The sequence below is a fragment of the Trichomycterus rosablanca genome, chromosome 3 (assembly GCF_030014385.1).
Source record: "Trichomycterus rosablanca isolate fTriRos1 chromosome 3, fTriRos1.hap1, whole genome shotgun sequence".
Lineage (NCBI taxonomy): Eukaryota > Metazoa > Chordata > Actinopteri > Siluriformes > Trichomycteridae > Trichomycterus > Trichomycterus rosablanca.
Window position 1 is genome coordinate 7,904,689 of NC_085990.1, and position 72,089 is coordinate 7,976,777.

The 72,089-nt window shown below is 36.9% G+C and overlaps 3 protein-coding genes across 4 annotated transcripts; 2 read left to right on the forward strand and 1 right to left on the reverse strand.

Annotated features, from left to right (window-relative positions):
- The first annotated feature begins 17,005 nt into the window (after window positions 1-17,005).
- Window positions 17,006-27,470, forward strand: rap1gapl (RAP1 GTPase activating protein-like). The gene is made up of 18 exons (XM_062991799.1): window positions 17,006-17,070; window positions 18,065-18,097; window positions 18,181-18,274; window positions 18,694-18,729; window positions 18,837-18,884; window positions 19,525-19,722; window positions 20,120-20,217; window positions 20,849-20,927; window positions 21,044-21,097; window positions 21,251-21,334; window positions 22,288-22,388; window positions 23,480-23,609; window positions 24,106-24,276; window positions 24,347-24,418; window positions 25,386-25,472; window positions 25,562-25,705; window positions 26,452-26,526; window positions 27,091-27,470. The coding sequence occupies exons 1-18, from the start codon at window positions 17,006-17,008 to the stop codon at window positions 27,091-27,093; spliced, it is 1,572 nt and encodes a 523-aa protein (XP_062847869.1). The 3' UTR covers window positions 27,094-27,470.
- A 1,004-nt stretch (window positions 27,471-28,474) lies between these two features.
- On the reverse strand, window positions 28,475-31,791 carry rps9 (ribosomal protein S9). Of its 2 annotated transcripts, XR_010011344.1 has the most exons (6): window positions 31,729-31,791; window positions 30,301-30,412; window positions 30,095-30,217; window positions 29,818-30,004; window positions 29,559-29,684; window positions 28,557-28,722 (listed from the first exon to the last, which is right to left on the reverse strand). XR_010011344.1 is itself a non-coding variant. In XM_062992587.1 (5 exons), the coding sequence occupies exons 2-5, from the start codon at window positions 30,395-30,397 to the stop codon at window positions 28,545-28,547; spliced, it is 585 nt and encodes a 194-aa protein (XP_062848657.1). In that variant the 5' UTR covers window positions 30,398-30,412; window positions 31,729-31,777; the 3' UTR covers window positions 28,475-28,544. The 2 variants fall into 2 exon arrangements, 1 of the variants encoding a protein (XP_062848657.1); XM_062992587.1 differs by lacking the exon at window positions 29,559-29,684 and having other exon boundaries at window positions 28,475-28,722; window positions 31,729-31,777.
- A 2,550-nt stretch (window positions 31,792-34,341) lies between these two features.
- Window positions 34,342-48,320, forward strand: rbfox1l (RNA binding fox-1 homolog 1, like). The gene is made up of 12 exons (XM_062991800.1): window positions 34,342-34,425; window positions 39,508-39,744; window positions 43,702-43,881; window positions 44,038-44,091; window positions 45,073-45,165; window positions 45,284-45,341; window positions 45,517-45,576; window positions 46,035-46,176; window positions 46,293-46,332; window positions 47,013-47,083; window positions 47,724-47,799; window positions 48,014-48,320. The coding sequence occupies exons 1-12, from the start codon at window positions 34,342-34,344 to the stop codon at window positions 48,056-48,058; spliced, it is 1,140 nt and encodes a 379-aa protein (XP_062847870.1). The 3' UTR covers window positions 48,059-48,320.
- The last annotated feature ends 23,769 nt before the right edge of the window (window positions 48,321-72,089 follow it).

The following is a 72,089-nucleotide window of genomic DNA, read 5'->3' on the forward strand; positions in this document are numbered from 1 at the left end:
AAAAGCCCTGTCACAGAAAAAGACATTTAAAACCACAGAGCTGGACGCTGGAAAAATCACACAGATGATATTTTTTAAAAAGAGTAAAAGATCTGAGAAAGCTTCAGAACTGTGGAAGAACAATAAATCCAAAACTGTTTGTGGATTCAAAATGCGAGAAATGTATCAAACAAGGCCCATCTCTATTCCTGATATGAAAGAAACACGTAAAACAGGTTGTTTTAATGTGGAAGAAAATCGTGCCACCATCACAAAGGGCAAGAACGTGAACATGGAAGAACCTGTTCATAAATCATCTATCAGTGGCACGTCATCCGGCTTTTGTAATAATACGCAGAATGAAATAGAATGTCTCAGATTCCTCCATGAAAAGAGACTGTTAAAAACAGACAAGGATGGTGAGAAAATGAGCTACACCAAAGGAAACAAAGTAGAATTTGGATTTCTCTCAGGAAATCTGGACTTCCTAGCACAGATCTATGATACCACTGACAAAGTGATTAAAAAAGTCATAATCGAATGTAAAAACACGAGGGGCGACATGGTGGGAAAAGTGTTTCGCAAGCCTGATCAAGGTCAACAAGCAGAATTAATCAAGAACCACGAGTATTATTTTCAAACTCAGACCTACAGCTACATCTTACAAAACGTGGAATCATATTCAGTTCCAGTCCAAGCGCTGATGGTGGTAAGACACAGAGATAAAAGCAAACATCTGGAATACTTCTGGAACAGTGTGGAGGAAAACACTGAGCAGATTGAGAAACTGAGGGCTTTATGTGAAGACGAGGCTCTGCCTAGATTCCTGGCTGTTCTCAATCTCATCTTTCAGAAAGTAAAAGAACCAGAAAGACAGAAACCAAAAAAATAAATTAGAAAGCTTAACGTTAAATATTAACAATTAAGCTAATAACATACTGTGGAAATATAAAACACATAATTGAGTTTCATATTAACACGTCTTTAAACTTGATTAATTGATTAATAACATTGTGATGGTAAACGCGGCAGTAATATAGAATTTAAATATAATTTTAGTCAGGATATTGGCAAGACCTTGTTTGGCTTTATATTTCAGCTTGTTTTTATAGTGTCTTTGGTTGATTCATATGGGCACAGAGAATTCTGTTGTCAATTATTTTATAACTGATTGAGGCTTTGACACAATGTTAAATTACAGAACTTTCTACACCAGCAGATTCATCATCTGAGCTGCTGTATGTATAATTTTAAACCAGCATATTTTTTAGATTTTTAGAAAACCCACAATCAACTTATGAAGGAAACTTAATGTTGTGAAAGTTTAAGATAAAGATGTTTGTAAACACAAAGGTCACTATGAACAACTCTATAAAAAAGTGTGCTATTTGCTTCAACACTCAAACACATCTCACTCTACACAACCGCTCCCAAAACAATTTAACCCTTATTACCGTGGGCGCGCTGCATCATGGGAATCCAGCTCTCCCACTAATGCCTAGTTCACACTACACGATTTTTGCCCTGATTTTCCACTCGCCGACTGGTCACCGCTAGATGTGGCAGCTCGGAGGCAACTCAGCGTTCGCTCGGCGATCAAAACTCGGCTCTTGATCACTATGTGTGAACTGTTCACTGACTCCATTCGAGTGGCTTGCTGACTGAAGACAGATATCTAGCATGTTAAATATCTGGATTAGTTGGCCGACTGGCAGTGAGTGCGGTATCGAACTACAGCCAATGAGAATGCAAGTTACGAGGTGAGGAGAAACGCACTAGAGGAGATGTAAATACGTGGGACAGGGGAATAATATAGTTTCTATCAGAATACATCGGCATTACAGCATTTGTAACCTTACCGTCCACGCCTAAACATAATACCAACACTGCATTGCAAAAAATATTTATTAACCTCCAACTCACTACAGAACAGACAATCACTGCTGGTCGTGTACCCAAATACCATATTTTTTCTCCTTGATTTTACGCTGCACATCAGCGCACAAACAACTTTAATCGCTCGCTTATTGTTGACATTTATTTTTAAACATGGCATCATTAAATCCCTCGTCAGTTCTCTCGTTTGTTTTTGTGACAAAACGTAGTTTGGGAAACCAGACTCATCCTGGTGATAGATTGATACCGATCAGTCGTGTAGTGTGAAAACCACAACGACTTAAAAAACTCCCGACTGCAAGAGATCCAGTTGTGTAGTTGTGGGGAAACCCCAAAAGTCATGTAGTGTGAACCTGGCATAAGCAGGTGGGGCATCCTGGGGGAACCCAAGTCGGCCGCTCACCACAACATAAACTATTAGATCAGAGATTTATTAAGATTTGGCACCACCTGCTGTACAAACACACAGTAATAATAATAAATAATAATAACAACAACAATAACAATAGTACCAATAATAACAGTTAAAACAATTAAAAGTGAATGCTCGGGTATGTTGTGGTGGGTGTTTGGGTGTTTTCTGAATATTTATTATAATATTTATATTATAATATATGTTTATGGTGGAATTTGTATTGTTTTTATTGTTTATGATGGAATTTGTATTGTATTTATTGTTTATGATGGAATTTGTATTGTATTTATTGTTTATGATGGAATTTTTATTGTTTTTATTGTTTATGATGGAATTTGTATTGTTTTTATTGTTTATGATGGAATTTGTATTGTTTTTATTGTTTATGATGGAATTTGTATTGTATTTATTGTTTATGATGGAATTTGTATTGTATTTATTGTTTATGATGGAATTTGTATTGTTTTTATTGTTTATGGTGGAATTTGTATTGTATTTATTGTTTATGGTGAAATTTGTATTGTTTTTATTGTTTATGATGGAATTTTAATTGTTTTTATTGGTTATGATGGAATTTGTATTGTTTTTATTGTTTATGATGGAATTTGTATTGTTTTTATTGTTTATGATGAAATATTGTCTTCTGCCGCTTTAATGAATCCAGTAAATGAAAAAAAATGTGAATTGTGTCAGTAAAATATAATAATAAAAACTAAAGTTAGAGCTTGTTGAAGAGAGTTTGTGGTTCGGTGTTTTGGTGGGTTTAATATTTGTGGCATATATTAATGTTGTGTGTTTACTGTGTGATTGTTGGGAGTGGGTGCAGAGTTATAGTGTGTTCAAACGTTTTACAGAATATTAAATAAACTTTCTAGTCTGTATCCACATACTTTTGGCAAAATGGTGTATATAATTCATTTAGTGGTTCCTAAAATTTTTACATGGAATTAAAAAAACCCATGCAGACACAGAGAGAACATGCAAACTCCACACAGAAAGAACCCTGGCAATCAAACCCAGGCCCTTCTTGCTGTGAGGTGACACAGAAACAGAGAAAAAAACATTTTAGAACCAACAAGCAAACAATCACACTCTAATATACAGGGGTTGGACAAAATAACTGAAACACCTGTCATTTTAGTGTGGTAGGTTTCATGGCTAAATTGGACCAGTCTGGTGGCCAATCTTCATTAATTGCACATTGCACCAGTAAGAGCAGAGTGTGAAGGTTCAATTAGCAGGGTAAGAGCACAGTTTTGCTTAAAATATTGCAATGCACACAACATTATGGGTGACATACCAGAGTTCAAAAGAGGACAAATTGTTGGTGCACGTCTTGCTGGCGCATCTGTGACCAAGACAGCAAGTCTTTGTGATGTATCAAGAGCCACGGTATCCAGGGTAATGTCAGCATACCACCAAGAAGGACAAACCACATCCAACAGGATTAACTGTGGACGCAAGAGGAAGCTGTCTGAAAGGGATGTTCGGGTGCTAACCCGGATTGTATCCAAAAAACATAAAACCACGGCTGCCCAAATCACCTGGTTGTCAAATTCGGGTTTTTTCAGCCAAATTGGGCTTAATTCAAAATTGTTTTGCATAGTTTGTACCTACCTCAGAAATAAAAGGGCATTCATTGTATAGATAAATAAAAGATAATCACAAATACAGTATTTTATTTTTTAAGAAAAATTATTAAAGGAAACTTTGTCATAATTTGTCTTCAATTTCAGTTAAAAATATCGGGAAAAATCATATCGTGAACCCAGTATCGTGAATCACATCGCATTGTGGGTAGAGTGTATCGTTACATCCCTAGTATTAACTATTACACAGGATCCATCACATGGCTTAACACACTGAAGCTCCTCCCTCTTGGCGGCACTTCTTCATTCAGATCAGTCAAAAGATTCAATCATCAATAATTATGAATCAGATCTTTGTACAACAACAGTATTACCAGCTTAACACTGCCTGTTTCATGAGTTAAGATATACAATTCTACCTAGAAATACACTGGTGGTTTTGTTTGATTATTATAGATCTAAATGATTCTAATTAAGGTCTGTTAGGTACAGTGATATATAAGAATGTCGAGTACCAAATTTATTTTAGTTTGTTGATCTTTTCTAAAACAACATTTTGCTCATGAAGCAAAATCTTAAAGGGAAGTTTCCAACAGTTTGTGGAATTCACACTGCAAAGGAAGGACTGATGGGTGGAGATCAGGCTCTTCCACAGTGAGAATATATTTGCATGCATAAACACAGATTGACGTCATCGCCTTCACTTGCAAACACAAGTGAAAATTCACCAAGTGTCTCCAACTTAACTTCCGTACGTTGATTTCTTCAGAACAGAAAGATCAGCATCAGAAATACGGTGAGAAAATTTTCAGGTTTTTTTTAAGTTCTATCGAGATTAATTTCTATTCAAGCAGTTTAATTGATGGAAATAAAGTCCAATTTTGACTGCTCAAAAATTACACTATGAACTTTTAATATAACCAGTAGAGTAATGTATGACTGTCACCAATTTCTCCATCATATGTACAGTAACAGAAAATACTTTTTAAATGATAATGTTATTTGTCAAATAAAAACGTTATTCATAACCAACAGTCTGTGTGAAAAAGTAATTGTCCCTTTAGTTTTTAATAAACAAATAACCAAAAGTAATGACTGAGTTGAATTAGATTAGACACACCCAGGATTGATTATTGTAGCAGTGTTAAATTCCTTCTCAGCAATCAATTTAGGAAAAGATTTAATACACCTGTCAGCAATGAGTGTAGCAAAAACACCTGAACCTAACAACTAGGTTTGCCCACCTACACATTTAATTGTTATTAGCTATAATCCATTTTAATCATTTTTTACTTTGCTCACACTTCATTTCTGTTTCTGTTTTTAAAACAAAGCACTATGTCAACAAAGAAAAAAAGAAGTGATGAAACACGCTCTGCAGGGACGAAAAAAAGAAAAAGAAAGGCTTTATCTAAAAGTTTAGAAGATGGTGGAATAAGAGTAATAGCAGACAATGCTAAAGGATGTGATGAGCAGGAAGAACATCTTAATGTTGAAGACTGGCAGGAACTCTTAAACCTATTAAAGATCGACTTGCCGGTAGGGGTTCTGAATAAAGAGGCCAACACATGTTCCACAAACAAAGATATCATAAAGGATGCAGAAGCTATCACAGAAGATCTGAAAAACCTCAAACTTCAAATTGTCCCAAGTCCTCGTCTGTCTTGTGAAAAAATTGCACAAGTCCTGCGACTGAAAGAGGAAAGGAACATTCAGGAAATCATGAGGATTATATTTTTTAAACCATATAAAGGTTCACAAGAAACTCTGAAGGAAAAGTGGGAAAAGTATACCTCTCAAACCAGCTGTGGATTTAAAATCAAGGACACATATGAGGAGCTCCACAGCTCCACAGCTGGCATGACTGCAGACGGTGGGAACTTGGCGTTTGAGGGAGAAATGAAATGCCTGAAATTCTACATTGAACAGAAGGGGATTCGTTGTACATATGGCAAAAGAGAACATGAGGTGGAGTATGGATTTCTTTCTGGAAGGTCTGCCTATTTAGTGGAGATTCAATGTGAAACCAGCACATCACCAACCAACAAATTCATCACCGAATGTACAGGTATTAAGGACAACATGGAAGACCTTTCTACTATACCTGATGAAGGTTGTGAAGTTAAAATACATGTAACTGATCAGCATTATTATGAGACTTTGGCCAGCATGTACATCCTTGAAAAGGTGCAACAATCTCCAGTAAACGCTGTATTGGTTATAAAAGAGTATCAGGGCAGTAAAGATCAAGTGGATGAGAATGAAAGTTTCTACTATGGCAAAGTGGCTGAAGACCCAACAGAGATCGAGGAGTTGAACAAATTCTGCCAGGAAAATGTTCTGCCACGATTCTTGGCTGTTCTCAGTCTCATCTTTGAGAACGTAAAGACTCAAAAGGATCAGGAGGTAGGACCAATGACTGTTAATGATTATCAGACACTACTGGAGTTATTAATGGATAAACTTCCAGAAGGAGTTATAACACAGGATGTCACTGAGCCCTCAACACAAAGAGGCACCCAAAATTCAGAAACTATCAAACATTATCATCTAACTCAGGACTGCCTGCACATCCACAAATCTGTGCAAAACACTTCAATCACTCTTGAGATCAAAATAACAAAAAACAAAGATCAAGAAGATCAGCAGGATACTCAAGACTGTCAAGATCAACAATGTGAGATTGCTAAGCCCAATCAGAAATATCCGAAACATAAACAAAATCAAAAATGTGAAGACATGCAAGAGTGGATAGATCAGAAACATTGTAATGATCAGACACATCAGCATAATCAGGAACATAAGGAAAATAAGCAAGATCAGAAAAACCTAACAAATATGAAACACCATAAAGATCAGAAAAAGCGGGATAAGCAAAGTCTACAACAAATAGAAGATCAGCAAGATCAAAAAGATGTAGATGATAAGAATATTCAATTCACATATCTAGATGATCAAATAGATCTGCAAAATGCAGAAAATAAAGATCAGCTAAATTTGGAAGACATGGTAGAACAGAAAGATCAGAAAGACCGAAAAGATGAGAATGACCAGAATGATAAACAAGGTGAAAAGCAAAAGAGAAATCAGAAGTATCAGAGAAATCAGGGAGCTAAGAAAGATCAACTGGTTCTACAAAATCAGCAACTTCAGAAACCAAAAAATAAGACGATTAACAAAATGTCCTACATGAAGCGCTTTTGCCTGTATGTTCTTCTTTGCATTAACATTCTCGTGCTGTTCATCTCATTCTTTCTCATTTTTTAGATTGTTAGTATGGATATTTTGGAGAATCAGTAATGATCATCCCACACGAGAAAACTTCTTCTGCAGCTTTGGGACTTGCTAGTTCATTCAGTTTAATGTGAGAATGATCACACTTCACACAGCTGATCATGTCATGAGAGTGACATGAGTTTCAAACTGAATAAACTGTTAAAAAACTGAAAAAGTTAATAAAATTGTGAAAGATAACTAGACATTTAAAAAATGTTATCACTTGCATTCAGCTGCCCAGATGTCTGTGTTTAGTTTATTTAAAACTCCTGCAATCACTTTCTGTATCTCAAGTAACCCTGTGTTGGGTCCCAAGCCCATGGTGAAGAACTGCTGTGATTTGGTATTTGCTCACTTTTGGTTTGTTAGACCTGTGGTAGATTTTCTGTCTATAATGCTATTATATTGTTCTGGTGTAAAAATAAGCATTTAAGCATTTAATTCTATTTTCTCTTGTATTTACTATATAAATACATTTACAATATATTTTGTGTTCATTATATACAAATTCTGCATAGAGAATTTGCAGAAAATGACATATTTAGGAAGATCAAAGGTGTTGTCTAAACCTTTATTTTGTGTGTGGTTATAAAGAGGGGTTATTGAAAATACAGTACATTGTCATCCAGTCTGGTGATTTTCCTTTGACCTCTCCAATCAACAAGGTGTTTTGACTCAATCACTTGAATGAACTGGTGTACATGTGTGCATGTGCTTATAAATAAAGGATGGTCACTGATTTTTTCTTGATTTACTTTGCCTTAAAATGGTTTATTTTGTTGAAAAGTAAACAAATCACACCTACAGTACTTACACTAAAGTGTACACTAAAGCAGGAAAACAGAAACAGTGGTACTAGTAGATCAGTACTAATGAACAGTGTTGGCAAAAATTATGTTCACATTTGGTTTGTTCTAATTTCCAGGTGCAGAAACTTTTACTTTATAAAGTGGTCAGGAAGGAGCACCAACGAACAACTAGTAATCATAAACCAGTTTATGTTTTATAGTGCTTTGAGGGCTTCATATTAATAGTAAACTAATATAATATACCTCAGAACATTTCTGATCTCCATCTAAGTATCATGATCAAACTTTACAGCACTTCAGGGATTTATCTAAAAAAAGACATTTCAAATTGAGTAATTTACAAAATGATGCATTCATTCAATCTTTTTATTTCATTCAGTACTGATGGTTTAACAACCACCACTTTACCTCAGTTTCATATAGGCTTCAGTAAGTTAGCTCGTTTCTAAGGTATCCTGTAAGCTGTAAACTAACTGGTATACAAGATAAAGTACATAATGTATTTTGTTTTGTTTATCAATAATATTTTTTTTTCGAGTAAATGTGAATGTATAATATTAATAACCAATTTAACATATTTTTTCCCTCAGTCCATCTGCTAGGTGTTTCTCTGTGAAGTAAAACTGAGCCGCAACTAATCAGCACAATCCTTACTACCATAGTGTGTAACTACATGGTCAGTTGCGCACTATAAAGTCTGCACTACCTAGTAGAGATTGTGTGTTATGAAGCACAGCCGGTTTCTCCTCTGCGCGCACAGCTAAAGAAGTTTTTGACTCCATTTCACAGCAAATATACATCAAACTGTCGTTTTTACTAAACTGACAAAAAGTTAAACACAAACCAGCATCATGTGCAAGGAAATGTTCATTCATTGCCTGTTTTACCACTGCTTTAATCTGTTGTGGATCACTGCGGTCAAGTCAGCCTCCACTTCGAAATGCTCAGTCAAATCAGCCCCCACGTTGTTTCTAAGGGTGTGCGTATACTAAACATTACGGTAATAGCGTCTGGTAAAACTGATAAAAAAAAGTCACTGACGACGTGAACGTGACTACATCAGTTAAAATATATAAATGTATCCGTTAAAAATACAGAAATATATTAGTTAAAAATATATAAATGTATCAGTTAAAAAATATAGAAAACAGTTAAAAATATATACAGGGTGGACCATTTATATGGATACACCTAAATAAAATGGGAATGGTTGGTGATATTAACTTCCTGTTTGTGGCACATTAGTATATGGGAGGGGGAAAACTTTTCAAGATGGGTGGTGACCATGGCGGCCATTTTGAAGTCGGCCATTTTGGATCCAACTTTAGTTTTTTCAATGGGAAGAGGGTCATGTGACATCAAACTTATAGAGAATTTCACAAGAAAAACAATGGTGTGCTTGGTTTTAACGTAACTTTATTCTTTCATGAGTTATTTACAAGCTTCTCTTTGTTTACAGCCATTGACATGTCGCAGAGGTTAACACGTGAGGAGCGGATAGAAATTGTGTTGATGTCTGGTGAACGCAGTACCCGGGTCATTGCAGCAGATTTCAATGCAAGACACCCTACGAGACCACCCATCTCCCATGCTACAGTTAGCAAACTGCTTGCCAAGTTTCGTGAAACTGGTTCAGTGTTGGATTTGCCAAAATGTGGACGCATGAAAACTGTCACTAATGAAGAAACATCAGTGGCTGTCCTAGCTTCATTCAGCAAGAGCCCACAGCGTAGCACTCGCCGCATGTCACTGGAGAGTGGCATCAGTCGAACATCCCTTCGGCGGATATTAGCTACTCACAAATGGCACCCTTACAAACTCCAGCTGCTGCAGCATCTCAACGAGGATGACCCAGATCGGCGCACTGAATTTGCAGAATGGGCAAAACAAAAATTGGAACAGGACCCTCAGTTTACACAGAACATTTTGTTCAGTGATGAGGCAAACTTTTATGTGAATGGTGAAGTTAACAAACAAAACCACCGCTATTGGTCTGACACTAACCCACATTAGATAAATCACTCCAAGACTGTTGGAACACAAAAATTGATGGTATGGTGTGGTATATGGGGTACAAAGATAGTGGGGCCATTCTTCATCAATGGAAACCTCAAGGCCACTGGATATTTGAAATTGCTACATGATGATGTGTTTCCCTCTTTATGCACTGAAGCTGGCACGTTCCCTGAGTTTTTCCAGCAAGATGGTGCACCACCACATTATGGGTGTCAGGTCCGAGCATTCCTAGATGAACAGTTTCCTGGAAAGTGGATTGGTCATCGTGGGCCAGTTGAATGGCCCCCAAGGTCTCCCGATCTGACCCCCTTAGACTTTTATCTTTGGGGTCATCTGAAGGCAATTGTCTATGCTGTGAAGATACGAGATGTGCAGCACCTGAAACTACGGATACTGGAAGCCTGTGCTAGCATTTCTTCTGCGGTGTTGCTATCAGTGTGTGAAGAGTGGGAGAAGAGGGTTGCATTGACATATACATACAAATACATACATTTATCAATTAAAGAAATATATACATATATCAGTTAAAAATGAAAAAATAAATAAACCCATTTCTTCCTGCAAACTGTATTAGGGATACAATTTCAAGCTTTGAAAAAAAGAGTTGGTAATAATCTGACAGCAATTCTGATGTGTCATTTTTAAATAAAGGCCTTTATATTACCACATTTCTATTATTTTCAATATAGACTGTTATTAAAAGGAATTCTCTAGTTGCCACACAACAATTCCACTTCATAATGATAGAACACCATCTGTAGTTTACACTCAGTTAATATCAAGCAATTCTGATGTCATTTCTAAATAAAGGCTTTTATATTGTCAAATTTCCATTATTTTCAATAAAGACTGTTATTAAAAAAAATTCTCTAGTTTCCACACAACAATTCCACTTCATAATGATAGTACACCATCTGTAGATGTCACTCAGTTAATATCTAGCAATCCTGATGTGTCATTTTTAAATAAAGGCTTTTACATTATTTAAAAATTATACATCAGAACGGTTTGATATTACCTGAGTGACATCTACAGATGGTGTACTATCATTATTAAGTGGAATTATTGTGTGGAAACTAGAGAATTCTTTTTAATTACAGTCTAGAGTGAAAATAATAAAACTATTACAATATAAAAGGCATTTATTTAGAAATGACACATCAGAATTGCTTGATATTAACTGAGTGACATCTACAGATGGTGTACTATCATTATGAAGTGGAATTATTGTGTGGAAACTAGAGAATTAATAGAAACTGAAAATAATGGAAATTTGACAATATAAAAGCTTTTATTTAGAAATGACAAATCAGAATTGCTTGACATTAACTGAGTGACATCTACAGATGGTGTACTATCATTATGAAGTGGAATTATTCTGTGGAAACTAGAGAATTCTTTTTTATAACAATCTAGAGTGATATTAATAGAAATGTGTCAATATAAAGGCCTTAATTTAAAAATGACACATCAGAATTGCTTGATATTAACTGAGTGTAAACTACAGATGGTGTACTATCATAATTAAGTGAAATTATTGTGTGGAAACTAAAGAATTCTTTTTAATAACAGTCTAGATTTAAAATAATAGAAATATGGCAATATAAAGTCCTTTATTTAGAAATGATACATCAGAATTGCTTGATATTAACTGAGTGACATCTACAGATGGTATACTATCATTATGAAGTGGAATTGTTGTGTAGAAACTTGAGAATTCTTTTTAATAACAGTCTAGAGTTAAAATAATAGAAATGTGGCAATATAAAGACCTTGATTTAGAAATGATACATCAGAATTGCTTGATATTAACTGAGTGTAAACTACAGATGGTATACTATCATTATGAAGTGGAATTAATTTGTGAAAACAATATAATTCTTTTTAATAACAGTCTAGATTAAAAAAAATAGAAATGTGGAAATATAAAGGCCTTTATTTAGAAATGACACATCAGAATTGCTTGATATTAACTGAGTGACATCTACAGATGGTGTACTATCATTATAAAGTGAAATTGTCCTGTGGAAACTAGAGAATTCTTTTTAATTACAGTCTAGAGTGAAAATAATACAAATATTACAATATAAAAGGCATTTATTTAGAAATGACACATCAGAATTGCTTGATGGTACACTACAGATGGTACACTATCATTATGAAGTTTAATTATTGTGTGGAAACTAGAGAATTTTTTTTTATAACTGTCTAGATTTAAAATAATAGAAATGTGGCAATATAAAGGCCTGTATTTAAAAATGACACATCAGAATTGCTTGATATAAACTGAGTGTAAACTACAGATTGTGTACTATCATTACAAAGTGAAATTGTTGTGTGGAAACAAGTAGAGTCCTTTTAATAACAATAAAAATTAAAGAGCTAAGATAAAATTTTATTTGACTTTAAATTTAAAGTAAAATAATAATGTCATGTTATTAGCAAGTCTTTTTTTCAAAGCTTGAAATTGTATCCCAAATACAGTTTGCAGGAAGAAATGGGTTTATTTATTTATTCAATTTTTAACTGATATATTTATATATATTTTAACTGATATATTTACATATTTTTAATTGATACATTTATATCTTTTTAACTGATATACTGTAAACACATATACATACATACATATACATATATATATATACGTATATATTAGTATACTGTATATACAGTGTATCACAAAAGTGAGTACACCCCTCACATTTCTGCAAATATTTGATTATATCTTTTCATTGGACAACACTATAGACATGAAACTTGGATATAACTTAGAGTAGTCAGTGTACAACTTGTATAGCAGTGTAGATTTACTGTCTTCTGAAAATAACTCAACACACAGCCATTAATGTCTAAATATGTGTCGTTGTCCCTCCCTGGTGTCATGTGTCAAGGTCCCAGGTGTAAATGGGGAGCAGGGCTGTTAAATTTGGTGTTTTGGGTACAATTCTCTCGTACTGGCCACTGGATATTCAACATGGCACCTCATGGCAAAGAACTCTCTGAGGATGTGAGAAATAGAATTGTTGCTCTCCACAAAGATGGCCTGGGCTATAAGAAGATTGCTAACACCCTGAAACTGAGCTACAGCATGGTGGCCAAGGTCATACAGCGGTTTTCCAGGACAGGTTCCACTCGGAACAGGCTTCGCCAGGGTCGACCAAAGAAGTTGAGTCCACGTGTTCGGCGTCATATCCAGAGGTTGGCTTTAAATAATAGACACATGAGTGCTGCCAGCATTGCTGCAGAGGTTGAAGACGTGGGAGGTCAGCCTGTCAGTGCTCAGACCATACGCCGCACACTGCATCAACTCGGTCTGCATGGTCGTCATCCCAGAAGGAAGCTGACGCACAAGAAAGCCCGCAAACAGTTTGCTGAAGACAAGCAGTCCAAGAACATGGATTACTGGAATGCCCTGTGGTCTGACGAGACCAAGATAAACTTGTTTGGCTCAGATGGTGTCCAGCATGTGTGGCGGCGCCCTGGTGAGAAGTACCAAGACAACTGTATCTTGCCTACAGTCAAGCATGGTGGTGGTAGCATCATGGTCTTGGGCTGCATGAGTGTTGCTGGCACTGGGGAGCTGCAGTTCATTGAGGGAAACATGAATTTCAACATGTACTGTGACATTCTGAAACAGAGCATGATCCCCTCCCTTCGAAAACTGGGCCTCATGGCAGTTTTCCAACAGGATAACGACCCCAAACACAACCTCCAAGATGACAACTGCCTTGCTGAGGAAGCTGAAGGTAAAGGTGATGGACTAAACCCAATTGAGCACCTGTGGCGCATCCTCAAGTGGAAGGTGGAGGAGTTCAAGGTGTTCAACATCCACCAGCTCCGTGATGTCATCATGGAGGAGTGGAAGAGGATTCCAGTAGCAACCTGTGCAGCTCTGGTGAATTCCATGCCCAGGAGGGTTAAGGCAGTGCTGGATAATAATGGTGGTCACACAAAATATTGACACTTTGGGCACAATTTGGACATGTTCACTGTGGGGTGTACTCACTTATGTTGCCAGCTATTTAGACATTAATGGCTGTGTGTTGAGTTATTTTCAGAAGACAGTAAATCTACACTACAATCTACAAGTTGTACACTGACTACTCTAAGTTATATCCAAGTTTTATTTCTATAGTGTTGTCCCATGAAAAGATATAATGAAATATTTGCAGAAATGTGAGGGGTGTACTCACTTTTGTGATACACTGTATATACACGTATATATACAGTGTTTCACAAAAGTTACATTATTTCCCCCACTGTATATATATATATATATATTTTTTTTTTTACTAATATATTCATATAATTTTAACTGATATATTTATATATTTTTAATTGTTATAGTTATATATTTTTTTGATTATATATTCATATTTTTAACTGATATATTTATATATATTTTAACCAGCCCCGGTTCTGGACTGCTTTGCTTGGGGGGGGCAGTAAAACCTAATGAGGGGGCATGTTGATAGTCATGTTTTTGAAGCCAGAAATATATTCAAGGCTTGATTTGTGCATGAATGATGACAGCCAAGCTATTGATACTGGCTTAAAGTGATGTATGAGGTAAAGAAATAAAAATGCATGTTTTCGAACTTAAACTTAAAACCCAATGATTAAAAATACATGTTGATTATGTAAATGGAGAAAAAAGATTATCTAATTGTATTTCATTTTAATACGCCCCCTTAATTAAATTGCCATTACTAATAGAACAACTCTATTTCTTGAAAGGCTTTAATACAAATTTAAGTCAAAGCTGACAAATGTACCTACACACAGACTGAGAATATTCAAACGTGGAAATAGGAATGAGTGAGAATATTTATATTATTGGGAAATTAAAATATAAAGAAAACAAAAGAATACTAATTCTGTAAAAAAAAAGTGTTTACCAGTATACCTGCCTCTCGCTCACACTAACAGAACATATACTGCCGAACTGAACTGTTTGGGGCAGTCTGCCGATTTTTATATGACTCAAAGAGCCAATCAGGAATAAGCAAGGAAATATCTTCACACTGTAAAACAAAATGCATTTTTGTGATTGGTTCAGAGATAATTTTAAAAATAGCCGTTGCTTGCATTGTGCTTGGGGGGGCAAAGACACAATTTGGGGGGGCAATGCCCCCCTCAGCCCCCCCCCCCCCCCCCCCCCCCCCTAGCGCCGGCCCTGATTTTAACTGATATATTCATATTTTTAAGTGATATTTTTATATATATTTGTAACCGATATATTGTTTTTATTTTTAACTGATATATTTATATATTTTTTAACTGATACATTTATATATTTTTAACTGATATATTTCTGTATTTTTAACTGATACATTTATATATTTTAACTGATACATTTATATATTTTTAACTGATATATTTCTGTATTTTTAACTGATACATTTATATATTTTAACTGATACATTTATATATATTTTAACTGATATATTTCTATATTTATAACTGATGTAGTCACCTTCACGTCGTCAGTGACTTTTTTTTATCAGTTTTACCAGACGCTATTACCGTAATGTTTAGTATACGCACACCCTTAGAAACAACGTGGGGGCTGATTTGACTGAGCATTTCGAAGTGAAGTTCGGGATCGCGGTGGGTACCGTTCACTGGGCGTAAGGTAGGAATTGCCTACCTCTGAGAACTGATTATGCTCTCAGATGCCATTCTTCTTTAATCCTGCACTGATGTCTTTTGGAAATTAAAACTTAATATTGGGTAAAATAAAAAATGATTTAACAGAACACAAGAACAATGTTTTAATTCCACCAATAAGTGATTATTATTTTATTATTTAATAAAAAATGGTGTGAATTGTGGGTTCATTTTGTTAATAAAGCCAGATAACCCCTGGAGCTCTTCCTCTTCCCTGCTGCTGTGCCCTCTTCAGCTTCATCAATAATTCAGCATCAGCATCAACTTAAAGGGTAATGGTAGGAGTGTATCATCTGATTCATTACAAATACACACACACACACACACACACACACACACACACACACACACACACACACACAGACAGTATAATACTAGTTATTATTATTAGTAGTAGTTTAAATTATATTCTATTTAAATTCTATTGCAGAATTCAAAACTGTTCTTAAAACCTTTTTTTTTTAAATTATCCTTTGAAAGGCGCCTACAAATAAAATGTATTATTATTATTATCATTGTTGTTGTTATTATTTTTATTATTAGTTTAAAAGGGTTATTTATTTTTATTAACCACTTCATCCTGAGATGCCACCTGGAGACAATTGGACAGGGTGTCAAACCATCACATGGTTTTTTACATTACGTTTAACAGGTTATCTTGGGTTTTTCTTCACATACCTATATTATAACCATATAACCTATGTATTTTAATAGAATTAGTTACATTTGCCTTATATTGGCACTGATAAGTTGCCAACTGTAGTAATCATAATCAGTATTGAGTTGGCCATGCAACAAATTACAATGTGGAACTTTCTACACAACCAAACGGTTTACCATATTTTATAAAAAACACAATAAAATTAAACAAACTCAATTCCATTTTTTTGCAAAATAAGTATGTTTTAATCATTCAGTCACTGATAATGAAAATAATTTAATTTCCATAAAAAACACAGCCATAAGATACACGTCCTTTACCAATGGGTGTGTACTTACTTTATTTGATAAGAGTGATGTGAACACACAGACTCAAAATTGTTCATATACAATTACAGAAGTTTGATACTATCAAGGTATAAATCAGGCAGCAGTTTTTGGAATATTCAGGTAAAATTTTTATTTAGTGCAGCAAGCAGGAAGCTTGATAGTTCCAAGATGAGGAAGTAGGATAAACACAGCATAATAATAATAACCTTGGTGTGTGAGTGAGTGTATTGGACATGCAGGAGTTACTGGTGACAGTCCACAGGTAGCAGGAAGGGAGGAAGGAAGGATGAGAGATTAAACGATGGAAAGATACAGGGGGTGGAAACTGAGAGATTGAACATGTTCAATCCATTAATGAAACGATGGAGAGAAGAAACGACGTGTTTTTCTCCCGCAAGAGAAGTTTTACGTTTGGAGCGTACGGAGGGTGAGCAGACCTCAATTATTTTACCTTATTGACTTTTATTTTATTTAGAAATGTGACCTGAAAAGCCTTTTATAATAATGTTCAGTATGTCATCTCATGCAGCTTTTAATTATCAAACAATGTTCGACGACATTAAGTGTATATGGGCGGTGGGAGGGTGGTGGCAAAAGTTCAACTTAGTTTACTCCCACGTCTCAAAAACATGCAGAAGAGAGACTGGCTGCTCTGTATTGCCACTAGGTTTGTGTGAGTTGGTGAATGTTAGAAGTTGTTTACATAAACAGTTACTGAAGAATAAATGAATAAATCAATTACATGAAGCACTCAATCGGTTAATGAATTAAAGAATCTGACTGAGGTGGTTGGTACAATGCTGCATTTACTCTGTTAGACTGAGTTAATTAATTCAGCATCGATGGTCGTGCACTGCAGTGTTGTGAATCATTATTTGCCCCCTCTTTATTTTTTCTATTTTTGGCAGATTTGTCACATTAAATTACAGTAGATCTAAAATACAAAATGTAAAACAAAACACAAAACGTTGGTTTTAAATAATCATTGTATTTACTGAAAGGAAAATGCTATGCAACACCTATATCACCCATGTTTAATTTATTTATTTATTAGGATTTTATTATAATTTATTGTTTTTTACACACTTTGGTTACATTTATGACAGAAAGAAGTTTATTGTCAAACACAGTCATGGAAAACTTTGTATCTTTGGACTGTGGGAGGAAACCGGAGCCCCTGGAGGAAACCCACGCAAACACAGGGAGAACATGCAAACCACACAGAAAGGACCCGGACCACCCCACCTGGGGATTGAACCCAGGACCTTCTTGCTGTGAGGCGACAGTGCTACCCACTGAGTTGTTGTGCCAACAACTGCAAGCAAATACAGCAAAAAAATCTGACTGAATAAATCAACAGCAGCAATTCAATGCTTATTAACTATTTATGTATTTATTGAGTTATCTTTGCTGTTTTACAGGATTGACAAATTCATCAGTGACAGTGAAAGCAGGTCAGAAACATTCAAACCATTTTATTTACTTAAAGCTCTCAGATGAATCTAAAGTTTTTTCTTATTCATTTTGTATTTCTCAGCCGGCCTGAGTATCTAGAGCACAGCATTCTGGATATTTTAGATTCTCCGTCTAATGAAACCAAAACATTTGTGCCCACAAACCCCAATCAGAAGGTAATAAAATGTTAATTTCTTTATTCTTTTTTAATAATTTCATGAATAGGCTGCTTTCACATATCACTGATGATTATTTTTAGTGGTGAGGTTTTTTTTAACAGACCAAATGTTTAAGTTCAACGTAAAGAAAACATTATTAGTGGTTTGGTAGGATATTACATATACATTAAGTAAACTGAATAACGTACTACTTTTTAGGTTTTTTTTCAGTTTTTTTCTAGTTGTTTTTAAATACATACAACAATCAAACCAAGTAAAACTCATCACTTTTGTTGTTTTTTATCATGCTGTCTATAATTTGTTTTACACCACCACTATTTTCCCTGTAAAATATATAATATTAATAGATATATTAATACATTTATTTACAGTTTGAAAAGTTCAGGCTTGATACTTTTCTGATTGTTTCTCTACAGGTGACTGAACTATTTGAGATAATTGAAAAGCTTCAGGTATGAAAACATTTTATTACAAGTAAATGTTTTTATGTGTGTTTAATGTCTAAAAACATTTATTTATGTGTTTTTTCTTTATTTTCTTTATTTTTCTCTTTCTTTAGGGCAGCAGGTTGGATGAACAGCGTTGTGTGTTTCCTTTACCATCTAAGGTAAACCTGCTTATTACATTTAAGATCTATTTATGTATGCATTTTATTATAAGAGTGAATCATTTATCTGAATCAAAGTGTGTTTGACAACACACTCATCCCACTGTATGTCTGAAGTTATGTGAATAGCATCATGGTCTTATTCCTCACCATGTTATTGTGCTGCTATAACAGTCTTCATTCTTCTGTTAAATCTCTATCAGATTTTGGAACATAGTTTTTATTTCATTACTGATGTTGGGTAGTAAGGAGTTGCAGTCAGTTAGTGTTCTGATTGATCCCAGTGGTGTTGGATGAGGTTGAAGTCTCTCCAGAATGGCATTGCTGTCTACTGATATTGTAGAGACAGTCCGGGTAGTTGGAGTGCTGTAACCAAAGATGATTTAAATGTTATGCTATATGCTTCAGCACTTTGTTTCCTGTTCTTTAAGATATTGTGGCTTTACTGCTGAGATGTTGTTGTTTCCAAGCATTTCCAAGTCATGTGGGATATGTGTCATTGCTGGAACATAAAATCCTATGAAAATTCCACAATTCCTTTTACTGAAAAAATGTTTCCTCTGCATCTCTTTACTAATATGTGCAGCTGACATGGCTACATTTCTTAATAGCTTAACCTGAGTTCTTCTCTCTGGTTTAGTCTCGGTTGTTAAAGATAGGAGATGGTTTACCTCTCATTCTGTCCCCTAAATCTGGAGGATACTGGATCGACCCTCCATTGGACAGACGTGTTGAGATGAGTCCCACTTCCTCCAGTCCTTCATTTGGCCTAGAGACCTATGACATCATGGAGAGAGACAGAGAGGCGAAAATCTTCCAGGAGTTTTTCAGGCACAGGGTTGGTTTTAGCTTCATAACACATGACAAACTTAAAATATACCATGATCACTACATACTGCCCAATTTTGCCATTATGTGGGCATTTCTGCCCTCTAGCTGGTGCTGGTGCTTTTATAGAGCAACAACAGCAATAAGGATAATACAACCAACTTTACATTAGGAACAGTGTTGTTACTGCCCCAATCATTCTTCAGCTCATTGTTCTCAAATAATTCAATCTGATCACAATAATTTTTTCTGGACTGTGGTCCAACAGATTCTACTTCAGACAACCTCACACTTTGGAACCACTGTTCTATGTACTTTGTACCAAGACTACCATTCTGTTGTAGCAGTTTGTGACTCTTTGAGAAATGACTGAGGGTTAAATATGAATGTTTCTCACTGTCCCTCAGTATCATCACTCATTCATGGCGGTTGATCCTGTACTCGGACCTCTGGTTCTCTCCGTCTGTCTGGAGGAGGAGGAGAACCGACTGAGGGTCATCCTGAGGTTTGATCTATCTTAATATGATTTAAGTCTAAAAATGGGGAGTATAGCATGGGCCAAATAATTGTCATGATCAACACAAGAGCATCAAACAAGTTCTAGGAAATAAAGATAAATATAAGTAGGCTGAGGTCTATCATCTACCAATATCCAAACCTGTCAAAACAAGCATCAATCTGTATCAGCATCTATCAATACCAGCAGCTATCAATATCGGCATTTATTAATACCAGAAACTATGTATATCATCTGTCAATATAAACATTTTTTGATATTAACATCTATTAATTCCAGCATCTATCAATATAAGTATCTATCAATAATGGCATCCATCAATATTGGCATTTATCAGAAGCCGCATCTATTAATTCCAGCATCTATCAATACCAGCAACTAATGATATCAGCATCTATTAATATTCTCTACAGGAGTTAAAAATCCCCCCATACCTTTTTGTGATACCATAATATAAACCACAACATCCACCATTTTGGTTGCATTCCAGACCACATATTGTAGAACTGTACTAATTAATATGGACAGTTAATTCACCACTAATTAACTGCTCATAAAATGAATGAGTTAATGAACCAACACACACTTTTACTTACACATAAACACTTTTTTTCTACAGGATGAATGAGTGTTCTTTACATGGGACATTCTCCATCTCGCTCTTCCAGAACTTCCCTACAGCTGTGGAACTTGCAAAGGTGTTCAGGATGAGTCTAAAACTCACTCCACTTTAATAAGTACCAATAATTTATTTGATATACTGCTACAAATAAATAAATATATAATCATAAGTTTTATCATTTGCTCTGTGTAGATGATGTGTGTCAATGTGAGTGTTTCCAGCTTTGACGTGATCAGTTACCTGAAGGTGAGATCTTCCTGATCTTTTTGCTCAGCTTAAAACACAGAAGATTATTTCTGTAACATGATTTGAAAAATGATCATTTTTATTAATTACCTTAATTAATCTGATTTAAACCTAACCATTCTTGAAACCACTTTGTATTTCTCTGTGTTTCAGGCTCCAGAGCTGATTGCAGCATTTGATGAACACAGAGTGTCTCAAAACTTTAAATTTGGTGTTTTATATCAGAAGGAAGGGCAGGTGATGTTTCATTAAATATTTATACAAAATCTGAATTAGGTCAAAGATATTTTTCCAGATAAAACATTAATTTAACATTTTGTACTACATAGTTTGTAATAACACCATTGTTGTGCACTGTGGATCACAGTTGTGGTTTGGAACACAGCCACTTTTAATCAATGTTTATTTTCAATAATGGCTTATTATTATTTGTTTTTAAATACTGTTTTATTTTTGATAATAACTGGGGGTTTTCAGTTTTTGTTAATTTTTATTTGCTGTTTTTAAACTACACCTTCAGGTGGAATTCATTAGTATAAAAGTTCTATTTATAGTATATCCTGCCCTAGAAATTACTTATTATCACCCACTTCGAGCCAAAATCTTTTAAAGAAAAACTTTGGCCCTCAGAGTCCACCACTGCAGAGAGTTCTTAAGACTGGACAGAGTTTCTCCTCACTGGTGCTGCAACAACTACTCCTGCTGTCTGGTAGAGGTGCCGGCACATGTAGAAGAAAAGAGACGGCCTGCTTTGCAATCCAAATTTAATTTATCCTAAAAGTGTTGGGTTAGGTTGGGTTGAGACCAGGGCTTTGTGTAGGCAACTGGAGCTCCTTTGTGCACAACTAGTCAAACCATGTTTTTATAGATGTGGCTTTGTCCTCAGGGGCATAATCATGCTGAAAGAAAAAGAGGAACTGTTGCCATGTTAAAAGTGTATCAGTTATCTTATATATTTTTTTATTCACCTGTTAGCAATTGGTGTGGCAAAAACAACTACATTCAAGCATTACAAGGGGTGTCCACATACTTTTGGCCACAGTGTATATTTGTATTTATACTAATTTAGTTGATTTGGTACAATAACTATAAAACAGTAACAGTTTTATGATGTTTAAATGTTACTTATGTAATAATATTCATGTTGTTACAGTCTTATGACTTTGTGTGTTTGGGTTTGTGTTTTACAGCTGACAGAAGAAGAAATTCTTAGTAATAATGATGAAAGTGAAGAGTTTAAACACTTCCTGTCCATTCTGGGTCAAACAGTCAAACTGAGAGGATTCACCGGGTAACACGACACACAACATTCAAAATATAGATTTCATTAAAATCTTTCAAATCAAGCTTTAAAAAAATTCTATAACATGAGTCATCTCCAATAACATCAAGTCATCTCCTATCTTATATATCAAAAGTACAGTATAGTGGCCGCTCAGGTGGCGCAGCGGTAAAAAGAAACGCGCTGCAACCAGGGCTGGATTCTGAGAAGCGTGGTATCGAATCCAGCCTTGCTTTACCGGTTCGAAGCTGAGTGGCTATATGAGCAACGATTGGCCGGTTGCTCATGTGGGGGGTGGGACAAAGAACCGGATGTGGGTCTCTCTCTGTCAGAATGCGATTGCGTTCTCTGCCGGCTGATTGGAGGCGCTTACACAGAGATGGGAGAGGGTGCCCTTAGGGTGTGTCTCTCCGCATGCAACGCTAGGTGGCGCCAAACTCGTCAATGTGTGGGTGGCAAAGATGCATCTGGCTGCTGCTCGTGTTTCGGAGGGGATACGGGTTAGCTTCAATCACCTCCGTCAGGGCAGGGTTCGGCATAGACAGAGAGGAAGCACGATGCTAATTGAACAATTGGATGCGCTAAAAGGGGGAGAAAAAGGGGTACAAATTAAAAAAAAAAAAAAAAAAGTACAGTATAGTGTAATTGCGTACCAGAACACATGATGTGGACACCTCCCTTCCTCGCAGCTATAACAGCCTTCAATGTGTCTGTGAAAAAGTGTGCTCCCCTTTGTGAGATCAGGCACTGATGTTGGTGAGAAGGCCTGACTCACAATCAACATCCCATTATCTCCACACCAACCATGTTTTCATGTACCACAGTCATGCTGGTACAGAAAAGGTCCTTCTCCAAAACTAAGAGACTTTAAAATGGGGCACAGTATTCCAGAGTACAAGCACGAGAAGTTCAGGCTCTCTAAAGACTCTGCTTCATTGCTCCATCCCACTGTTCATTATTTTATCTACGGGACACTAAACTGTATCTATAGATTATGAAATTGGGGGCAGATTGGACCCCTTTCAGAAGTGTCAGACTGATTCACAAAAAATAATAATATAATAATAATATAACATTTTGACAGGATTCTAATTGCACAGGTTCAGAGGGGGGCTGGATGTGTCACATGGACAGACAGGGAGTGAAGCAGTGTTTACTTCCTTTCACGGCAGAGAGATCATGTTCCACGTTTCCACAAAACTGCCCTTCACAGATGGAGATACACAGCAGGTAAGATACATATACATTTACGTTTTACCACGAATCCTGGTCAAGGATGCGACAGACACATGACCACTCTGTGGCCAGTTCTTATCAACTTCCAGTTTTGGGTTCCTACACAGAGCCGCATCATGTATACAGGGAGCCATGGTTAGCTCAACGTGACGTAGATAAGGTAGGCCTGGTCGGTGGCTTAACTGGTCACATTTGAGTGAGGGAAGGTTGGATGGTGAATTTCTTCCTTGTCGTTTTACCAGTACATCTACTGGCTGGTTTGAGGTATCGTAGGAGTGGTAGATGAGTACAGAAGGTGTAGTGTGTTCCTTCATACATGTTAAAGCAGAGTACAGAGGAATGCAAAAGAGGAAACCCATTCATAAATGTACATGAAGAGTCAATTTTGCCTCATTGGTTAAAAACTTAAAAGATTTGGAAAAAAAACATCAAGAAAAACTTAATATACTCTGAACTCTTTCACCTGTCTCTGTCATTGATGTGCGTTCAGCTCCAGAGAAAACGACACATTGGAAACGACATCGTCGCCATTGTTTATCAGGAAGGCCGAACCCCGTTTATCTGTGACGTCATCAGCTCTCACTTCTTGCACTGCTTCATTGCTGTTCGGAGAGTAAAACGGGAGAATGGGGCAGACGGAGGGGACGGGGGAGCATTTCAGGTGAGAGATTGTTTATATATTTGGGTGACCAGAACTTAATATTAAGAATAACTACAACTTTGATTGACAGGTGTCTGTCACAGCTAGGGAGGATGTACCACCGTTTGGCCCGCCTCTTCCGAACCCTCCTATATTTACAGAGGTGAGAACACGGGGTGTGAAAATATAATACCAATACTATAATACCACTTTCTACATTCGTGTGTTCGGAAAGTCAGAAGCTTCTTTGTTGTGGTTAAGTGTGGTAAAACTCAATAATAGAACGCAACTCTACATTTAGGTAGCTACACTATATGGTCAATAGTATGTAGAAACCCCTCCGAATGATAAAGTTTCAACCACACCAATGTCCTACCGGTCTACAGAATGAATATTTAATATTTAATTACATTAAATACGGTCAAATATCCTTCCAATTTTTTGGCAACAGTTTGGGGAAGGCCTTTTTCCTTTTTCCAACTGTGCCCCCAATGCACAAAGCACATGTTTAACAAGTTTGGTGTGAGGAAAATCCAGCAATCTCAATCTCAGTGAACATTAAACATTTATTCATTGTCTGTTTTACAACAGTCATTTCAGGTCAGGGTCACAGTGGGTCCCATTTATTGGGTGAAAGGCAGGAAATACCCTAGACAGGTCGGCAGTCCATCACAGAGCACACACACATTGACACTTCTGGAAATTTTAGTAGCTCCAATTAGACTGACTGCATGTACTTTTGAGGAAACCAGAGCACCCGGAGGAAACCCGCACAAACACAGAGGCAAAATGCAAACTCCACACAGAAAGAACTCTGGCCTTTCTTGCTTTGAGGCGACAGCGCTACCTACTGCGCCACTGTGCCACCCCTGTGTTATTCAGTGGATAGTAATATATGCTACTAGCTAATGATCCTTGGCTTGACAGTTGAAAGCACACTGTGTCTTATAACTGTAATACAGCAACCACTAAGCCCTAGCCTTTTCTTGTACTCTAGCATTATAGGGTCATGTTAGATCAATATAGCTAGACATTAGCTAGCAATACTTGGTTTCAAAGTTGTAATTATGGTATTTAGGAGGCCATGCAATCATCATGTTGTTAAACTCCTATGTATTTTCCTGTCGTAGGGTTCTATATTTCGAGAGTTTCTCCTGACTAAACTGATCAACGCTGAGATTTCATGTTACAGAGCTGAACGTTTCAGCAAACTCGAGGTACAAACCCTCCCTTTTCCTCATTCTTTTTTTTCTTGTTATGATCTAATTATTCACGACATTAAAACTCTTCTGTAATTTCACAAAAGCTGCGCACTCGTTCCTCACTGCTTGAGGCGCTAAGATCCGAGCTGTCCTCACGCTCCCAGTACATGACGGGAAATTCGGTGCAGGTCACCACCACTGCACCCCCACCACAAGAGGGAGGGGGAGGATTCATTGAAAATTTTAAGGTGAGAGTTTCGGATACAGTAGTATCATATCATACCCGTATATCCAATGTATGGTCTTAAACAGGAACTGTTCTGAACAAAGAAGTAACTTTGGGTTCTGGTTTATTTTGAGCAACTTAACAATAACACTGTTTTACAATCTGTAAATTGCAAATGTGAATTTCTGCTTTTTTCTAATGATAAAGAGGTGGAACTGCAAGTCTTGCATGGCCGATGTTGCGGGTTGGTAGTAGACACTTGGTTCTGTGGTCTCATTTTCAATCACTAAATGCAGTAGCAGAAACGTGCAATACAAAAGCTAACTAATTACTGATTACAAAAAAATGCCTATTGGTATTTGTATAGTACAAAAATGATGCATATAAGAATCGCTGTGTATTTGCAGCTATTTATACAACAAGCAAGTTAAAGGATTCTAGTTGTCGGTGCATCCTGCTGTAACATAATTAAGCTGCTTTTTGTAACATTTTCATAATAATCTTATCCTTAACCACATAAACACCCAAAAACACCATGATTTTTTAACTAAATGCTTGTCTGTGTAGTGGTGACTTACAAACAATGTGTTTAAGCTTCACCCACAAGTTCCATTGGGTGCAAAAGCTGAACTAAAAGCTTTGGAACTGAACTGTTGGCGAAACTAAAGTTTTACTTTTCTGATACTAAACATTCTTGTATCGTTGGATATGAAAAATGTTTAAATTAATAATTCTATAATACCTCCTTTCTTTGTTTGTGTACTGTAGAGAGCTATACGGGTGCGCAGTCACTCCTTCGACACATTGGGAGTTCAGAAAAAGACTGGAGGCCAAAAGCAGAAGGTACATACACATAAAAATATCATAAAGCTGTGTCTCAAATCAGTAACTACTATTAACATTACCTAGATAATGTACTGTACGTACTCTTAACATATTCTCATTTAGAAACCCTCCATAAAAAAACAAACGTATAGGTTTATTTGCCAATGGGCTCAGCCTGCCTAAAGACTCGATTAAAGGTGGTCTGATATATTTCTGTAAATAACACATGCTAATAATCAAATAAACTGCTAATTAAGTAAGATATGAACTCAAACATATCAGGTTCTATTTCATTCAACAGTTTTGCACCCTTATAAGAACCCAACATTACACTTGGACAGAATCCTAACCAGGGCTTTTCATCCAACATTAGTGCCTGACTTCTCAAATGCTTTTTTGACTGAAGAGTTTTAAGCTAGTAGTAATAAAACCTTTAAATGAGCAAGATGTTTACTCCTGTTTCTCTTTCTTTCCAACACAGGATGGTGAAACGTAAGCTGTCTCTTGGTTCACAGTTCTATAAAAGAACTATAAATTAAAGGTAAAGTATTATTTGTTGCTAACTTTTTTTTTCTCCGACAGTGAAGCGGGTCATTGCAGCCCCCAGGATGACGTGTAAAAACAAAAAAGCTAAAGATTCAGCATAATGAACTCCGGCACTTTCAGAAGCAAACATCCCTGCAGGATATATCTAGTTTCTTATTTTTTGTTTTTACAACTGCTATTTCATTATAGTGACACATAAAATATCTTTGATGCTAATAAGCAACTGATTGTCATGAGCTTTAAGAAGGTAGACATATAAAATGTATGGGGGTTAAATGTACAATTTTTAGTCACCCCAAACCACCTCCTTGTTGAGGTTAAGCAGCTACATGCTTTTGTCAATTAACATTACTATCCGACCTGTATTTGTACTTAATTTTAACATAAGCTGTGATTGTGAAACATTGTTATATATTAAGGCAGTGTAATAAATGTTTTTCTATTTATTAATGCCCCCATCATCACATATTAAGCAGTCACTACATTATCCTTTACTATACAATATTGGTTTATTTGGTTTTGGTAATTTGGTCTTCCGTCATTGCACATTTAATGCAAGATACGTTTTCAGCCCAGCAATATACCATGTTCTTCAAATATAAACATTTTGGATGGACATTCCCCACAAACTGACCAAATCCTTGGTAGCAGGAAACCAAATATACCTGATTTACAGTGAACAAGTTTTAGACCCATATGAGCAAAATTTTTATTACTTACTTAAACATTGAGAAAGCAGATAAACGATGGCAAGAGGCCTGCTGGCAGAGCCCAGGTGTATTTTAAAATAGTTTCCTTACCATGGATGTAATATGCATGAGTAATGTAAACCCTAGTTAAATTAAAACATTAAACACCTCCATGCATCAATGTCATTAGCAGAACCAGTCTCACCATTTATTCCACAGGTTAAAAAAAAAATAAAAAACCCTATCGTTCCACCCAAAAAAGGTGCCTGTACCAATTAATAATTTGGCACAACACCTTGACACCCAAATCACAACAGCTGTGATTAAAGTTGATAAGATCCAAGTCAATTTGAGGGCAATGAAGCCAATAAACTGGGGATTTACATTTTTGGCATTTAGCAGATGCACTTATCCAGCGCACCCTACAGAAATGCTTCCATAGTAAACATTTTATTACTCTAGTTTAGGTCAACAAGTCCAAGAACACATCTGCAAAAACCCTGTTAGAACCAAAGTTTTTTTTGTTTTTGTTAGTAAGTGTGTTAGTAAGTACAAGTCAGCTTAAGTGCTTAGTAAAGAGGTGGGTTACATGAATCCCCTTATTATCAGAAGTGTAGTGTTACATTCACCCTAAACAGTGCTTTAAGTGTACCTCAAAGTCAAAGTTTCTGATTTAAGTGAATCGTACTATATAAGACATGACATAAAATAATCCAGCCACCACCATGTGCTCAGATTTGATCATTTTTATTGAAAAAGCTTGGATCTGAAGAACCATCTTTCTCTTGGTAATCATCCAGCTTAATCCTCCTCCTCGTCATCTGCTCCTGCAGCTCCACCCTGTCCCTTCTTGGCATTCTTTCTCTTGACACGGCCAGGACGTCCACCTCCGTACGGAGAGCGCAGAGAGAAGTCGATGTGCTTCTGACTGTCCAGACGCACCACGAAAGATGGGATGTTCACCACCTGTTTACGCACACTGAGAAAAAATAGCAGGAATGAGTTTCCAAACAAGTGATTCAACATATTGAAACATTAGGGTGATCATTTAGCTTTAAACTTTAATAAATGAACTTACATATTTAAGCTTCATGAGTAACTGCAGGTGTAAAGTCTTGCACCTAAACCAACAGCTACCGCTAACATTTTGTAATTGTATTCATATTATATTCATAATTAATTTTCTGAACTCTGAATATTAAATCTAATTCCAAAATGGACCAACATTGTAAAATAAAATAACAGAATTCTAAATTCTAGATATCTTTTTGCAGTAGAAGTTTGATTTCTTAAAGGATATCGCTAGAAGACTGTCAAAGTACTAATTCATGTACAAAGCTCGCATCTTTATTGACCAAATTCCAAAAAAAGAGCCAAGACCAAGAGTTATTTAAAAACTGAACTTAAATCATAGGGTTGTTTTACACTGATGAATTAACACAAGTTAACATTTATACGCATTTTAATGGCGTAACTGGTTGTTAGTGCCAAATGAGATGCATTCCTTAAGTTTACAAACTTAAACTAAGATACCCTTAGTTACACTCCGCCCGAGTAAAGGAATTGCTGATGCAGCTATACATGATTTGGAATCAGTCATTTCCAATCCGCAGTGTGGTTTGCACAGTCGTCTGATTGGTTTACATAGGCAGTTCTGTTCATCACAGAGGTTCATTTTAGAGGTAAAACTACTTGGGTAACTGCTCTCCAAGGCCTCATTGACGAGGAATTCTTGACACCACAGACAGTCTGACAGTGTTTGTTTAAATCATCGGCCAAGAGAGCAAGGAGTGGATTTTTGAACACCGGTGTTACCTGTGGTGCGTCATCGGCTCCAGTCAGCACAGCCAGCCCAGGGCTCGGCACACACAACAACACGGGCAAAGGTATACGGCTCAATGCCGAATTGACCTTGCTGAAATATCACACGCTCAGCGAGGGCTAACGGAACAGGAAGCACAGCCTTAATATAAAAAGTAGACCTGCAGCATGCACAAACTACACGAGCAACAAAATCTGCATCCCTAAACACAACACATGTCATGTCCTCTCTAGCCACCATTACAAAACCTACCGAATGTGCCTCTGGCGGATGAGAACACGAGCATGGTGGATGCTCTTGGCCAGACCCAGTTTGAACACCTGTGTCTGCAACCTGCGCTCCAAGAAATCCTCCACCTTCAGACCCAGGATGTAATCCAGCTTCATCTTGCCCTCATCTAGAACACCAATACGCACCAGACGCCTCAGCAAGGCATTACCTGCACACACAAGGGAACAAAATAATTACTAAATGTACCATTGACAGTAGTCCAATCTCAACAGTACTAAAAGCATTAAGAGTGCCTCACCCTCGAAGAGACGTTTGGGATCTTTCTCGTCCAACGTGAGCAGTTCTCTGGCAGCTTTACGGATCTTAGCCAGAGTGAACTTGACTCTCCAGACCTCACGCTTGTTCCTCAGTCCATACTCGCCTGAAACACACCAACATAATTTATACAACCGCCAATAAGCACTTAAAAAACCCAATCACTTATTGGTAGTCGATTATCCTTACCAATGAGCTTAAGCTCCTGGTCGAGACGGGATTTCTCAAAGGGACGACGTGGTGTGACGTACGTCTTACTGCACACCCAAGTACGGGCAACCGGCATGGTGGCTTATCCTCACTTGAGAAGAAAAAATATTACATGGTATTAATGCTGTAAAAATGAATGCTTAAATTTATTTATCAGGATTGTCCACATCATTTTCCACACTTTGGTTACATTCGTGAATAGTTACTCATTACACAAGATTCATCAGTTCACAAGTGTAGTGTCACACAGTCAAAGACAATTTTGTCTCCACCAGGGGATCAAACCCAGAACCTTAAATTTGTACTCAAACTTATTTTAAATAGTCCAACTAGAAATACTAAAAAAAAGACCTACTGTATATGAAAAGTTTAGTGATTGCACCATATCTAAAATCTTTTACATGGATTAAAAATGAAAGTCTTGGCTGATTATGTTATGGTGCCGGTGCATTTGGACATTTTGCTCTGAGGTCTCATTGACGAGGAATTCGTGACACCACAGACAATCTGAAAGTCTTACTTTAAATCATCGACCCAGAGGCAAAAATCCAAACAAGTGCATTACAAAAAACACACGACACCATCTCTATAAACACAATGGTCCATAAAGTTAATGGGGTTACCTTATACTTAGTTTATGCAACTAACATCTAAGACACCTTAAGTCAAATTCCCTTTCAATTACCTTAATTTTCCAGAGTAGAAAAATAAAACCATGCATGTGCCATAACTCATAATTTGCATCAACTATTAACCTGGACATTCACTTTTACTTACCGTAAACGTTACATTTATTTTTTAGTCTCGTAAACTAGGGGGTCAATTACATTCTGCTGATTCAATATTACTCTATCCTTACAGTGTGTATTACACTTATTGATTATGCTACTGCAATTTTTGTTAATTGCATGTGAAAATTCTAGACATAACACTATTATTTGTCTATACACATATATGAATACTAAGTTTGATGTCTGATTCTAAACATAAAAATAAAACGGTTAGGAGAGCTAAAATGGTTGTACGTAACATTATGACACTTTCTACATAAACTCCACGTGCTTCTCCGTAAACTTAATTTACCGACACAAATTTAAATTTAACGCAGTAAATAAACAATAAACGCTTAAATTAAACGATTATATATAATATTTGAACATTTTCTTCGAACCACGTGCTGAGACATGGCGCGTGCCTATACGAAGCTAACTGGTTAGCATTCGAGCAGCTCTAATGGACGAAGCGTTGCGGCGTCATTTATACTCGGTATTTAAACAAAACATCAAATAATTACCAAAATACTTCGCGATAAATGTACTAAAGCGCGTACAACTTCAGAATTTGAACCCTGTTTAGACGCTAGTAGTCAGTAAAAGAACAAGAACAATGAAGATAATGTATCCGTACCTAACCTCCTCAGGGCCGAAATGAAAAAGAGGGAACGGAAGTGACTGCAGCCTTTATATAGAAAGAACAATAACTACATTACCCAGAATTCCTCACGTGTGGAAATGACGACGCACCATAAAACGTTGGGTACGTCAAGAATATTCAAACATTTTATCAGAGGGCAAATCTTCATTACTTACTTACTTACTTACTTACTTACTTAATTACTTTATTTATTTATTTATTTATTTATTTATTTATTTATTTATTTATTTATTTATTTTTTTATTTTTTTTAATTTTTTTTTTATTTATTTATTTTTTTATTTATTTTTTTATTTTTTTATTTATTTTTTTATTTATTCATTAGTTCTTTGACAAACACTAGAAGCAAGACAGGAGCAAACCCTCAACGGGCAACGTAGTACAGCCAATCCACCTTCTGAATCTTTTTAGTATGTAGCAGAAAACCAGACAACCCAGAGGATAAAACACTCAAGTAGTACAAGCAGATTTCTCACAGTGACCAAAGAATTAAACGCAGGTTCTCAGGCCCCATGTTGCTGTGCTGCACCCACTTATTATCTGTGCCATTGTGATACTTAGGCTAAAATGCTTACAGCTCGCCAAAACAAAATGCTGTAATTAATATTTAAAAACATGAAGAAACACACAGCACATGGCACAGCTGGAATGAGTGCCGCACAGCACTGTGATCTATGGACCTGTGTTCGATCTCTGGTCACTGTCTTTCAGTTTTCAAAAACATGCAGAAAGTGGTTTGGTTACTCTAACTAGGGTGACCCTACCCTAGGGTGAGTGAATGAAGCTCTGTGATTTTTAAAACATCAGTGAAAGTAAATTAGTTGTTTTAACATTTAATTGTATTTGAATAGTTGTTTTATCTACTGTAAATAATTAAACATTTGTTGTTTTATAATGTATTAATTGATCAGCCACACAAACTACGCTCAGTAATATTTATTAAATGTTCTTAATGTTCCTAGAATTTTTAAATTGCCTGAAACATATGCATGATAATAAAATAATCATTTTATGTATTAAAATGAGCAAAAAGCATTATTATATTAATTCCATATAATTGGTGTAATGATATAAAAAAAGAAAAGAAAAACTAAAAAGAAAAAGAATTTCAAAGAGTGTTAATACATTTCTACTCAGTTTTGTTTGATGCTTACAGTTCATTGGATTCGTTGATGGTGTTACTGTAGCATGTAGATAAAAAGCGGTTTTATGTTTTTATACTATTAGTTAGTTTTAGTCTGATTATTAAGGAATGAGCTGAAAGTCTGCTGTCATACATACTCTTAGAGTAGAAACTTTACGTAACAGCTCATCACATGTTTGTTTGTTTATTAGGATTTTAATGTCATGTTTTACACTTTGGTTACATTCATGACAGGAAACGGTAGTTACTTATTACACAAAATTAATCAGTTCACAAGGTTACATCGAACACAGTCATGGACAATTTTGTATCTACAATTCACCTCACTTGCACGTCTTTGTACTGTGGGAGAACACCGGAGCACCCGGAGTAAACCCACACAAACACAGGGAGAACATGCAAATTCCACACAGAAACGACCAGGACCCGGACCTCGAACCCAGGACCTTTTTGCTGTGAGGCGACAGAGGCCTCATTGCATAATGTAAATATTTATATTATATAATGTATTTTTTATTAAGATCTATCCATTTACATTTACATTTTCAGCATTTAGCAGACGCTTTTATCCAAAGCGACTTACACAATGAGCAATTGAGGGTTAAGGGCCTTGCTCAGGGACCCAACAGTGGCAACTTGGTGGTGGCGGGGCTTGAACCGGCAACCTTCTGTTTACTAGTCCAGGACCTTAACCACTGAGCTATTACTATCCATTGTACAGATTTATCTATTTTGTTTGATTACATTTCCTTTTTAAATATGGAAGGTCTCTGCAACTGATGTAAACAAGGGCATAGTAAAGAACTGGACATTATGGGGGACCATATTTAGCACAATAGCAGTGATTTTGTGGTTTCATCCCACCTCCCAAAAACATGAACTATGTAAATTAGCTGGTCTGAATTACTCTTAGGTGTGGGTAAAAGTGTGAAGTCCTGTTATGAACGAGTGTCAGAGCAAGATACATTTCTGTTTCTGAAATGGACCCAACATCCCTAATCAGGATGAGGTGGTTAGATTAAATGAATGAGAATAAGTAGTAAAACAGATTTATTTACATTCAAATACAACAAGAAACAAGTTTTTTAAATGTGTGTAGAGGTGTGTGTGTGTGTGTGTGTGTGTGTATGTGTGAAACACAAGTGGGGGTGTTTATTTATAACGTAAGTGTAACATGACTCTGAGCATGTGTTACTGTCCATCACACACACGCACACACACACAGTGATGAATCTGTAGTGTTAACACACTGCGTTTTCTTGCTCTTCTTTTTATTTATTTCTTTTATTTTTTTTCTTTCTTTCAGAAACTTCTTCCTTTTTGGGACCATCTTCATTTGCTCCAGACTTTTGGACTTTTACCTCAGCTGGCTTCTTTTTAATCAGTTTTTTTTTATGTGATCTTTTTTAATTTGTTAGTAGTTTCTCTTGCTGGTTATGCACCATGTTGTCCTCTCCTACTGTCATCCTGCAGCCTTACGGACTGCCCATCTACCCACAGGCCTCCTGCTACCCCAGCCTGGTGCAGGTAATACCCCAAAGGGATTAATTATTAATGATTTTTATATACTTTAGTTCAGTACAAAATATGTTATTGTTAATTTGATTCCTTTTACTGTGATTATATAGTGTTCCTAAAGCAATAATGTGGAAAATATTCATATTTTTAATACTAAAAATCAGTGTAAAAAGTTTAAAACAAAAATGACTAACAAAACATTATTTAACATACATAAATACTTACAAAAGCATACAGTATTATCTCTCTCTCTTACATAAATTAATAAAGTAAATTGGTTGATTATAGTAAACACTGTAACAGGCTCTGATCTTTAGAAACCTTCTGTATATGATTACAAAGAATTTTGGTATTTTCAACAAAAAAAAACCCAGTGGATTTCATCATAATGAATATATATATATATATATATTTAAATTAAATTACATTTGTGTTTGTGTTCTTAAAAACTTTTACAGATACAATAACTATTACGGATACAATAAATGCCATCAATTTTACATAACAATGGTAAAGAAATGCTTAACTTGGTGCAGAGCTGATTGTTTATGACTGGATGTCATTCGAGCTTTACATCACTATGGGCTTAAAGGCTAAATTGTTTTACTAACTTTCAATTATTCAGTCACAGAAAAAGAACAGTTCCAGAAATCATTAAAATTACAAAATTGCAGAATAAAAAGTGGAATTAAAGATAAAACAGTATTTCAATAAATATATTAAAATTGTAAGTAAACTCAAAGTAAAATCTTTAGATAATCTTCACAAATCACAGCAGTTTTATCTCTTTAACAATATCTCAATGAAGGTGAAGCTGAGCTTCTTTCTGAAAAGTGGTACAGGATGAAATACAAAGAAAAAGAAAAAGCAGAGATGTGTATTAAAACAAAACTGTGATATTTTACCTTTAACCTCAGTTTTCTGTAAAAATACACTTATTCTAAAACTGGTGCCACTTTCCTACAACCTGGTGTCTTCAGTCCACAAACCATTAAGTGTTGTTACGATGAAATAAGATGAAACAAAGTGGAAAAGATGAAACTGTGCCAGATGTAATGTGTTGCATTCAGTAACTTTAGAATGAGTGTATATGAGTGTATGTTTATAAAAAAACAATTCAGTTTATAAACATTGAATATTGTCCTTTAATGTTTTAATTTAATACAGATTTTATACAGAGACTTTACATATCTATGCTTTCTGTTTTATAAGCATTGTACATCATGTCCCAACTGTAATAATATTAATGGAATAAGCAGTGGGTTTGGATTGTACATATCGTCACCTTCCTAAAATAATGGCCTAAGTCATTTTTTCAGGTTTTTCAGGAAACACAAAAAACTGAACACAATGGAAATAACTTCATGGGCTGGGTAGAGTTTTGTTCTGTTTAGAGCAGCTGCCATTTTAAAAAAGCATCTAAAATTGCCTAAGTCATATTGTCTTTTGACTTAGGCAAAATAAAATAGCCCAAGTCACACTCTTGACATAGGCCATTTTATTACAGGGGTAGAATCACATGATCTGTTAAACTAAGGACATAGGCGATTTTACCAGAGGTGGACAGCATGGTGAGGAGGTGATTTAGGCAAAAATATCATTTTGGTCCAAAAATGACTTAGGCCATTATTTTAGGAAGGTGACGATATTTAATATTTTTTTACATTTCAGTAAATAAATTTAGAAAATTATTTGATTGTAATTGTGGTGTAAGGGGTGAGACATGTGTGATGAAGGGTGAGGGGAGTGCGATGTTGGGTATGGGGTGAGTGGTGCTGAATGAGGGGTGTGGGGTGAGGAATGGATATGGTAGGGTGTTGATTAAGGACGCGGAGTCCTGTTGGTATATTTGTCACTGAGAAAAACCAAGGTGGTTCTCTGCTGTCTGTATTTTTAGTCTGTACCTATCACTGCAGATTAACACCCACCCACCCACTAACAAACACATCTACACACACAGAATTATTGTACAATTTATTTATATCAATATTGGAATGGGAACAGTTGAAAACAGAGTGTCAGAGAAGTAAACTATGTTTTAGTGTGATGATGTGACCATGTTGGTGGTGCTTGGTTGTGGGTTGTTAGTGTTTTTGGGGTGAGTGATGTTGGGGTTATTGGTGGTTGTAATGTAGGTGTTAGTAGTTTTGGTGTTAGTGGTGGTTTTGCTGCTGGTTTTAGTGGTATTGGGTCTTTGGTGTTGGGGTGTGTAATGTTGGTCTTATTGGTAGATGTAATGTAGGTGTTAGCGGTTTTGGTGTTGAGGTGGTGTTAGTGGTTATTTCTGTGTTGGTGGTGGTTTTTGTGTTTTTGTGTTAATGTTATTGGTGGTGTTGTAGTGTTGATATTAGTTGTGTGTTTGTGATGGTGTTAGTGGTGGTTTTGGTGTTGGGGTTGTGGTGTTAGTGTTTGTTTTGTGTTGTGGTGTTGAAGTTTGATGTTTTGGTGCTGATGGTTTTGGTGTTAGTGGTTGTTTTGTTGTGGTGTTGGTGTTCTGGTGTTAGTTGTGGTTGTTTTGTTGTGGTGTTGGTGTTCTGGTGTTAGTGGTGGTGTTGGGGTTGTGATGTTGGTGTTAGTGTTGTGGTGTTGATGTTTTGGTGCTGATGGTTTTGGTGTTAGTGGTTGTTTTTGTGTTTGTGGGGAGAGGGTTTCTTATTTGTCTGTGTTTAACACCCTCACTAACAGCTGAAGAGGAATACCGACAGAAAATGAATCAAGACCCACACTATTAAAAGTGTGCATGTGCAATTTTTATTCATTCATTCACTCATTCATTCATTGATTCACTCACTCACTCACACCAGCTGAGAACACTGGACAGATTCATTGTGCCTCTGTAGGTGTTTTGAAAGTTGTGAAACATTTTTGAAAGATTTGAAACATTGTCCTGTTGTAGAAGCTTTAGCCTCCAGAGTTGCAGATATTTCGTGGTATTAACTCTCCCATCCACTAGTACAATGTTTCCTGTGCCACTGGCTGCCACTCAAGTTCAAAGTATCAGTTAAAAAGTTAGCAAGGTGTTCTTTTTACTTACTGAACTTGTTTCTAAAATACCTTTGGCTGATCTAGATGTTGTTTTGGATACTTCAGACAGGGACTTAATAAGGTTGCAAAAAAAAAGTGAAAGCATCAGCCAAACCCTCCTCTGGGTCCTTAGTGGTTTTGCTTTACTTTTTTGGCCACAATACAATACCAAACAAGATCAGAGCTAGACCACGACTAAAATCTATATAAATTCAGAAAAAAGACTAAACCTAAACCAGTCTGAATAACTAAAACCCTGCTGGTTTTCTAAATGAGTACCAGGAGTCAGTGGGAACAGTGATAGTGTGTTTATTTTGGGCTTATTATCAGCAACCTCTTATCAACACACACACACACACACACACACACATACACAGACACTTTCTGTTCAGTGTCTCTAGGATGGACAGGATGGGACAGGTGGGAGGAAACAGGTGGTTGATTGACAGGAGCATATGGAGTGTGCTGTGCTGTGATTTGTGGATTTGTGTGTGGGGGGTTATGGTGGGTGTGGTTTTTGAAGGGAATAAAGCATGCTAGTGTTTGTAGTGATGTTGGGCTAGAAGAGAAAATGAGCTGAAATGGTAAGTTTGTCTTTTTCTTTTTTTATCTCATGTGTTAAAATGAAAGTTTAATTGAGGTCACTATTGAGTTTTTTTTTTGCAGTTGGCATTGTCTGAGGTTTTTTTTGGCTAGTTTGGGGTTCATAATGCATGTTCTGTTTTCTTTGTTGATTTAGATATTGTTGTGTTTAGATCCTTGGTTGCAGTTTTAATTTATTAGATATAAGATGATGCAGGGTTATGTCCGATGACATTTGGGTCATGTATCATAAGTTTAAAATCATCTGGGTTCAAGTTTTGAGTACGGTTTTATTTAAAGTTACATTTTTAGGGTTTTTGATTTCATCTGTGTAATAACATTTGTTTTTTTCACAAATAAAGAGAAAGAAATATTAAAGTACAGTATTATATACTGACAATAGTATTTGGGTGGTGCAAAACATGTTAGCCAACTAATTGTATTATCGTTTGGTCGAGCATCTACACAGACATGATTGGCTATGTCTGTGGGTTGGATGGTTAAAGCTTTGTTCAGGGTGTTTCTGCTTTGCACCCAGTGTGCCCTGGACCAGGATAATTTGGTTGATGAAAATGAAATGATAAACTTTAATTAGTGAATTACTGTAGACCCTTGACTTATGAATTCAATTGGTTCCGAAGGGCTGTTCTTAAGTCAAAATGTTTGTTAGTTAAACCTACTTTTCCCATAAGAAATCATGTAAATAGAATTAATCCGTACCAGACCTCCTAAACCACCCCCTTACCTAACCTTTCTAATGTCTTAAATGGTCTTTTTTGTTATAAATACAAGTATATTTTCCCCTAAATATTAAATGATAGAATAGACATTAATGTAATAAACAATAATAAACAACAATACACAATAGTACTGTACATAAAAAAAATACACATCACATTTCAGTACAGTACGTGTGCTGTACCATACACCATAATACATTTCCTTCTTTTTTTATAAAATGTATCTAGCAGAAACAACAACTCTCATATTTCTCTATTATTTCCTTCTTTATTTCAGTAGTGTTGTATTTTGTAGGTGTAATTGCACCAAAGAAAGAATACTTAACTCGACTTCCTTCTTCTCTCTTACTCACTGTCCCCACTGTCCGATACACAGTGACAGCTACTGGCAGGAGTAATTATACAAAAACAAATGTAATAGATTTTTTCATTTTCTCAACACTACGCTTTCTCTGCACCTGTTTGCTCACTGTATATATATATATATATATATATATACATATATATATATATATATAGAGAGAGAGAGAGAGAGAGAGAGACGGTTGGAGTCAACTTGTTCGTTACGTCACGTGTTTCACGAATTTCGGTTCGTAATCTGAAATTTGTTCGTACGTTAATTTGAAAAAAAAATCGCTCGTAACCCAAAATGTTTGTATGGTAAACGGTTCGTAACTCAAAGGTCTACTGTATAATAACTCTTCATAATCTTTAAATAATATTATAATAATCTCTTCCTCTATAGGGTGCTCCTGCCCAGGAAGCAGGGCCAGGCAGTGGTGATCCGGTCCTCCCTCAGGTTTATGCTGCACCTCCTTCATACCCACCACCAGGACAAGCCCCACTCACACCTGCTACCAGACTCCCACCTTTAGATTTTAGCTCCGCCCACTCCAGCTCTGATTACCCCGAGCACCATCAGCTACTAGTGTATCCAAGTGCACAGCATGAGGGGGCAGAGTCTTTACCAGCTAATACCACGGTAAGAGCGAACTGATTTGATAACAGAATGAAGGTAAATTCCTGCACAGTAACGTGAAAGATTTAGATGACATTATAGAAAGTGTTTATTTACAGTCAGTGCTGATAAAGGTGCTGCAACCACCTATTAGGTTATATTACTTTGTCATACCACCATAAATAAGGCAGCCACATGAGTGTGTGTGTGAGGCTGACTATACATATCACACATTCCTAACCCAGTTCTTAACCCTGACCATAGATGGTATACCAGCTGACACACACACGTCTCATATAGGGTGGTGTGGAAAATGTATTTGCCCCTGTTGTGAATGCCTTTAATTCAAGTTTGTCTTCCTAAATTATTTTATATTGTGACTTTCTTCTTTTTTACTGACGTTTTATTCTCACTGTTAATATGGCGTACTGAATTTGGGTGTTTCTGTTTGATTACAAAGCTTTTATAATCACACAAAAATGTGTTAGATGTGTTAGACTGTGTTATATGGATGAATATTTGATGAGTAGCTGGGAACAGTACTAAAATGATATATATCTCACCACTAGGGAGCGCCAGAGTTTCACAGTCCAGGTGTGAGGGTGGACAAGCCTCTCCTCCCTCCGATTTCATTCAGGTTCACACCTTTGCATCGTGACATCATAAGCACTCTAAACCCCGCCCCCCACCCCAACCCACATGGGCACTTTTATACCCCCAAGAGACCCCTGCTCTGATTGTGTGCCCAGTCTGATGATGATGATGAAACTTTTTACCCCTTATTAATATCTGCCTTTTTACATGGAATTGTGGGAAATGAACTTTAACCTCATTAGCTACATTGCGGCACAGTTACTTTTATACTTCCTGCATTTCTTTCTTTTCTTCCTTCTTTCCTTCTTCCTTTCTTTCCAGTTGCAGCTAATCTGATCCGGCTTTGTCACTGCGCTGATATTTTTACCCCATGTTATTCCAGTTTTTTTGCTGCAGCGGTTTATCTGATGTCTTTAATTAATTAATGATTATAACTACACAAACACACAGAGACTGCGGCATCGTGGTGCATTGTGGGAAACTGGGTGTGGTTATTGGATGTGGATGTGTTAGCACTGTTAGCTGTAGTGCTAAGCTGCATGGGGGCTATTTTATCTATGATGATGTCATATAATATGTGATGATGTAATATTCTATGTTAATACCATATAATGATGTATGATGATGTTATCTGATGATGTAAACATGCTTTAAGTTTGGCTATTTATTATATTTATTTTATTGATAAGATTTTTTTTTACCTCCTGCAAAGAATTTTGTTGTTTCAGTTTGAAGCTGCAGTCAGTATTAGAAGTATTAATAGTATTAGTAATGGTAGTGTTTGCAGTGTTAGTAACATTACTAGTGTTAGTAATAGTAATGTTGCAAGTATTTTTGGTATTTTGGGTTAACTGTATTAGTGATGTTAGTAGTATTAGCAGTGGTAGTAGGTTTAGTAGTGTTAGCAGTATTAGTAGTGTTAGTAACAGTAGTGTAGTAATATCACTGGTGTCAGTATTATTTGTATTACAAAGTGTTTAAATTGGTGACAGGTGAGGGAATCACGATTGGGTATAAAAGGAAAATCTAAAGAAGGATCAGTCTTTACAAGCAATGATGGATGGTGCCTCATCAGTTTGTGCCAAACTTTAAGAAAGAATTACCTATCAGTTTCAAAATTTCTCGGCACAAGATTGAAAAAAAAATCATTCTTTCACCATTCACTGTTCATAATATTGTGAAAAAATACAGGGAATCTGGAGATATAGCCAGAACCCAATGTTAAATATGCATGACCTTTGAGCTCTCAGATGAGAAACTGTCGTGGTACTGTGATAAATATAGCCACATGGGCTCTGGAGTACTTCAGAAAACCATGGTCACTTAACACAGTACTCGACTGATCAAAAAAATGCAGTACACCTAGGCACTTTGGTGGTGCAACGGTAAAACATGCTAGCACACCAGTGCTGACATCATGAACTTAAAATCACGTCCTCAGTTCCCAAATCATCAATAGGAAAAGTGATAACACTCCCAACTTTTTTGGAGTGTGTTTCAGGACTAAAATTCAAAATTTGATTCCATTTACAAATAACAATAAAAGTTATGTGGTGAAAACATGGTAAAATTTTCTTTTCACTTTGATCAGTTAAATAAAGATGCAAGAGAATTAACAAATCACAGAGCCAACTGAAAATGAGGTTTCTATTAGAAGTAATTATAGTGTTAATAGTAGTAATAATACTGTTAGTAGTAGTAAAAGTGTTAGTAGTACTAACAGTTTTAGCACTAATAGAAGTGTTAGTAGTGTTAGTGCTGTTAGTAGTATTAGTGCTGTTAGTAGTATTAGTGGTAATAATAGTGTTAGTAGTATTGGTGCTGTTAGTAGTGTTAGTGCTGTTAGTAGTATTAGTGCTGTTAGTAGTATTAGTGGTAATAATAGTGTTAGTAGTATTAGTGGTGTTAGTAGTATTAGTGGTGTTAGTACTAGAAGGGTTAGTGGTGGTAGTAGTATTAGTGGTAATAATAGTGTTAGTAGTATTAGTGGTAATAATAGTGTTAGTGCTGTTAGTACTAGAAGGGTTAGTGGTGTTAGTAGTACTGTATTAGTGGTAATAATAGTGTTAGTAGTATTAGTGGTAATAATAGTGTTAGTGCTGTTAGTACTAGAAGGGTTAGTGGTGTTAGTAGTACTGTATTAGTGGTAATAATAGTGTTAGTAGTATTAGTGGTAATAATAGTGTTAGTGCTGTTAGTACTAGAAGGGTTAGTGGTGTTAGTAGTACTGTATTAGTGGTAATAATAGTGTTAGTAGTATTAATGGTGTTAGTAGTATTAGTGGTAATAATAGTGTTAGTAGTATTAGTGGTAATAATAGTGTTAGTAGTATTAGTGCTGTTAGTACTAGAAGGGTTAGTGGTAATAATAGTGTTAGTAGTATTAATGGTGTTAGTAGTATTAGTGGTAATAATAGTGTTAGTAGTATTAGTGGTAATAATAGTGTCAGTAGTATTAGTGCTGTTAGTACTAGAAGGGTTAGTGGTAATAATAGTGTTAGTAGTATTAGTGGTGTTAGTAGTATTAGTGGTAATAATAGTGTTCGTAGTATTAGTGGTGTTAGTAGTAATAATAGTTTTAGTAGTATTAGTGGTGTTAGTACTAGAAGGGTTGGTGGTAGTATTAGTGGTAATAATAGTGTTAGTAGTATTAGTAGTGATAATAGTGTTAGTAGTATTAGTGGTGTTAAGAGTATTAGTGGTAATAATAGTGGTAATAGTAGTACATTTGTATCTAACAGGCATGTGTTCGGAGAGCTGTAACTAAACACACACTAGGTCGAGTTCTGCCTGAGAACATCACTGGATGGAGAATGCTCATGTGCTTCTATGCTCACCTTATTGTACTGTTTTAGTTACCACCCCCCAAATGCAATGCATTTTGATCTAGTAGCTGCATAAGTTCTGATGTAAAATGGTGATCTGAACATGAAGATGATTAAAGGTACATTAAGTAACACTACTGTACATACAGTATAGCAAGCTTTATTACAAATCTCAAACCACGTACTACAGTACACCAGAATAACTTCATCTGTTCATCACACAACATAGCTGGGCCTTGAACTTTTTACCTCCACATTCTTTTGCTGCACTACTTGAGAGCCACATTTACCAGCAGTGTAATTTTAGTGGGACTGAAAAAATAACACCATTACCTACAAGTAATATTTTAATTAATAGTGATATATTTTATGCAGAATTAAATACTGAATTAAAAGTTTATTACACTTACACAGGGGTTAAACATTGTTACCTTACAGATAATTTAAAGAACACTTTTAGGACACATAATGCTTAATGTACCTTTAATCTTACTGTGTTTTGTTTTTATATTTCATCTTTTATTTTATAATTTTCTCTCTTTGTAAATCCTTCCGGTTCTCAGGATGAAGGTCTGGCTTCTGTGACCTCTGACTCACAGCCACTGAGTGTATCTGTTGCAACAGTGGGCGGAGCAGGAAGTGGTGGCGAGGATGATGGGTCTGGAAAGGCTCAACCCAAACGCCTTCACGTCTCCAATATTCCCTTCAGATTCCGTGACCCGGATCTGAGGCAAATGTTTGGGGTAAATAAACTGTATAAAGAATTTTTACTAGTGTCAATATAATATCCACATTATTAGCTTAATGCTAGCCTATAAGCTTATATAACCTATCACAAGCAAATCATATTCGATTAGGTACAAACTATCACTTTTTGTCTTTCACATTTTGTCTTTCAGCAATTTGGTACAATTCTGGATGTCGAAATCATTTTTAATGAGAGAGGGTCAAAGGTTAGTAAATATTTGTTCATAAACTTTAACATCAATTCATTTTATTCAGATTTTACTGCTAATACAACCAGGTTAGCTAAGGCTGCAGGGGTCAACATCCACATTTAGGGTCAAATTGTTTTGCCTCAAACAAAGTCCATGAAACCAAACATTTTTAATATGTTTAGATAAGCAGTTCTGGGTATTAATCTTTGAACTGTAAAAAAATGGGGGTCTTGAAGTCACTTATACTAAGCTCAGGTGTGGACCTTACTGCATGTGGACATGATCCCAGACCCGGGAACCACAGACCGTAACACAAATCATAGATTATTGTTTTTACTGCATTTTTTAAATGTCCCAACTTTTCTATAAATGGTAATAAACAGTAACAATAATGGGTTATAAATTGTGCTGCTGCAAAATAATGTGACTGATAAGATTTCTGTGATCAAAAGCTGGCAACCTTGCATAAAGAAAACGGTGCGACTGTGTAAAATAGCTCTGTTAAATAGCTCTGTATATGTTAAATAGCTCTTGGCTAAGCTAGAAAGCGGCACGGTGGCTAAGTGGGTAGCACTGTCGCCTCATATCAAGAAGGTCCTGGGTTCGATCCCTGGGTGGGGCAGTCCAGGTCCTTTCTGTGTGGAATTTGCATGTTCTCCCAGTGTCTGCTTGGGTTTCCTCCGGGTGCTCCGATTTCCCCCCACAGTCCAAAGACATGCAAGGGAGGTGAACTGGAGAGACTAAATTGTCCATGACTGTGTTTGATATAACCTTGTGAACTGACGAATCTTATGTAATGAGTAACTACCGTTCCTGTCATGAATGTAACCAAAGTGTAAAACATGACGTAAAAATCCTAATAAACAAACAAACAAAATAAGCTAGAAATTTAGCATGTTAGTGGATACTTATCTCCTTATGTTGCAATGCTTACTTGCAAAATACACATTTATAAGCATTGTTGTTTAAGTTTATCTGTGCTGTGTTCTTGAACAGGGTTTTGGGTTTGTGACATTTGAGAATGCAGCTGAAGCTGATCAAGCTCGTGAGAAACTCAACGGGACCATCGTAGAAGGGAGAAAAATCGAGGTACAAAAGCTAGCATGGTTCTGTTTTTCTGTTGGAACACAAACTCGCAAAGAACTTTAGTGTGTTCTTAAAGATTGGTGTGAATTTTTAAAATGTGTTTTTATTTTATTTAAATTAGGTAAATAACGCCACAGCCAGAGTGGTAACAAAGAAACCACAGACTCCCCTTGTTAACGGTAAGTTCGTTAATGTTACACTCATCACCACCTACACAGAATTGCATTTTTTATCATCACTCATACATTTTACTGTATCATCACTCATATACATTTAATTTGTTCAGCCTCCTTCAATACAAATCTGAGAATTCAATCTGTTTAATCAAAATTATTTTTGTCTGTTTGTCTGTAGCTACAGGATGGAAGATTAACCCCATGATGGGGGCGATGTACGCTTCTGAACTCTACACCGGTACTCCATTATTCTTCCTTTACTGTTTAGAAAAGCTAATTAGTTCATTTCATTTCATTTATGTTTTACCACTGCTTTTTCCTGATCAGGGTTGTGGTGGGTGTGGTTTGCTCGTATTCCTTTGTAGGGCTTTGGCCACCCTCTTCTCAGACTTAGAGACCTACAATTGTGACTAAATACAAGCCATTAAGGGTTGAGGGTCTTGAGTGACAACCTGGCAGTGGTGGATTTTGATTGATTATTAGTTCAGTACCTTTTACACTGAACTACCTAGAGCCCTAGATCATGTTTTTATGTAAATGCCTGTCCAGTTGATAGCACCGCTGAGGATTTGAACCCTGGAACTCAGATACAATCCTGAGAATCAAAAACACAAAGCAACAGAGTGAACACAAAGTGATGAATGTAAATATTTCTGCAGAATTTATCAAATTAATTTCTCACCTGACTCTTTATAGTTGCCAGTTTTCCGTATCCTGTTCCCACGGCAGCTTTGGCTTATAGAGGCGCTACCTTAAGAGGGCGTGGTCGTGCTGTGTATAATACAATTCGCTCAGCTGCTGCAGCAGCCACGCCCACTGCTGTTCCAGCCTATCCAGGGTTAGTATCAATTTCATCTGCTTTTACAGACCAACAGATTATTTCTCTATTATCACCAATTATTATTATTATTATTATTATTATTTTTATTATTATTTTTACTGTGTGTGTTGTAGGGTGGTGTATCAGGATGGCCTGTATGGAACTGAAGTTTATGTGAGTGTAACAGTATATATTCATGTTACAGAACACTGTCATAAAAACACATTCATACAAGTAAAAGGAACATCAAAAAGAACATGGAGAATCTTCTTCAAGATTTGAAAGGAAAAAATGGTCATCTAGGAAAATCTGTCTGAATGCTTTGACAAGATGCTTAGAACTGGCAAAAAGTTGTGCTTTTTATAAAAAGATGGTGGAGCACACTGTACAGTCAAGCAAGCTTTTTATCACCATGAGCAAGAATCTGCCGTGCAAGAAACAAAAGCTCCTGCGTTTGTGTTTACATGATCAGTGGGCAGTGGTGGCGTTGTGGTTAAAATACTGAACTAATGCTTGAAAAGTTAAGGGTTAAAACCCCACCACCACCAGCCTGACAATGTTGCCCCCTGGGGGCCTTGATACCTCAGTTGCTTGGATGTTAAACTGTTCTAACATCAGAATTTTGATAAATAGATAGATTTTTTATAAACCACTGTTCAGTGTTCAACTGTACAGACTAGTTATATTTATATGGACACAAAGAAGTGACCAGCTCAAGTCAGTCATAACCAGTTAGGTATTACCAAAAGTATTATAGATAATAAATGTGTGTACCAATCATACCACCATAAAGTTGTTTATGCATGTGTGTGTGTTTGTGTGTGTGTGTGTGTGTGTGTGTGTGTGTGTATTAGGGAGGATACCCCGCAGCGTACCGAGTGGCTCAGTCTCCTTCAGCTGCAGCTACAGCCGCTTACAGTGACGGGTAATAATCTCTTATTTTATTATACTAAAGACTAACTATAATACTCATATCTGCTCATCATACTCTACTTCTACACTTACATATGATCAGCCCATATGTTTATTTTGAACCAAGTGATGGTTTTATTGCAACATTTGAAAAAAGAAAACAGCATTTGCAGGGATGATAGCATCATCTCAGTTATATCTGTAAATTACAACTTGTTATACAGAGCATTTAAAGATGACTGATCTATTTTAATGGCAGACTTTCACTGAAATGCTAGCTGGGTTTAGTAAGCATGATCTCTAATAAGATCAGACATCTGGGGGAAAAAATCAACAACCTAACCCCTAAAAGAACATTTTTAGAAATAGCTTTACTGTATTTTTAGTGTCGGTGACAGCATCTGTACTTATTCTGGTGCACTAATAAGACAAACTATTTAGTATGGAAAAGTGTGGTTTGGAACATATCCCCCTCCAATCACTGCCATTACTGTAAGCTTAACCTTCATGAGATGCAGATTAGCTTATACATTTCTGAATTTGGTCCTCGTTTCAGTTAAAATCCTTCATACGTTTTTTTACACTTTGAATCTAGTTCAAGTCCAGCCATATAAAACTAGTCAGATTTCACTTTATTTAACGGTGTGTTGCAGGTACGGACGAGTATATGCGACTGATCCCTATCATCACTCAGTCGGTCCAACCACCACATATGGAGTCGGCACCATGGTGAGACTTATAACAGCGTTCACATTTTAGAACATCGATGAATATTGCTCTCCTTTGTAAATACTATTTTATTAGCAATATTGGGCACATAAGCCTGATTTGACATGTGAAAGGTTCATTCTGGTGTCATTGTGTGCTAATGGGCTAATAATTGTGTGCTCATAACATCTAGTAAGCATTTTCTTTCTTGTTGTGTTTATTTTTTATCCTGTAGGCCAGTTTGTATAGAGGAGGCTACAACCGCTTCACTCCATACTGATCCCGACATCACTCGGACTTTTCTGACTGCTGATGGAAAAGACTGTGACTGTACAGCCGTATTTATTCGTCCAGTCTGAACCTGTGTGTGAAAGAGTGTGTGATTAACAAACTGAATTGATCAAAGGTCAAACCGTGAGATTTAATCCAGCCAATGACATGGTGCTAGCAATGCTAACATTTTAGCACAGTGATAATGCATAATGCTAACTACTGATGAACTACTGTAAGTAAGAAAAAATACTTTAAACTCGACAATGCTTCACCTGAATGTAATTATACTTCTTTTATTAGCAACATATACTGTAAGTGATATGCAAACACTGAGTTTCCCAGTTCAGTTAAAAGAGTGACTAAAATCTGCTAATGCCAAGTTCACACTACACGACTTTCCAAGTCGTCAGGTCGCGGTACAGTTCACACTACACAACTGGATCTCTCGTAATCGGGAGTCTTTCAAGTCGGTGTGTATTTCACACTACACGACTAATCGGCGATAGGGGGTTTCACACTACACCATCTATCACCAACTGGAATCACAGGCGAGCTTCTCTGGTCTCCCAAACTACGTTTTGTCACGAAAACAAGTTTAAGCAGTTTAATCATACCACGTCCAAAAATGCACGTCAACAAGTAGCGAGCGATCTAAGTTGTTTGTGCGCTGATGTGCAGCGTAAAATCAAAGAGAAAATAAATGAATCCGAGTGGATTTGGCTACGCGACCAGCAGGGATTGTTTTGTGCTGTAGCGAGGTTAATAAATATTTTTTTGTAATGCAGTGTTGGTATTATGGTTCGGCGTGGACGATAAGTTCACAAATATTGTAAAGCTTGTATGTGTGCCGATGTATTCTAATAGAAATTATATTATCCCCCTCACCGCACTCATTGCCAGTCGCAACCGACTGATCCAGATATTCAACATGCTAGATATCTCTCCTCAGTCGCCGAGCACTCGGCGAGCCGCTCGGATCAAGTTGTTGAGTAGTTCACACATAGCAATTGAGAGCCGAGTTTAGATCACAGAGTGAACACTGAGTTGCTCCCGAGCTGCCCCATCTAGCGGCGACCAGTCCGCGAGCGAAAATCATGGCAAAAATCATGTAGTGTGAACTAGGCATAAAGCGGGACAAAAACATGGGAGATTATGGCTAGTAGTAATAATTTTACAGCCTTTTTACTGCTGGTTATTGTAATCTGTGAGTCACTAGTTAGCCTACTGTTAGCTATTATACTAGCAAATTTAGTGTTTGGTTTTAATTACCTGAAACTAACTACAGCATATAGTTTAATTATGCTCAGGGCTATGTCAAGCTAAAGTAATGAAAAGAAACACTAGCAGTGATATTAGATAATTGGTATCTGATTGGCGGATTGATTTACCATAAGCTCTGCCCTAGGACGTACATTTTTAACATGACGCTTTATGCAGTATCATGACTGCCGGTATAACTCATTATTGGCTCGTCTCCATTTGTAAATATATTAATTATTGATATGAAGTGCAGTGAACATCTGTGTATGTACGTGTGTGTGTGTGTGTGTGTGTGTGTGTATTTATGATATACTGTATACTGTTAGCAACACTAGCAGCACTGATGCAGGTGACTTCATTATTTAAACGTTTGTTACCATGTTCACTACAATCTACCTCTTACTGATCGTCTGTAGGGGTGTAATGATAAACGAATATTAATAAGACAACAAGGTATCATTGTTGTTAATGCTAAGTCATGCTAAATTGATACCTAATCTAAAGTGGCAACAAATTTTCGGATAAATGCGTCTCATCCAGACCACGCCCAATTTACTGAGCAGTGTAAACAGCAACTATGATTTGAAGGTATGAAGGTTTGGTATCGTCACACCCCTGTACACATCTACAGCTCCACTATCATCTTCAGCTTCACCATCATCATCTTCACTGTTGCCTTTACTCTGACCCTCAACTTCACTGTTACCTTCGCTCTGATCTTTAGCTATACTGTTACCTTCGCTCTGATCTTTAGCTATACTGTTACCTTCTCTCTGATCTTTAGCTATACTGTTACCTTCTCTCTGATCTTTAGCTATACTGTTACCTTCTCTCTGATCTTTAGCTTTACTGTTACCTTCTCTCTGATCTTTAGCTTTACTGTTACCTTCACTCTGACCTTTAGCTATACTGTTACCTTCGCTCTGATATTTAGCTATACTGTTACTTTCACTCTGATCTTTAGCTATACTGTTACTTTCACCCTGATCTTTAGCTATACTGTTACCTTCACTCTGATCTTTAGATATACTGTTACCTTCTCTCTGATCTTTAGCTATACTTTTACCTTCACTCTGATCTTTAGCTATACTGTTACTTTCACTCTGATCTTTAGCTATACTGTTACCTTCGCTCTGATCTTTAGATATACTGTTACCTTCACTCTGATCTTTAGCTATACTGTTACTTTCACCCTGATCTTTAGCTATACTGTTACCTTCGCTCTGATCTTTAGCTATACTGTTACCTTCGCTCTGATCTTTAGCTATACTGTTACCTTCACTCTGATCTTTAGCTATACTGTTACTTTCACCCTGATCTTTAGCTATACTGTTACCTTCACTCTGATCTTTAGCTATACTGTTACTTTCACCCTGATCTTTAGCTATACTGTTACCTTCTCTCTGATCTTTAGCTATACTGTTTCCTTCACTCTGACCTTTAGCTATACTGTTACCTTCACTCTGATCTTTAGCTATACTGTTACCTTCGCTCTGATCTTTAGCTATACTGTTACCTTCACTCTGACCTTTACTTTTACTGTTACCCTAACGCTGACCTTTACCATTACATTCACCATCAATCACTGTTTGAAACTAATTCTGCTTGATTTCTGATGCCATCTGATGTCTGAGTGTTTGGTACCTTCATGTTTCTGTCTGATCTTCCTCTTCCATTCACACACAAATCTGTTAGATTCCAGAATCAAAGTTTTACTAGTCTGGAACCAAGAACCAGTGATATCAGAGAATTATTAATAGTAATATTAATATTAATATTAATATTATTGATTTACTGTATGAATGAAACTTTTTGTGTCTACTGTGACCTTTAACCTTTTGATTCCTCCTCCTGCTTCTCTCTAGCTTTCTTGTTTTCTTTTTCTAATTTATTCATTTTTTCTGTTCGTAATGAAATAAATTCTTTTTTCTCATGTTCTGCCTCTTTTCTTTTCTGCTCTTTTCTTGCTTTTCCAGCCTGTGCACCTATTTCTTCCTTATTATTTTTTATTCATAAAACAATTTTTAAAGAATAAAATATTGATTTACATACAAAAAATGAACAAAAAATTATCAGACATATAATAAATATTACAATTGAATAGTTGTAAGAAAACTATAAAAATAATTGTTTTATTTAAGTGCTTTTTATTTATTTTTATTTATATGTAATAATAAGAATTGATAAATAAATATTTGATACATGATTTAGAATTAATAATAACAATAAAAACAACAAAATAATAATAATAATGATCCTTCTTTTTTACACTTTCTTAATTTTTTTTTCTTTTTTTTTTTCTGCTCATTTCTTTCCCGTTTTCTTCTTTGTAGTTTAATCTGTAGCTTTTCTTCTTACCTCCATTTTTTTCTCTTCTTTTCCTTCTTTCTGTTTTTTATTATTTTCTAGTCCATTGTTTTTCTCTTCCTTTTTTTTTTGTTTGTTTATTGAAATCTTTTATCACCTTCACTTTTTCTTATTTACCTTTGGTCACATTTCTGCTTGTGTCTTTTTTCTTTCATTAGTTGTCTATTTCTTTATGCTTTTTTCTTTCTTTGGTGAATCTCCTCTATGCTGCTGTAACGGTGCCTCTTACTGGCTAGTTCAGGTATCAGTCTGAGTGGTGGAGGAGTACACAGGGCTTAGTGTGTTCATCTATACATGTTAAAGCTTTCTGTAAGAATCCACTGTCTAGTGTAAAAAAATGACCGGCAGCTGTTGTATGAGGCGCAAGCTAACCTGCAGCCCTCCTCAGCCAGCATGTAGGTGGTGCAACCACAAGAGATAGCCAGACCACACAGGGGAATCAAAAATATCCAAACTGGCACAATGTAAATAAAACAACTCTACTGTGATCCCACATAATGTCATGACCCCAAAGAACCACTGTCTTAACTCATCAGATCTGTTTCTCTATATTTTTATTCTTCTCTGCACTTTTCTTTATTTCTTTTTCTTGCTTTGTTCTTACTTCATATTTTGCTATCTTCTTTTCTGCACTGTTGTTTCTCCTATTGCACTTTTTTTCTTATGCTGTACTGGGTGTTTTTGTATGTTCTCTTTTCTTTCTGTCACTTCTTATTTCTCTTTCGTCACCTGCACATTTTACTCTCACTTTTTCTCTACCTTTTCCTTTTCTATTTTTTGGCATAATAATCACTTCCTTTAAATATTTCTGTTTCTTGTTTTCTTTCTTCTTTATGTTTCTTTAATTAGGTTTTATCTTTAGATTTTTCTACCTTTTTTTCTCACTTTATTTCTTCTTTGTGTTCATCCTACTGTAAAAGCTTCTACTGCTGTCTTTTTTATGTATGTATTCAGCTTTTTTCTTTAAAACTATCTGCATCTTTTTTCTGCTGATTTTCTTTATTTTCTTTTTTTCTGTTTTATCTGAGTGTCTTTATTAGCTTCTCTATCTTTTTTAGCCTTTTCTTACTTTCAGATTAGTTTTCAATTCTTTAGACTTTAGTTTCCTTCTCTTCATTCTGTCTGTTTCGTTGCATTACATTAGGTTAAACCTTTCTTTTTTTATTTTCAACTAACTTTTAATTTTGTTCCTCTGCCACTATTTTTCTCTCTTTTGATGTTCTTTGTGTCTCTATCTGCTTTTTAGATTTTCATTTTATTTTTATCTTTTTGCTTCTTTCTCTGCTGTTTACATTTTCTACAGTCTTTCTTTCTTTCTTTTATAACTTTTTTTTTGTAATTTAGAAAAAACTCATCACTAATGTTTTGATTATTATTCTGATGAGATGTTTTCATCTGGCACTTCTTTAACTTTTTTATTCTCTTTGCCTGAGCTTTCACACCAACTATTATAAGTTTACTTATTCTTCATTTTCGCTATTTCTTTGTTGAATTCTATCTTTTACTCTGTCATCTTACTTTTCTGCATCTTTTATTAAGTTCTCTTTTTTTCTTTCTCATTTGCTGTGTTGCTATTATTATTCTTTGTTTTTTCTTCTATAATGCATAAATTAATTTCTGCTTTTAGTTCTCTTTTTTAGTTTGTATACAATTATTTTTTTTCTCATCTTTAGTTCTGCATCAATAGTTTGGTTTCATTTTATGAATTCTTTCTTTTCTTTTAGGTTTTTGCTTTTAGTTAACAGTTTGTTTAGCATTTTATTCCATTCAGCTGCTCTCTGTTTAAGTTTCCTGTTATGTTTGTTTGGTTTAAGCTTTATCTCCCAGTCACCTGGATCACTGCTGTAATATTTAATTAAAAATATTTAATAAAGAAAAGGTTTGTGTTTTATGGTTATTCTTTATTTTTCATATAATATGCTGCAAACAAAACATGAATACAAACACATACAAACACAAAAACACACACACATACACACAAAAACACACCCTCACACAGATACAGTTGCTGATGACAGTCTGGATGGTTCTTTTCATCTTTGGTCTGGAGCACACAGTGTCCATTTTTTCCAAAAAAGACCTGGAATGCTGATTCATCTGGCCACAATACACATTTCCACTGTGTGATGGTCCATCCTAGATGCCTCTGAGCCCAGAGAAGTCGACGCTGCTTCTGGACATGGTTAACATGAGGCTTCTTTGTTTGCACAGTAAAGTTTTAAGTGGCATATGTGCATGTAACTCTGTATTGTAGTGCTTGACAAAGGTTTGCCAAAGTAATCCCTCACCCATGTGGTTATATCACACTATTGTTAAGTGACGGTTCTTGATGCAGTGTCATCTGAGGGATCAAAGATCACGGGCGTTCAGCTTAAGCTTGCATTCTTGGCCTTTACACACTGAAATTCCTCCCAATTCCTTTAATTGTTTAATAATATTATGCACTGTAGAGGGAGAAATATGCAAATCCCTTCCAATCTTTCTTTGAGGTACATTGTTTTTAAACATTTTAATAATTTTCTCATGCATTTGTTGACAAACCGGAGATTCTCTGATCATCTTTGCTCATCAAAGACTTTCCTAGATGCTGCTTTTGTACTCAACCATGATTACAATAACCTGTTTGGAATCACATCATTATTTAGTTTTTTCACCTCATTACTAGCCCTTAACTACCCCTGTCCCAACTTTTTTTGGAATGTGTTGCAGGCCTGAAATGCAGGAATGAAGGTTTATTAATAAATGAAATGTAGTTAAGCAGACAAAACATGGGTTCAAACTGTCTGAATTAAATAAAAGACAAAGTAAATGTAGGGAACACTGCATTATTATTTTATTTGCATTTTTCATACTGTCCCAACTTTTTCTGATGTGGGGTTGTACTATTAGATCAGAGACACTTTACTTAAAGGGATAATGTGATGGCCATGTGTAAAATTTTAAGCATCCATAAGTGATGTAAATAGACATTGTGTGAATAGTAAATTTTCACCAAAAATGTAACTGTAACCTTGTAACTGCTACAAGCTAAAGGTTGAGGAACACTTCAACTCCGACCCTCGACGCATGTGGCAGGGCATCCAGGTCATCAGCAACTACAAGCCCAGCAACTCCATCCCGGTAACTACAGATGTCTCCTTCCTGAACGAGCTAAATTACTTTTATGCTCGCTTTGACAGAGACAACAGGGAGACGGCTACCCAGACCAGACTCTCTGCAGACCACCAGCCCCTCTCACTCTCCTCCACAGACGTCTACACCGCACTGAGCCAGATCAACGCACGCAAAGCTGCTGGTCCAGACGGCATTCCCGGGCGAGTGCTGAGAGCATGTGCGGAGCAGCTGACTGGAATCTTTACGGACATTTTCAACCTGTCCCTCACCCAGGCAACTGTACCTACATGCTTCAAATCCACCTCCATCGTACCAGTGCCAAAACACTCCAGCCCGACGTGCCTGAATGACTACCGCCCTGTAGCACTCACACCCATTGTTATGAAGTGCTTCGAGCGACTGGTCCTGGCACACCTGAAGAACTGTCTCCCACCCACACTGGACCCACATCAGTTTGCATACCGCAGCAATAGGTGTACAGAGGACGCAGTCTCCATGGCGCTGCACTCTGTGCTTACACATCTGGACAATAGCAACACATACGCACGAATGCTGTTTGTTGACTTCAGCTCAGCTTTTAATACCGTAATCCCTTCCAAGTTAGTCACTAAACTTGGAGATCTGGGTATTAACACCTCCCTTTGTCACTGGATTATGGACTTTCTTACCAACAGACCTCAACATGTTAGGTCAGGCCACACCTACTGCACTTTTTTTTACTCGACGTAAAAAGGTAAACTGTCATTGTATATTCATTACACGTTTCAAGCTTTTTTTATTTTATTTCATATAATAATGTGAGATTCTAGATTTTTACTATATAAGCTATAAGCTATACTGATTAAAAGTAAAACCAAAGAGTTAGAAATGTCAGTTTTCATGTAATGAATAAAAAATATGACCGCTTACCTCTTGATGAGGTGACATGAAATGAAATAATGACATGAACTTTTCATGATATTCTGATTACCTGAAGTGCACTAGTGTACTGCACATCTTGTCTTATTTGTATCTTAATGTATGTTTCTAATGTATGTTACTTGCGGCCCACATACCACATGGAATGATGGCACAGATGAGGGCCAGATGCGGTTGCCGGAACTCGGCCGTTTTACAGCCATAAAAGGGCCACATCTCAGCCACCTTTAAACCAGCAGGGCCAGAAATGACTCACAACTCAACCACATGTAAAACAACTGGGCTGTTACCATGCCATACACTGTAAAAAATGTGGTGTTGAAATTACTTAAAAAAATTAAGGCAATAGTTTGCATGGATCTTTTTGAGTTGAATTAACTTTCTGTTTTATTAAGTAAATGGAACCTATCTAAGCCACTTAAAATATACTTATCACAGTATAACTAAATTCACTACGTTGAGTCAACTTAAATATTTTTAAGTTGAATCTACTCAGGTTTTGTAATAAACACAACTAACTAAATAAATAAAGCCTTTAGATTTTTAATGTTGACTAAACATTTTACTTTTAGTTTACTAAACTGTGTTTTTTTTTGTTTTTTTTACAAAAAAGCAGTTACTAAATGTTTTTTACAGGCAAAAGTTTTTTACATATCTGAACTGGCAGTTGGTAGCTCAGTGGTTAAGGTACTGGTCTAGATGCTGGTTCAAGCGCCACCACCACTAAGTTGCCACTGTTGGGGCCCTGAGCAGGGCCCTTAAACGTCAATTGCTTGTATTGTATTCAGCCACAATTGTAAGTCTATTTGAGTAAAAGCATCTGCAAAATGACAAAAATGTAAATGAATATGTTATGCTCTTAACAAGTAGCTATGAAAGAAATTTAAGACAATTTAAGAAAATGTTATTGAAATGTTTATTTGACTTTCACAACAGACATTTATTTTAAGCCATAAACCTGTGCCACTCCAGCAAAAGTATAATTAGCACCAATAAACAAACTGCTTTTCCAGGTAAGCAGAGTCAGGATACAAACACGGCAATGGCCAGGAGCGCCCTTGGTAATGACAATCTGTAATGTTTCAGTAGTACTTCTGGACTGGGATTGCATTGCATATTAATCTGCAATAAAAAACACAAACAATTATAAATTAATATATTTACATTTAAACAATATGATGATTTAGCTCTCGTTTAATAATCAATTAAGACAAGCACAGTAAATCAGCTAAAGTTGAAATATGTAAGCAAAATTCCAATAAATTGACAATAAGCATATTAATGTTTAAAAGTTTGCAACTATAGCTAACTATGAATACCATGAATAAGGCCCTACCTAATTCATAGTCGTGAAAATCACATCAAATGAGCCGCTTACTTACAATCATACCGCATCATAATTAAGTGTAACAGACTGTTTAGTAATGTGCTGTACCACAGACAAGTTTAGCTTATTAAGCTAACACAGTTAGCCCCAGGCCATTCAAACCAATGGGCATCATAACCCGCTAGCATGTCAGCTAACAGCTCTCTCTGTGTACCGAAAATAGTTACATTGTCCCCGACAAGCCCAAACTTGCAAATAGATTACACTTGTACACCTTTATATAAATTAACAATTTGAAAAGAACTCGCACTCGGACCGCACTCGTCTGCCATACAATATTTGAAATTTTATAATAAATTTATAAATTTGAATACGTGGGCAGCAGAGAGACAGAAAAAAGAACTTTAAAGTAAAAGTGACGTGATAAGTAAGTGGGCGTTAAAAAAACCTGTCAGTCATTGATCTGGCGACATTTGCAATCCGACTCCGAGCTCCTCTGCGGCGAACTGATTTTAACCTCAATTTGTTTTGCTTTATTTTGATTTGGAAGCTGCACTAAAGACAACATGCGGAGTTTTAATCGTTTGTATGTTTGTGGTGAGTATTTCTGACTTCTTCAGAGTTTGGTTTGTATAATAATTTCCTGAATTTTGATGGCGCTTCCTCATTTTGCATGAAGAAGGTTTGTGTTCGGTCCGTGTACCTTTGGTAATTCGTTTTTCATCTCAAATCCCACAGTTGAAGAACAAGAAAACGGGGCGTTATTCGTTTTTCGTTTAAAAACCGATACTGAAAAATGGGAAAACGGGGCGTTATTCGTTTTTCGTTTTAAGATCAAAAATCAAATAACAAATAAGCAGAAATTGAAAAACGGGTCGTATTTTAATTTTCCAAAATCAACATTTTTTATCAGTTCAACCAGAAATAAAAGAGCGAGCGCGTGCACGTGCTGAGGTGCGTGTACACGCTTCATATAAAGTGTAAATCAGGTACAAGTGTTGAGAAGACGGAGCAAAAAGTCATAATAACGTTACACCGCGTCCCCTGTTCTTATTACCGTATAGAACTCAATACTGTAATACAGGCAGAACTAATCGTACATGTCACGGTGAAACTATTACAACATCTAATGCTTTTTTAAAATCAGCGTTCTGCTTCTTATTTACCAAATAACTTTGTGAAATATATTTGATTGTTGTTGCTCCTTGTTTACTGCAGAGTTAGTTCGTGCAATTTTATTAATTTTTGGATGTTTATTGGCCGAGAACAAGAAATATTGAATCGCCTCGGTTAAGGATTCGAATCTTCGTACTGAATCAGGAATCACGAGTCCGAGATCTCAGTTAACCCGGATCCTATGAGTCCTCTGATTGGCCCTGGCTCTGAGTGCACGGAAGACAAGTGAGATCTGGATGCATTTTCATGCAGTAAATCAATCGCAATCAAGATGTCAGTACAAGTGACTCAAGTGAACCGAATCACATTACTGAGTGACTCAGACTAACCCGAGTCCATAAAATGAACCGAATTTACCACCACTATGTGACATGTACGATTAGTTATGCCTGTATTACAGAATTGAGTCCTATACGGTAATAATAATAATAATAACGTAAAAAATAATGCAGCATTCTTTTTTCTTAGAATAACCCCCTATTTTTTTTGGATAAATAGTTATTGTGTGAATTACAAGGGCAGGAAAAAGTACAGCAGACACAAAAGTCAGAACAGGGGACGCGGTGGGTCCGTGTACCTTTGGTAATTCGTTTTTCACTTTAAATCCCAAAGTTGAAAAACAAGAAAACGAAATCAAAATATCAAAAATCAAATAACAAATAAGCAGAAATTGAAAAACGGGTCGTATTTTAATTTTCCAAAATCAAAATTTTTTATCAGTTCAACCAGAAATAAAAGAGCGAGCGCGTGCACGTGCTGAGGTGCGTGTACACGCTTCATATAAAGTGTAAATCAGGTACAAGTGTTGAGAAGACGGAGCAAAAAGTCATAATAACGTTACACCGCGTCCCCTGTTCTGACTTTTGTGTCTGCTGTACTTTTTCCTGCCTTTGTTATTCACACAAGAACTATTTATCCTATTACTATTATTATTACCGTATAGGACTCAATTCTGTAATACAGGCATAACTAATCGTACATGTCACATAGTGGTGGTAAATTCGGTTCATTTTATGGACTCGGGTTAGTCTGAGTCACTCAGTAATGTGATTCGGTTCACTTGAGTCACTTGTACTGCCATCTTGATTGAGATTGATTTACTGCATGAAAATGCATCCAGATATCACTTATCTTCCGTGCACTCAGAGCCAGGGCCAATCAGAGGACTCATAGGATCCGGGTTCATTGAGATCTCGGACTCGTGATTCCTGATTCAGTACGAAGATTCGAATCCTTAACCGAGGCGATTCAATATTTCTTGTTCTCGGCCAGTAAACATCCAAAAATTAATAAAATTGCACGAACTAACTCTGCAGTAAACAAGGAGCAACAACAATCAAATGTATTTGTAATAGTTTCACCGTGACATGTACGATTAGTTCTTATTACAGAATCGAGTTCTATACGGTAATATAACAGGGGACGCGGTGTAACGTATTATGACTTTTTGCTCCGTCTTCTCAACACTTGTACCTGATTTACACTTTATATGAAGCGTGTACACGCACCTCAGCACGTGCACGCGCTCGCTCTTTTATTTCTGGTTGAACTGATAAAAAATGTTGATTTTGGAAAATTAAAATACGACCCGTTTTTCAATTTCTGCTTATTTGTTATTTAATTTTTTATCTTAAAACGAAACACGAATAACGCCCCGTTTCCCCGTTTTTCATTATTAGTTTTTGAAACGAAAAACAAAAAACGACCCGTTTTCTTGTTTTTCAACTGTGGGATTTGAGATGAAAAACGAATTACCACGGACCGTGTACCTTTGGTAATTCGTTTTTCACTTTAAATCCAAAAGTTGAAAAACGGGAAAACGGGGCGTTATTCGTTTTTCTTTTTAAGATCAAAAATCAAATAACAAATAAGCAGAAATTGAAAAACGGGTCGTATTTTAATTTTCCAAAATCAACAAATTTTTTATCAGTTCAACCAGAAATAAAAGAGCGAGCGCGTGCACGTGCTGAGGTGCGTGTACACGCTTCATATAAAGTGTAAATCAGGTACAAGTGTTGAGAAGACGGAGCAAAAAGTCATAATAACGTTACGCCGCGTCCCATATTCCGACTTTTGTGTCTGCTGTACTTTTTCCTGCCCTTGTAATTCACACAAGAACTATTTATCCTAAAACAAATAGGGGGTTATTCTAAGAAAAAAGAATGCTGCATTATTTTTTACATTATTATTGTTATTACCGTATAGGACTCAATTCTGTAATACAGGCATAACTAATCGTACAGTGTATCACAAAAGTGAGTACACCCCTCACATTTCTGCAGATATTTAAGTATATCTTTTCATGGGACAACACTGACAAAATGACACTTTGACACAATAAAAAGTAGTCTGTGTGCAGCTTATATAACTGTGTAAATTTATTCTTCCCTCAAAATAACTCAATATACAGCCATTAATGTCTAAACCACCGGCAACAAAAGTGAGTACACCCCTAAGAGACTACACCCCTAAATGTCCAAATTGAGCACTGCTTGTCATTTTCCCTCCAAAATGTCATGTGATTTGTTAGTGTTACTAGGTCTCAGGTGTGCATAGGGAGCAGGTGTGTTCAATTTAGTAGTACAGCTCTCACACTCTCTCATACTGGTCACTGAAAGTTCCAACATGGCACCTCATGGCAAAGAACTCTCTGAGGATCTTAAAAGACGAATTGTTGCGCTACATGAAGATGGCCAAGGCTACAAGATGATTGCCAACACCCTGAAACTGAGCTGCAGCACAGTGGCCAAGATCATCCAGCGTTTTAAAAGAGCAGGGTCCACTCAGAACAGACCTCGCGTTGGTCGTCCAAAGAAGCTGAGTGCAAGTGCTCAGCGTCACATCCAACTGCTGTCTTTGAAAGATAGGCGCAGGATTGCTGTCAGCATTGCTGCAGAGATTGAAAAGGTGGGGGGTCAGCCTGTCAGTGCTCAGACCATACGCCGCACACTACATCAAATTGGTCTGCATGGCTGTCACCCCAGAAGGAAGCCTCTTCTGAAGTCTCTACACAAGAAAGCCCGCAAACAGTTTGCTGAAGACATGTCAACAAAGGACATGGATTACTGGAACCATGTCCTATGGTCTGATGAGTCCAAGATTAATTTGTTTGGTTCAGATGGTCTCAAGCATGTGTGGCGGCAATCAGGTGAGGAGTACAAAGATAAGTGTGTCATGCCTATAGTCAAGCATGGTGGTGGGAATGCCATGGTCTGGGGCTGCATGAGTGCAGCAGGTGTTGGGGAGTTACATTTCATTGAGGGACACATGAACTCCAATATGTACTGTGAAATACTGAAGCAGAGCATGATCCCCTCCCTCCGGAAACTGGGTCGCAGGGCAGTGTTCCAGCATGATAATGACCCCAAACACACCAACACACCTCTAAGACGACCACTGCTTTATTGAAGAGGCTGAGGGTAAAGGTGATGGACTGGCCAAGCATGTCTCCAGACCTAAATCCAATAGAACATCTTTGGGGCATCCTCAAGCGGAAGGTGGAGGAGCGCAAAGTCTCGAATATCCGCCAGCTCCGTGATGTCGTCATGGAGGAGTGGAAAAGCATTCCAGTGGCAACCTGTGAAGCTGGTAAACTCCATGCCCAGGAGAGTTAAGGCAGTTCTGGGAAATAATGGTGGCCACACAAAATATTGACACTTCAGGAACTTTCACTAAGGGGTGTACTCACTTTTGTTGCCGGTGGTTTAGACATTAATGGCTGTACAGTGTATCACAAAAGTGAGTACACCCCTCACATTTCTGCAAATATTTTATTATATCTTTTCATGGGACGACACTATAGACATGAAACTTGGATATAACTTAGAGTAGTCAGTGTACAACTTGTATAGCAGTGTAGATTTACTGTCTTCTGAAAATAACTCAACACACAGCCATTAATGTCTAAATGGCTGGCAACATAAGTGAGTACACCCCACAGTGAACATGTCCAAATTGTTCCCAAAGTGTCAATATTTTGTGTGACCACCATTATTATCACTGCCTTAACCCTCCTGGGCATGGAATTCACCAGAGCTGCACAGGTCGCTACTGGAATCCTCTTCCACTCCTCCATGATGACATCACGGAGCTGGTGGATGTTAGACACCTTGAACTCCTCCACCTTCCACTTGAGGATGCGCCACAGGTGCTCAATTGGGTTTAGTCCATCACCTTTACCTTCAGCTTCCTCAGCAAGGCAGTTGTCATCTTGGAGGTTGTGTTTGGGGTCGTTATCCTGTTGGAAAACTGCCATGAGGCCCAGTTTTCGAAGGGAGGGGATCATGCTCTGTTTCAGAATGTCACAGTACATGTTGGAATTCATGTTTCCCTCAATGAACTGCAGCTCCCCAGTGCCAGCAACACTCATGCAGCCCAAGACCATGATGCTACCGCCACCATGCTTGACTGTAGGCAAGATACAGTTGTCTTGGTACTTCTCACCAGGGCGCCGCCACACATGCTGGACACCATCTGAGCCAAACAAGTTTATCTTGGTCTCGTCAGACCACAGGGCATTCCAGTAATCCATGTTCTTGGACTGCTTGTCTTCAGCAAACTGTTTGCTGGCTTTCTTGTGCATCAGCTTCCTTCTGGGATGACGACCATGCAGACCGAGTTGATGCAGTGTGCGGTGTATGGTCTGAGCATTGACAGGCTGACCTCCCACGTCTTCAACCTCTGCAGCAATGCTGGCAGCACTCATGTGTCTATTTTTTAAAGCCAACCTCTGGATATGACGCCAAACACGTGGACTCAACTTCTTCGGTCGACCCTGGCGAAGCCTGTTCCGAGTGGAACCTGTCCTGGAAAACCGCTGTATGACCTTGGCCACCATGCTGTAGCTCAGTTTCAGGGTGTTAGCAATCTTCTTAAAGCCCAGGCCATCTTTGTGGAGAGCAACAATTCTATTTCTCACATCCTCAGAGAGTTCTTTGCAATGAGGTGCCATGTCGAATATCCAGTGGCCAGTATGAGAGAATTGTACCCAAAACACCAAATTTAACAGCCCTGCTCCCCATTTACACCTGGGACCTTGACACATGACACCAGGGAGGGACAACGACACATTTGGGCACAATTTGGACATGTTCACTGTGGGGTGTACTCACTTATGTTGCCAGCTATTTAGACATTAATGGCTGTGTGTTGAGTTATTTTCAGAAGACAGTAAATCTACACTGCTATACAAGTTGTACACTGACTACTCTAAGTTATATCCAAGTTTCATGTCTATAGTGTTGTCCCATGAAAAGATATAATGAAATATTTGCAGAAATGTGAGGGGTGTACTCACTTCTGTGATACACTGTATATTGAGTTATTTTGAGGGAAGAATAAATTTACACTGTTATATAAGCTGCACACAGACTACTTTTCATTGTGTCAAAGTGTCATTTTGTCAGTGTTGTCCCATGAAAAGATATACTTAAATATCTGCAGAAATGTGAGGGGTGTACTCACTTTTGTGATACACTGTACATGTCACATAGTGGTGGCAAATTCGGTTCATTTTATGGACTCCGGTTAGTCTGAGTCACTCAGTGATGTGATTCGGTTCACTTGAGTCACTTGTACTGACATCTTGATTGCGATTGATTTACTGCATGAAAATGCATCCAAATATCTCTTATCTTCACTCCGAGCCAGGGCCAATCAGAGGACTCATAGGATCCGGGTTCATTGAGATCTCGGACTCGTGATTCCTGATTATGTTCTTAAGTATGAGCGGTTATTACGCCAATATAACTCACATTCAGTCTCTGATTTTATGTGCTATTTAAATGTGATAAGTAAACGGGAAATAAGCCGCTAATTCTCACTGGGTCAGCTCTAATGTTTGTTTGTTTGTTTGTTTGTTTATTAGGATTTTAACGTCATGTTTTACACTTTGGTTACATTCATAACAGAACAGGTAGTTACTTATTACACAAGATTCATTAGTTCAGAGGTTATATCAGACCCATTTTTAAGTGTTTTGTAATTGTACACACACTTACTGAGTACTTTACCTACCTTATGCATACAATTAGTTATTATTCTAATCTTTCTTTGAGGCACATTGTTTTTAAACATTTTAATAATTTTTTCACACATTTATTGACAAACTGGAGATCCTCTGATCATCTTTACTCATCAAAGACTCAGCCTTTCCTGGATGCTGCTTTTGTACCAAACCATGATAACAATCACCTGTTGACATCACCTGTTTGGAATCACATCATTATTTAGTTTTCTCACCTCATTACTAGCTCTAAACTGCCCCGTCCCAACTTTTTTTGGAATGTGTTGCAGGCCTGAAATGCAGGAATGGATGTATATTAACAAATGAAATGAAGTAGAGCAGACAAAACATGGGTTCAAACTGTCTGAATCAAATAAAAGACAAAGTAAATGTAAAGAACACTGCATTTTTATTTTATTTGCATTTTCCATACTGTCCCAACTTTTTTTGATGTGGGGTTGTACTATTAGATCAGAGACATTTACATTTTCGGCATTTAGCAGACGCCTTTATCCAAAGCAACTCACATTACAGTTACAGTATGAGCAATTGAGGGTTAACAGCAGCAACCTGGCAGTGGTGGGGCTTGAACCAGCAACCTTCTGGTTACTAGTCCAGTACCTTAACCACTAGGCTACGGCTTGCCGGAGACACTTTACTTACAGGGTTATGCGATGTTAAAGGGTTATGCGACACTTACTGAACACTTTATTAGGAACACCTACCTGGTGCATACATTTAGTTTTTATTTGCTACATCTACCATACAGAACAAGTTGTGAGTATACAATTACTGACTAGCCCATCTGTTGCCCCTGTACCCTATTTATAAAGTAAAAAGGGACCGCTGTAGGATCCTGTCAGACCAGATGCTATTTGGGTGATGGATCACTCTCAGCACTGCACTGACACTAACATGGTAGTGTGCATTGCTCTAGAATGAGTTTAGCAGGTGCAGAAGTGTTGTTGGGATTTTTAAGCACCTTGATGTCAATTCTGGGAGGAGAATATCCAACCAAAACTTACAGCCACCACCACGGTGTGATCAAAAATAGTTCACTAGAGGAAGATGGGGCGGCACGGTGGCTCAGTGGGTAGCACTGTCACCTCACAGCAAGAAGGTCCTGGGTTCGATTCCCAGGTGGAGCGGTCCTGGTCCTTTCTGTGTGGAGTTTGCGTGTTCTCCCCGTGTCTTTGGTTTCCTCCCACACTCCAAATACATGCAAGTGAGGTGAATTGGAGATACTAAATTGTCCATGACTGTGTTTAATATGGCGTTGTGAACTGATGAATCTTGTGTAGTAAGTAACCACCATTTATGTCATGAATGTAACCAAAGTGTGTAAAACATGACGTTAAAATCCTAATAATTAAATCACTAGAGGAAGACGAAGACACATTGTGTCTCTAACTGTCCACCAACAACTATCAAAAGGTGTCCATTAATATAAGACAAGAGGAAGAAGAACAACACACTGTCTCTTAACTGTCTACCTTCAACTAGAGCTAATAGAACTGCTGCATTCAACACGTGAACCACAAGTATGGTTATCCGTCTCATCATGTCTTAATTTACCTGTATCTTAATTAGTTGTTTCTTTGTCTCTGTATTGTATTATTTTTATTGTAAAGTGTCCTTGGGTGTCTTAAAAGGCTCTTGAAAATTAAATACAATATTATTATTAATATTATTATTATTATTATAAGTAACCTCTGTAAGCCCAACATTTAAAAGATCTCTCACCCTCACATGCACCAGTGCTACAGAATAGGTGTTACCATGTACAGCTTTGGGCATGGTTTTATTATTTTGACTTATCAGTGTATATTTAAGTCAGCATTTTCGGAGGGAAGGTCAAAATGTGCAGATACAAAGCCAAATGTTATGATGTCATGTTTTTTTCTACTTTTGGTGGTGCTATTGTTTGTACTTTGCAATACCGGATGCGCTTCCTGAAAGCTTTCCTGAAAGTCATGTGATTAGTGAGAACAATCCTTAGAAACAGACTTTTACTTGGTGTACCTGAGCAGGAATCTGAATCAGCGCTCATGTAAACAGCTGCACTGCAGTAAAAAGCACTTAAATCAATAGAAATAAGTAATAATAAATGTAATTTTTAAAGGCATGTTCATTCTTTCAAACTCTGTCAAAGGTTTACATACACTTGTACATGGCTAAAAGTATGTGGACAGATGAACATGTTGTGTATATGCTGAGCTTGTTACACATTCCATTTCTCAACCATCGACCTTAATATATAGAGTTGCCTTCCTTTACAGCAATGCACTTTAGAAGTAAAAGCTTATTTATAGTGTGTCTGCACTGATTATGGTTGAGAAGGTCTGTTTGTTTGTTTATTAGGATTTTAACTTCATGTTTTACACTCTTTGGTTACATTCATGACAGAAACTGTAGTTACTCAATATACGAGATTCATCAGTTCACAAGGTTATATCGAACACAGTCCTGGACAACCGTCCCACCTGGGGATTGAACCCAGGACCTTCTTGCTGTGAGGTGACAATGCTACCCACTAGGCCACCGTGCTGCCCTGAGAAGATCTGACTTACAGCCTAAAAGGTGTTCAGTGAGGCCGCTTAGGTAGCGCAGCGGTAAAAACACACAGTAGCACACCAGAGCTGGGATCTCGAATACATTGTATCGAATCTCAGCTCTGCCATCCGGCTGGGCTGAGCAGCCACATGAACAACAATTGGCCTGTTGTTCATATAGGGATGGGGTATTAAGCCGGCGGCGACCTCTGCTAGCTGGTTGGTGACGCCTGCACAAAGGCGGGGAAAAAGTGAGAGGGGGCCTGGGTTAGCTTCATTCTTCTTAATCAGAGCGGGGGTCTGATTAAGTCGAAAGGAAGCATGACGCAATCGCTCTAAAAACTTGGGAGAAAAAGGGGAGAAAATGCATAAACAATATATATATATATATATATATATATATATATATATATATATATATATACAGTATATATATACAGTATCTATCTATCTATCTATCTATCTATATATATATATATATATATATATATATATATATATATATATATATATATATATATATATATATATATATATATATATATATATATATATATATATATATATATATATATATATATATATATATATATATATATATATATATATATATATATATATATATATATATATATATATATATATATATATATATATATATATATATATATATATATATATATATATATATATATAAAAGTGTTCAGTAACGTTGAGGTCAGGGCTCTGAACCTGCCAGGCCATTATGGAACTCACTTTGGGCAAGGGGATTTCCCCAAACTGTTGTCACAAATTTGGAACCATATTGTTGACAATTTATTTTATACCCCTGTTAGCAATGGGTGTGTCTAAAACACTTGAATTTCATAATCAAGAGCAGTATTCATATACTTGTGGTCAACCTACATATATAGCCCCCAGCTTTTTTAAAGTGAGGTGTATGTAGGCATCTACCTATCTTTATTCAGCATTAACACCACCGTCAGAACTGTGTACATTTCAGAACCCTAGCTTAATGTTGGTTCATCTCTCTGTAGGTGTTCTCATTGTTTGGCTGAGTTGTGGGGTACGATGTTGGAGCAAGTGCTGTAAGAAAAAGGATCAGACTTACTTTTTAAACAGCACGCTGCCTGAGGGATGCACCAGGACCTGCGCAATTAACGATGTGAGCACAATACTCTCACTTCTACACAACTTTATCTAACCCTAACCTGTCATGCTAACGCTAACTCCAGGCTAACAGTAAGCTAATGTAAAGCCAAACTGACACCGACATGAAGCAAGTTTTTGGTACACTGATTTTTGTGGTGTTTTTACTTAATTTAATTGTGTGTGTGTGTGTGTGTGTGTGTGTGTGTAGACGGTCATAGTAGATGAAGATGGAGGGCTGTACGATAAATATGTGAAATCTTATCAAGAGGATCTTCTCATCCTGATCCAGGACGTCAGTTTCTCCTGCTTAGTGAATTGTCCTGTCGAAGGCGTGAGTATTTTTATATTTATTATAATGAAATATTTTATTGATGGACTTATTAGCAGAAACTGAATGAATTAGTTTCATCTATGAATTCATTTTAGTTTTTACTTTAGTTTGTTGGTTTACTAGTTTAACAGTGAAACATCAGCACCTGTAGCGGGAGCAATTCGGCGTTCGCTCGGCGATCAAAACTCGGCTCTCAATCGCTATGTGTGATCTGATTAACAACTCGATCTGGGCACTCGCCGAGTGCTCGGCGTCCGAAGCGAGATTTCTAGCATGTCAGATATCTGAATCTGAGTTGCCCGACTGGCAATGACTATGTCGAACAGCCAACGAGAACGTAAGATACGGGGTGAGGGGGGAAACAGGGGAGGCGTTGTAAAAAGGTGGGACAGGGGCATAATATAGTTTCTATCAGAATACATCGGTGCACACAAGTTTTACAGTATTTCTGACCTTATCGTTCTCTACAAAACACCAACGCTGCACTGCAAAAATATTTATTTACCTCCAACTCACTATAGAACAATCCATGATGTTCATGTAGCCAAATCCATTTAGATTCATTTATTTTTCCTCTTTGATTTTATGCTGCACATCAGCACACAAACTTTGATCGCTCGCTACTTGTTGACGTGCATTTTTGGACGTGGTGTCGTTTAACCTTTTGTCACTTCTCGTGTTTGTTTTAATGACAGAACGTAGTTTGGGAGACCAGAGAAGCTCGCCTGTGATTCCAGTTGGTGACAGATCATGTAGTGTGAACCCCCCAATTGCCGATCAGTCATGTAGTGTGAAATACACACCGACTTAAAAGATTCCCGATTACAAGAGATCCAGTCGTGTAGTGTGAACTGTACAGCGACCTGACGACTTGGAAAGTCATGTAGTGTGACCTTGGCATAATCAGACTGTGAATCAGACTGCAGTCTGTTTATATTTACATAATCAGAATACCAGCTAGTATTAGCTAATATTGGTGCATATTGTTTTTTTTGTATTTATGCCTGTTTTCCAAATTTTACTTCCAATCTAGTCATATCAAACTACCCAATTTGTATTTTCACCTAGGCTGCTGCATAACTCCACTCCTGACCGAGGAGGGCCATAAATAACACATGCCACCTCTGACATGTGTGAATAAGCCATTCACTTCTTTTCACCTTTTCACCTCCAGGTTGATATGGAGATCCGTATCATGCACAGAGTGCCATGCACCAATTTTACACACACACACACACTCCCCATCTCTGTTCAGGCGCCATTATTCAGTCAGCAGAGGTTGTACTTGCGGCAGTTATGAGGAAACTTTTCAGCCCTCCCTCCCTCAGACAAGCCAGCTGTAGCGGTGCAGAGATTCAGATTTGCAAGTCTGAGATGTCAGAGCTGGTGGACTAGCAACTTTTCTACTGTGTCACCCGAGTGCCCATAGGTGCATATTCTAATATTGGACTAGTTCTCCTTATGGTGCACTAATTAGCCAAAAGTATGCGGACACCTGACCATGAGCTTGTTGAACATCCCATTACAAAACCATATTAGGTTTTGTATATTTTGAAAAGGATTTATAGAGAATATTGGAGTGTGTCTGCGTAAACTTGTGTTTATTAGTCAAAAGAGCATGTATAAGGTCAGGCACTGATGATGACCTGGTTCTCAATAAGCATTTCAGTTTATCTCAGATGTGTTAAGTAGGATTGAGGTCAGTATTCCGTCCAGGCCACTGGAGTTCCTTCACACCACGTTGGTTGGAACATGTTTTTATGGACTTTGCTTTGTGCAGTGGCACAGTCATGCTGGAACAAGAAAGGGCCTTCCCCAAATTTAGTAGCATATTGTTAATTTTACACAATTGATTTTTTGCACCTCTTGGTAAATGGTGTGGCTAAAACACTGTACTTATTATGACTTTAATGTGTTTTACAGGTGTCAGAGAATTTCACCTGCACAGGTAATTCTACCTTTTTCATTATCACTTCTAGTCAGATGTTTCAAATAGGGCTGTCGCGCTAACCGCAATTTTGAAATACCGCGGTATAGATCAGCCAACCGCAGGGCATGCCAAGCAACTGCAACACCGCGATGTTCACATTTTTTCTTTTTCTTTTCTTTTTTTTTCTTTTTTTTTTGCAAAGTCCATCTTGTTTTTAACAATAAACACGCACTTACATTCGGGCGTAATAAATGTTAAATAAGTTCATAATGAAAATGTGCGTAATTTTCCCGCAACCTGTTCGAATTCGTTGCTGCTGAGTGTCAGAGTTTGTGTTTTAAAATGGAAACAATGGCAACATTAATTATAGGCAAGTTTATTAATGATCAAATTGAGTTCACACTCAATAAAATACTTGTAATTTAGACTTTATTCAAACAGCCTTGGCGTACTAAAGCACTTAATGATGGTTAATATGGCATTGCAGCCTGCAAATATTTTCTTGCTGGCTTGCTAAAATGATTTAAATGTATTTTTTCATTGAATAAAAATGTATTGAAACGAATAAATAACTTGAAATGTAGTATATATTGTTATGTTAATTATACCTACTAAATAGATAGTTAACAGTGGCGCGACAACCAGGCTAGATTTGCTCTGCTCTCTAAAGTCGCATGCAGGTACAGTACACGTGTGTATTAGTGCTACGAGCACACACCATCAGAGAGAGTTTTAGTGCCGCCGGGAACATCGCTACCCCACTCAGATCCTCTCTGGAACCACATCAGGTGAACATGTTGGTTTTTCTAGCGCACATGATAACACAGGTTTAAGGTCTTACAGACTTTATTCTTTAGACTTTATGTGCATTTAAAATATTTAGCCTAAACACTTTTTTTTCGTTTCACAGTGTATATCTAGCCAAGGCTAGAAGCTAAATTTAAACCTTTTTTAATAGAGAAAAGACGTGCATTCTTATTGCGCATCTTAGCTCTGTTCTGTATTTAACAATAAACACGCATTTGATTTGTCTTAAAGCTGTCTCATCTTTGTCATTATAAAGCAATAATATACTGAATCGTAGCCTAACAATAAAGCTTGTTTATATAGCTCTAAAATCCAGATAAATTAAGTAATTTTCAAAAAAAAAAAATTTTGAAAAAATTCTTTCACCGCAACAGCCCTAGTTTCAAACCTTTTGTGGTGATCTTTTAGGTCAAACACAGGTCTAGTTGTCTGAAGAACCTTGTTTGTTAGAGAGATGATACATTTGCACACCCTTGTGTAAGACACCGCCATCCGCCCACCACTAGAGGGAGACCGCGTGCCACACCCAGGGATAATTAAGCTGATTGACATCAGCTGTGCAGCACCTTTATAAAGGCTGCGCACGGCTCACTTGGCGCAGAGTCTTGTGTTAATCTAGTAATACCAGACCTCGCCGGTAATTTGGTATTCTCTTCTTAAAAAAGACATCTTTCGTCCTCTTTTTCTCTCTGTTTCGGGAACATTGGTTTTCCCCTAAAAGAAAGACCTTTTTGTTTATCTCCCTGTTTAAATAACTGGAACAGTTTTAGAAAAGTAAAGTAATTTATCATTTCTTTAGTAACCTCACACCTTTGTTGAGGTCTCTTTGAGTTCTGAAACGACTACCCAACAGCCAGCGGGTAGCTCATCAGATTAGTTTTTCTTTGTGTATTTTTTGGTTTGTTTGGCATCCTTTGTTTCGTTTCCCGCCTGTTTGAGGCGCATATGTTAATAAGTGATTCAGATCGCAGTTTCTTTAGTTCACCCTATAGAGTAGTGGTTAGTGCATCAGTCTCTCGAGCTCAGTACGGTGACGTGCGGGGTTCGAAACCGCACGTTTTATTTTTTATTATCAAGTTGCGGTCTCCGCTATTTCAGTC

Coding starts and splice junctions, on each gene's coding strand:
- rap1gapl (XM_062991799.1), top strand. CDS start 17,006: ATGGAGAGAAGAAACGACGTGTTTTTCTCCCGCAAGAGAAGTTTTACG. Junction 17,071..18,064: donor ACGTTTGGAGCGTACGGAGG/GTGAGCAGACCT, acceptor GCTGTTTTACAG/GATTGACAAATTCATCAGTG. Junction 25,473..25,561: donor AACGTTTCAGCAAACTCGAG/GTACAAACCCTC, acceptor ATTTCACAAAAG/CTGCGCACTCGTTCCTCACT.
- rps9 (XM_062992587.1), bottom strand. CDS start 30,397: ATGCCGGTTGCCCGTACTTGGGTGTGCAGTAAGACGTACGTCACACCA. Junction 30,218..30,300: donor CCAGGAGCTTAAGCTCATTG/GTAAGGATAATC, acceptor GGTGTGTTTCAG/GCGAGTATGGACTGAGGAAC. Junction 30,005..30,094: donor TCCCAAACGTCTCTTCGAGG/GTGAGGCACTCT, acceptor TTGTGTGTGCAG/GTAATGCCTTGCTGAGGCGT.
- rbfox1l (XM_062991800.1), top strand. CDS start 34,342: ATGTTGTCCTCTCCTACTGTCATCCTGCAGCCTTACGGACTGCCCATC. Junction 39,745..43,701: donor CTTTACCAGCTAATACCACG/GTAAGAGCGAAC, acceptor TCCGGTTCTCAG/GATGAAGGTCTGGCTTCTGT. Junction 45,342..45,516: donor ACAGACTCCCCTTGTTAACG/GTAAGTTCGTTA, acceptor GTTTGTCTGTAG/CTACAGGATGGAAGATTAAC.